Source organism: Centruroides sculpturatus, unplaced genomic scaffold, assembly GCF_000671375.1.
Source record: "Centruroides sculpturatus isolate CEXI.00-Female unplaced genomic scaffold, Cexi_2.0 scaffold1901, whole genome shotgun sequence".
In the NCBI taxonomy this organism is placed as follows: Eukaryota; Metazoa; Arthropoda; class Arachnida; order Scorpiones; family Buthidae; genus Centruroides; species Centruroides sculpturatus.
Genome location: NW_019386240.1, coordinates 50,949 through 105,660, shown reverse-complemented (window position 1 = coordinate 105,660; position 54,712 = coordinate 50,949). Strand labels below are relative to the sequence as shown.

Genomic DNA, 54,712 nt, shown 5'->3' with positions numbered 1-54,712 from the left:
AGAAGCCATGATGCATTATAAATGACTTAACTTGCCAGATTATATGATACGAATAATTCTTTATTAATTAAGATCAATAAACACTTCTACGAGCTACTCTCGCTCTGTTTGTTTTTTACAACCTCTTTTCGTCCTGCCACCTCGGCATCTACACAATTACATTTCGTTTATTTGAATCGTCAACATACATTACATTTAATGTTTATTTAAATTATCAACATATATTACATTACATTTAATGTTTATTTAAATCATCAACATATATTATATTACATTTCTACTTCAGATGTACTAATAATACATTCTAATAATACTAATATATCCTAAAATTAGCAGATTGTCATTGGCAACGGCAAAAGAGTGGAAACATCATTCACACTTGTTCGAAAAAAGTCCATTGTTCGTCTTACGTAACTGCTGAACGGAAAGTCCGTTGCTCGAGTCATGTAACGGTCAAACAAAGTCCGTTATTTGCAGCGTCCATTATTCGAGGCGTACGTTATACGAGGCACCACTGTATTTTTGGTTCAGGTACCCTATATCTAGATCTGGCCTCTCTACAGGTTCACTTTTAAATTATAGAGAAAAACTATAGGAATTCTCAGTAAACAAATATGTTCTGTAAATTGGAAAGCCACACTTCCTACTTTACAGAATGTATCTGTTTACTAAGAATTTATAAAATAATACACAAGACTTGAGTGAGATTAAATTTATATAAAAACCATAGGAACTTTCTCAAACTTTACAGTTTCCTTGATCAAAACTCTGGATAACCAAGAAAAAGAATAAAGGCGGGAAAGTAGGGACAAAGAAGTAAGTCTGGACAAGAAATTATTCATTGTTAATACAAGAAGAAAACAAAGGAACAACAGATATGTATATGCACTAACTAAAATTAAAAAAAAAAAGGCAGACGATTGCACTAAATAATCACAACAAAATAAGTGATTGAAGATGTCGTATTTTATTTATAAATAAACTTATATTCTTGCATAGAAATAATGGAAAAATTATCACTTTTTGTATTGCCATCAGCCATATTAATGTATAGTTTTTGTATATATTTTATATTTTAGGCTTGGTGTTTTCTTTGTTCTTTGTCTTCACTATTCTGGAACTTTCTTAATTTTTAATCAATTCTCAGAACGGACGTGGTAAGATAAAGGAGGTACTGAAACCCAGGGGGTTCAAAAGAATGAAAAAGCTCGGTTTTGGTTTAGATCTCAACACAAGAGGAAGCATTGTACAATTGTGTGCTCTTGGTTATGGGTGGAGAGATCAGAGGCGATGAAGACTTATGAAAAGAGCTAGAAAACCTAATTGGATAGAGTTGAGTCAGCTTTCGTAATGCTCCTGAATTGTAACATAAAGAGTGAAGTTCAGAGAAGAATTTTCCAAAAGCTAATATTTTTTCATCAAGCAATCTGGAGTGAAGCAATTATAAGGAAACTTCAAAGGAAGGTGGACTGGTCCAGTAGAGAAGAAAAATACAGGTAAATGTAGGAATCAACTGAATATCAGTTAACGCTGGCCCACCTGAGACACACGACTAAAAATCCCCAGATGCTTCTTTCTTCCCCTTCTCCTATTTTTTACCATCTATTCTTTTTCTCCTCCTTAGTTTATATTTAGGTTAAGTCATAGTTATATGCGAGATCCAGAATTTTATTAACAAAAATTGTAATTAGTTCACTTTCGTTTATGTAATGAATTGGAGAAAAACCCGATCTCAGCTGGGAATGTGTAAACCTTCCTGTCATAATTATCAACATTCTATTGTTCTCACATAATTTGCAGCTCAACTTGCACAAAAGTTTATAGTTAGCATCTAACTTTCGTCCCTTGTTTAGGTCCCTAGAACACCTGTAACCTTTAGCTCATAGAACATTCAATCATGTGATGGAAATTTCCCACAAAAAGCTATAAAAGACAATTCTTACCCCTCTCGGGGTAGTCTCTTATCGAAAGCTGGACCAATGATATCAAGTCGAATCTCCGAACCTGCCGCTCTTCCAATCCTCCAACATCGATATCTGTTCGTCGCCAGAGTTGCGAACTTTTATATTTGTGCTCATTTGGATCAAAGACACCTTTTATTGGACATTTATGTGCCTACATAGACTAAATCGTCAAGGAAAACTTATAAAGAGGTATGAAAAAGCGTGTAAACTCTCTCTTGAGCTGTTAGGCAGTTTAATGTCGAGATTTGTGTTTAGTTTTGTTAATTTGGATTATTTTAATAAATTCTTGTTTTGTTAAAATGGTAGACTCCTTTACTCATATACGGCCTTCACCTTATCGACCCCAAATACTCTCCCTCCACTCTACCGACATTTGAGAGTCCCAACCCTCAGGACCATTATCGTAAAATAACCATCTTGACAGTGAACAAGTTTAACGACCTGTTGCAGAACAGGGAGGTGCGACTGGCCCTGATCTCTCCTGCGGTTCACAATAAGTCCTCGTGCTAATATTGTCATGTCTTGGTCAGCTCGACCACATGACCATTTGATTGTTGTATACACTTAATTACTGCCTGTGAGTTGGGATCGTTATCGTTCCTTACTGTATTGAGTTTTTTTATGTATTCCTGTTCGCAGAACCACATATACATCGCTTCAAACTTCACAGTATATTATTTATGAAGAAGGGTGAGAATTTTTGGTTGTGAAATATATTAAATAATTATAAATGTTCTCAGTGTATCATGATTTATTAAAATGTTTGTATTATTTATGCAAAATATAAAGCTTTCTAATATTTGGGATCTAGGTCCTTCAAGCACAAGGGCCCAATTGTGTAAGTAGCCGACTTTTAGGGGAAATCAGTTAATTTCGCGTCAGTGATGGTCTAGGGTCCTTTCGTGTGTGGGTAGTGGCAGCAGAGACAAAGGTTACAAGTATCTTACAAAAACCATTTATTTTAACATGAAATAAACTTACGCTAAAAGAAAAAATAGTTTTCCTTAAAACAATCGTTTATTCCAACATCCTATGTGTGGATGTTGTTTCTTGTTCGTCGATCGAAAGTAGCCCCAGGGCAATGGCAGGTGGTGAGACTCCGTTGGTCTGAGTCTGTAGTGGCACAGGTTACAGATTCAGCACAATGGACGGAAACGGTGTTTTGTGTTTTGACTAACTGTGTGCCAGGTGCACAGTTTGCGGAAAGTGATTTTGTCCTTGAAGATTGAGGATTATTATATTGGTCTCCATTTTTTCTTTTGTTCATTCTGATTAGCTCCACATCCCTTTTTCTCACTTTCCGATTGGTCCCTCGCCTGTCCCTAAGCGAAAGACGAGACCTGTTCTGGCCATGAGAAAGACCTGCGTCAGAGAATCTACTTGACACCAACCGTTAGCTCTGGACAGAAGGATGGAACTTTGACACCTGCACTTATATTTTACCTCATTGTCTAGTCTATGACGTTTTAGAATTTTAATGACCTGACACGATGTACCCTTTATCATTAACCTTTCCCTGTTTCAAAATTTTTTTTATGTTACAGTGGCATGCCATTCTTGGAAGCGGTGGAAGAGCCATTTCCCTTGTATTTTCTAAAATATAAATACATATTGTACGATTATTTTCGTGTTTTAACATACTTTGAATTAATTAAAATTTATATTTTATTATAACTGCATTATGTATCTTATTACAAATTTCTATACTACGTGCGAAAAAACGATAAGATTGCTATTGTATATTTGAATATCAGTGGCGAAATGGAAGTGCTGTATTGTCGAATACGGGACAGCTTCCACGGCAAAAATATCTGAATGGCGTAAAGCAGCCAGATTATATGCTTTTGCGCATGTTCTTTACAGAGCACCAACCTCATGCAGTTTAGATGGATGTTACACACCAAAATATCGTATAATGCTTCCAATGATTCTATCCAGGACCAGTTAAGACTGGTAGGGCCATCGGCGTCATTGGACGTGTGTGTACTTCACTCTGATTTTGGTTACCTGCATCAACATTATTACTGCTAGATCGTAGGTTTGATGTATTGTATTCTGTTACTGATGCCTTCTGATTGTTTTTAACATTTATTCCGTGTAAATTGGTTGAGTATCTGCTGAATAATGGTTGTTTTTAGACAGCGACCACATGGTCTCACGGTACACTTTTCGGGTCGCGCTTTCTTAGCAAACCATTTATCTTAAAAAGGAAAAGTTTAATATATATCGTGGATAAAGGCTACTATAGAGTACGTGTGACTTAAATTTCATTATAATTCGGATTTTCTTTTTCAATGGTTTACAGTGACCCGAACTTTTGCATTTCACGGGCTTCTGGCTGGACACCTGCTTTGTTCTGAGTGCCGAGTGTCACACTTGGCACTTTTTTGCTATCTGTTGCTGTGTTTTGGTGTAGTTTTAAGCACTATTTATGGAATTATGACTAATTCTCTTCGGAAAACCGAACAATAAATAGCTTTTGTTCTCACCGTCGTAACCAACCCTAACCTGAGCCATCCTATTCGAACCTAATTCGGTAACTTGCACGCAACTGGTTTTTGGCTTAAATCTTTGGTTTAATGCTTCATAAAAGGTTAGTTTTTTGTGTGCACATTGTTGGATTTGTCCTCCCCCCATAGTCATCATCAGCAAGCTCATGGGCCGCGCTGACCTTCTGTTTTTGACTCTTCCTAGTGACTTTGAACTTAACTGACTGTTCTGTGTTGTGCCAAGTCCCCACAATAGATACTGCGCCTGAACCTCAGGCGCTTACCAATTCGCTCGAAGACACTATCTTTAGTGAGGCCAACGAACAGTTAGTGACAATTTTGGGTCTTTTACCTGAATCGTATCGAATACACTTGAAAAGTGAAGAATGTCGGGAGATCAGGGAAAGGGTGACACAGCTTTTCTCATGTTTTGGACAACTTTATGGAATTCTTAAAGAGGTTAGATCCAAACAAAAACAAACTATGCCATTGGCATCCTGCCACACTGAACTGATCTATGCTGATATTCTCTGTAAAGACCCAAGTATACGTCCAAGCTCGACCACTAAGGCAATCTCTTGTTCCCTAGCTCAAAAAATAAATAATGAAGGAACAGGAGGCAGTTTTGCCCTTCTACTGTACCCTAAAACACACAAGGAAGGAAACTCAACTGACATGAGGAAAATCAAAAATGATATTAAACAAAAGATAGAGCCCCAGAAATTAAAAATAAAAATTGAAAGAGTAAAACAGGTCAAAGGAGATGGAATTTGCTTTCAGACAGATACTCAGAAAGAGGCTGAGGTCCTGGCAAAGGCTATCAAGGATATCCCTGATATATCTAAAAAGGTACAAAGTAAAATTTCCGAGGGAAGGTGGCCTAGGATCATCCTCACAAATGTTCCTAATTCAATAGACGAGTCGGATATAATTCCAATAATTACAGCCAAAACAAACTATTTGAAGCAGTAAAACAAGAAGACTATAACAGTTTGACACGGGTTAGCACCATTCTAAATAAAAAACGAAATAAAACTGCAGGCACGTGGTCCTTTCGACCACCCCACAAATAAGGGACATCTTCATCAGGACTAAACACATAGCAATATCATGGGCGAACATCTACGTGAATGATTATATTCCGCTGGTAAGATGTTACCAGTGCTGCGGATATAATCACCTCTCCACCAGCTGCCCACAGAAGCAAAAATGCAGCCACTGTGTGAAGGCACATAGGTTTAGTGATTGTCAAAGATTAGATCAACCCCCCCAATGCTGCACCAACTGTAAGGCAATTAATAAAGAACCCCCAGACTACCAGAGGTATGACACCAGACATAATGCTTTCGACCCACAGTACCCCCAAACTATCAAAATGAAGAGACAGACAATCAAGCAAACAAATTATGGAATATAGTCACTGTCAACAATATCATACTCTGGATAACCACCCATTCAGTCTAACCACCAGCTATGCCATCCAAAAGAGCAACAACAACACTGAGACAAGTGTACAACCTCTCCGACAATATTACAACTAATACAAACAGCCGAAGCATCAGAATCTTACAAATTAATTTACAGAGGAGCAAAGCGACAAGCTCATTGCTAATTGAAAATGCCAATAAACTAGATGCAGACATACTCCTCATACAAGAGCCCTATATAATCAATAATAAAATTGTGAGATTCGGGGGCTGGCAGATATTGGCGAAACAAGGGGAAAAAAAGCCAAAGAGCAGGATTATTGTTAGGAACGACAACATTGACATTGTTCTGGTCCCTCATCTTTCTAATAACATAATTACAACCACAGTTTTACATCAGGAGCCAGAGATATACATGAGCATTTACCTGGCACCTAGTGAAGACTACATCGAATCCATCAAAAATCTAGAACAAATTCTAAGAAAAATAAATAGTAAGACCTTAATAGGTGATTTTGCATTTAAGTCTCCTGCTACTATTTGGTTCAGCCCCAAGGAGGATGAGAGGGGAAGACAATTAAATTTATTAATGGAGGAAATGGACCTGGTGTCGGGGAACATGAGTACTATCCCCATGTTTTTTACTGTCTTTGCCAAAAGATGGAACGACATATGTCTGATATCCAATGACTTCATGCATAAAATCAACTCCTGTGAAACCCTTACAACTACTACTACCAGTGACCACAGAATTATTTTAACTGAAATTAAAGGCACAAAAATACTCAATAACAATACAGGCAAAAGGATACAAACACTCACTAATTGGGAGCTCTTTCGTGAAAACTTTGCAAGAAATTGGAGAAACTTCACTTTCAAACCAGCAGAAACAACAGAGGATGTAGACAGCTGCATAGACCATGTTACAAGAGCAATTCAATTGGCTGGCCAACAAGCAGCCAGACCTAAGAAAACAGAGGTAAAAAAAGTTTGGTGGACAAGCGAGTTGACAGCATACAAAAGGAGGGTCAGAAAAATCAGGAAAAAAATGGAAAGATCGAGAAACAAAGAAGAGGAGAAAAGAATGAAATAAACTTACAGAACAACACTAAAAACCTACAAAAAGCAATAATAAACAACACACGAACAAAGGCATGGAAAGAATTTTGTAGTAAAACTCACAAAAATGACCCGTGGGATATTCCTTATAAGGTGGCTTTTCATTGAAACAAGAAAACTCAAATCCCAAACCTCCTGGAATGGAACAGTGAAAATAACAATCCAAATATTACCGAAAACATCTGGAACATCCTCAAATTTCATTTCCCGTCTGAGAACAAAGAAGAAGAAAACGACAAACACAAGGATATAAGAGGAAATCTAAATAAAATAAACTCAACAACAGACAATGTTCCATTCACCTTCAGAGAAGTGCAGTGCAAAAGGCAATTGAAACCCTGGCCAACCGGAAATCACCGGGCTTAGACAGAATAACACCAGAAATGATTAAAGCTGCATTCAGTGAAATTCCAATTGCATTCATATTTTTATTCAATGAATGCTTAAGGTTCAATTACTTCCCCAAAATATGGAAAAAAGCTAATGTCAAATTTATTCCTAAATCAGAACATGCCAGCAAACAGGAGGAATTCAGGCCACTTAGCCTTCTTCCTGTGATGGGAAAGATAATGGATGGCCTAATTATAAACCGAATTAATTGGTACCTTAACAATAGCAACAACACAAATAAAAAACAATATGGTTTCAAACAAGGCAGATCCACTATAGATACTGCACTGGAAGCAAAAAAATTCATCCAAAACTCATGGAAAGAAGAAAAACATACGCTACTCGTTAGTATAGCTTTGAAAAGGCATTTGATAACCTATGGTGGCCAGGGGTTTTCAAAAGGTTAAACGAGGTAAAATGCCCAAAAATCTTACAGACAACATTACAAAGTTATTAACTGATAGAATAGCTGGCTACTACATGAGTAATATAACTGTGGAGATAAAAATAAACAGAGGATGCCCACAGGGCTCAAGGAGTGGCCCTGGGATCTGGAACCTCACCTTCGACAGCATGCTAAATGATTATGAGGAAAAAGAGCACACCAAGATCCAGGCCTTCACAGATGATGTGCTACTTATAGTTGCACATAAAAACCGTGACAGACTGACGGAAGAGGCTAATAAAGAATTAAAAGCAATATCAGAGTGGAGTAAATCCTATAAACAGCCCATAAATTACAATAAATGCGAATTGCTGGTGTGTACGAAAAAATGGGGGCAGGGCCAACTTAAAAGGCAACTGGGGGTACACATAGATGGCTATAACTTTAAAAATGTCAACCAAATGAAGTACTTAGGAATAATTTTTGATAGGAAAATCAACTGGCATGATCATGTAAATAATATGTATAAAAAAATGGTTCAAAAAACAAACCTCTTGTCACACATCTCAAGAAACGCATGAGGATTGAGTTTAGAAGCAGTAGACTAATTTATCAGGCCTCAGTGGAGCCAGGTATTTTATACGGAGTCCAGGTATGGCACAAAGCCCTAAACATCATTCACATAAGGAAGAAAATTTTATTGATCTAACAGAGAACAACCATTAAAGTCTGCAGGGCTTATAGAACAGCACCGACAGATGCTCTCTGTGTTCTGGCCAACCTGCTCCCAATACACCTTAGAGCGAGGGAAGTGGTGTGGAGATGGTACACAACAAACATCAACCTGCAAGACCTCAATGTGGAAACAACAAAACAACACATCAAAAATGGTATCCTCCCACCCAATAGTGAGCAATGGATAGAGGACATCAAAAAGCACAGCATAGAGAAAGAAGAAAAGAACTACAAACAGTTTATCCACTCATCTGACGAAAACAAGTACAAAATTATCTTCGATATGACAAACACAAAAAGTAAAAGCTCAAAATGGATCATCCACACTGATGGCTCCAAGACAACANCCATCTCTTAAGTAAATTAATAATTAAAATTAAATAAATAAATTATTAAATTAATTTTAGAACATTCTGGAATAAAAGAACTGGCCTGGGACGGGGCTTGAACCCGCAACCTCTGTTTGCCGTGCGGTGCGCTTGCCAGTTACGCCACTCGGACTCCGAGCGAGTCTTCGCTTCCAGAATTATATTAGATTAGATATAACCTTACTTGGTTAAATACATCACTGACTGGGGACGACTTCATCGCCCATGACCCGCAATGGCACTCAGCCAGCTAACATAACACCTAGCGAGGTATATATATATATAAATAACAACATTCAAAGCTCGAATAGTATACTAAATTGCCAAACGATTGCCTAAATATCGGGCTATTATATGGCTAATTAAATGATTAGAATAAAATACTTAGCCCAATATTTAGGCGATCGTTTGGCAATTTAGTATACTATTTGGGCTTTGAATGTTGTTATTTATATATATATACCTCGCCGTGTGTAATGTCTTCAACATTCATGCTTTCTCCTGCCATATTTCTTTTCAATTATTTTTCTTTTTTTCCTTTCTTTTCTTTTTCTTTTTCAGCAAGAGAAACTTGTACCCATAACCTAAGAATGTCCTTTCCTTCTCTCACCGGCCTTCAGGGCCTCTTTTCTTTCATTGTTCTCCGTGGTTCCAAGAATCGGTCATCCACCCAAGGGAAAAGAGTTAGAAAGGAAGGTTCTGGAAGCAAGAAGGAACAAAGAAGAGGACTAAAACTATACTTAAATTAATATATATAAAATGGCATACTGCCACATTGGATTTGATGTTAACTCAACTTCCTGTTTAGAAAATTAAACTTTACATTGTCATCTTGTGTTATATTCTAAATTTTAAAAAATTAATTGATTATAATTATTAAAATTAACATGAGAATGTAGCATAACTGCCTACCTCAAGAAAAATTAATTAGTTTATAATTATTGGGCAATTATATGGCTAAATATAATTGCCCAATAATTTGACGGATTATTTGGTTTGAATTAACTATAAATCAGATTTAGAGATGAAATATATATATAATTATATATTGATATACTGTAATACTTATAAAACAAGGTTTGGGAAAATTAAAGCAAAATACATAATTTTATTTTGAATTAATTTTCACAAACTTGATGAGGAAAATTATTTAATGATATATGATATATATATATTACACACACAACGTGCAGAGTAAATCCTTATACACTGACTTTGTGTGAGTGATTCACAACATGTGACTCACAGTAAAGAATGCAGAATGAAGAAATGGAAAATAAGAAATACATATACAGTATAAATAAACACATGAGAAATGAATGAGAACATGTGAATAAACATAAAAGAAATTCATATTTTACCATCTGTGCTTGATATGCATATTAGCATTTCATGCTATTTACATACATAGGGTGTCCTTTTGTGTTGAATTGGTTGTGATCTACAAATTTGTAATTCACTTTTTCCATATTGTGGGTTGTTTTTTGACGTAGGAGCACAAACTTCCAAATTTTACCACTAGGAAAGCCACAAGTAGTTTCATCTTGTAGTGAAGAGGCATTTTACTATAAATATACATCATGTCTGTAACTATAGTTATCTGCATTTGTCATTTATACGAGTGTATAAGGACTTTACTATGCATCCTGTATATAGCTTCAGAACAATTTATAAAGTGTTATTTATGCCTCTAGGAGCAAAACATTTGAAATGAAGATTGACTTTAGACATATTATAACTGGAGTATATGATAAAGATTTCAAATTCACAACTGATGTTGTGATTGGAAGTGAAGCTCAGAATATAACAAGGGGTAAGTTTCCAAATTATCTAGTTAAAAATAACTTGACATTATTTCTAAGTTTTCCGTTATCTTCTGAGCAGTTAGCAATTTTTAATTTAATCTAATAAATTATTATAAGAATATTATTTCTTTATTCCAGTTTACTTATTTGGTAAATACATAATTTTCATAAAATCTAAACCTAATTTAATCAGATTGTACTTTTCAATATGTAAACTGGAACTTATGTGTAATAAATCACACCATTCACACTTTTTCCAGCAGCAACACTTTTATATACAAACATTTTTGGCCATATTTAGTGCCCTGGGTCAAGTTTAAACATTAAGCAAATCGAACATCTACAACTAAATAAAAGTTTGGAACAACTTTTATCTTCTATTGATATCAGAAGCTTTGAAAACAGATATCTCCCAACTGTAGATTTACATAGATAGAATTACACAAATAAAATCAATTGATTAAATAAGTAAATATTATAAACAAAGAAATAAATAATACATAAAATAGATATTGCATAACTGTACATTTACATAAAAGGATTACAAAAATAACAGAAGTGATTAAAAAATATATAATTTTACACACTTTCTATGTTTTTGTGTAATTTTAAGTACTTTTTAATCACTTTTGTTAATTAATGAACCCACTATTAAAAGTAAAACATACCACTAGAGTGTGCTGGAGAAAAGTGCATGGGATTTAACATGTCACTCTTGAACTGGATGTCTGATTGACAACACAATATCTACCTTTCAGAACACAGCTGATTCACCCAATAAACATTTTATTCTAATGTGTAATGTCTGTGACCGAACCTTAATGCATATAATTTAGTAGTGGTTGTGTAAAACTGTTTATGCTCGTATAACTGATTGTGTTACAAAAGAATAAAAATTATATAGACTTAACTAATAGAAGGTCAACACTAGAACAGGGAGAGTAAAATGAGGTAACTGTTTCCCAAGGTGTTAATAGTGCCACCAACCTTTTATTATGTAATAGAATAACTTTACAAAAATTGTCGCAACATAATGTGATGTATGCATTAATATTACATTTAGCAATGACTTCAATCATTGATTCCAACAAAATCATCATTTGATCAGAGAGAGAAAAAATATTATTACATGAAATTTTAAGAGATACAATCAACTAATAACAAAAATTGAAGACACAAGTGGATAAAGATATTATTTTACAAAAGTTTTGAGTTTATTGATGTTCAAGTTTTTTATTATGTAATTTTAGCTTATATAATGTAACATAGTTCCTTCATCCATTGATAAATCTTGAGTGTCATTTAATTTGTGAGATCTTTGATATTGCTTGGTGATAGATAGATACATGTCATCTTCTAAGCAGGACAATCAGATTTTGAATAATTGTAACATAATGCCATCATCAACTTCATCAACATAATGCTTTCTTCAATTATCAAATTTTAAAATAAAATAAAGCAGTTTGCTTTAGAGTTAATAATAGCAAAATATTTAAATATTCATTTGAATTTAAATTATTGAAAATATGTAAATATTTAAAAACTGACATTACTTCTTTTCAGGTTTTGTTGGTTGTATGAGAGATATTTACATAAATAAAGAATGGCTCGATCCAAGAGGTGTTGTAGGAACAGAAAATGCCAAAGGAAAAGTTTCGCTTGATAATTGTCAACTGGTTAATCCCTGTAATAATCCTCAAGCTTGTGAACATGGTGGAAAATGCATAGTAGAAAATGGAGATACGAAGTGTAATTGTACGGGAACAGGATATACTGGAAAGACTTGTCATTTCTGTAAGTAATATTCACTTGAAATAGATCAAAATTCAATTACAAAGAAAGAAGAAAAAATTTATTTATTGAATTTGTTTAAATACAAACTTATGTAATACAGTAGAGCATCGTTTATCCGAAAGAATTCCAGTTGACAAATTTAAATTTTCACTAGTGCTGTGGCGCTGCAATCTTTGGCTATATCTTGGGTTACTCCAATATTTTTATTGTTGATGTGTGTTTTAGCTGGCAGCACTGACACTTTTGTGTGGTGTTTTTCTGAGGACTCTGTTTTTGATACTAGATTAACTTCTAAAGTATGATTTTTTTGGTTTTTATATTTTTCAATATATTTATTTTGTTTGTAAAAAATAAAGAAATAATTTTTAACAATACAATAGCCACGATTATTATTTTAAAAAGTTTACATTAGGCTTAACATCAACGGAAATTCAATGCAAAGCGACACGCAATGAAGAAAAATTTCAACATGGGATAGGTTAATATATTTTTTCGTACATAATCAGTTATCCAAAAAATAAGTTATCCAAATGACCTGAGTCCCCAATTGATTCGGATAAACGATGCTCTACTGTAATTTTAAAAAGCAAATAAATTAAATTTAACAACTCAAATTGGGTACATGTAAATAAGCACAAACACAACGCATAAAACAAAGTGTTCAGCAAGAAACTATAAAAATTTTGTATTTTCTTTTGGATATTGGTTTTAAGTGCAGAATAAATTAAAAGTTTGAATTATAAATTCAAACGTTTTACATACAACTTAATTGTTTTAATGAAAGAACTCAAGTTTTAAATAATGTTTTTTGGAATCTTTTAATTCTGGTGTTTGTGTGAAGATAGAATTAAAGTATTGTATCTTTTGTATTTGTTGCTACATGGCATGCATCTCTGTGTGTGTTTGTGCAGTATACATATTCAAAAAGAGACAGATTTCTCACGTTCAAGTCGACATCTTGCTGTTTGGTACATCAGGTCCCACTCAACCACTTTGGACTAAATATACAATACGAGGGATTTCAAGTCACAAACTGAAAAGCTAGCTGAGTAAATGAAACTACTGAATACACTGTTAAATGGTTTCACACTTTCATGTTTGACCAATGGGCCAGTTGCATGGAATTTTCTGGGTTTCTTCAAATGTGTCTAACATCTATATTTAGGACAGTTTCCCATGGAAAGTCCTCCCAGAAGGCATCCATGTTTTGTGCTTTTCCTCATCCCATCAACCTAATTCTGCACACCAAAAAGTTTGACCAAAAAGTTCTTCCACACCAAAAAGTTTGAATTAAGGCCAGTTAAGTTTTACGTAAAGTTATAAATTAAGTTCATTATTTGAATTTATCATCTTTCTACTACTATTAAAAAGTTTAGCGATTGTTTGACCTCTGAACTGAGATCATTGAAATGCAGGATTATCCTGAGGAGGATGTGGGACCTAAGATGATTCAACTAGTGCAGGGACCATTAATATGGACATATAGTATGTGTATATGTTTGTAAAATATAATAATAAAATACATCTAGAAGAATCTATCTAAAGAAGGGGAAATAAAGAAATATAAAAAAAAAGAAAATAAATTATAGAGTTTGGTTGATGAGGAGAAAAAGGTATCAAGATCCCATATGATGGAGTTTATGGAGGTTATAATCAAGTACAGTGGTGCCTCGTACAACGTACTTAATCCGTTCCGGGTGCACGTCCGTTAAGTGAAACGTCCGTTATACGAAACGCATTTTCCCACAGAAATACATGTTAAAACATATAATTTGTTCCGCAGCATAAAATAACCGTACTGTACCATAAAAAATGAAAATGGAGCAGACACCAATTATGCCGGGTAGTCAGATGTTGTGAGGAGGAGGTGGAAGAACACATTCATACAGATACAGACTTTTTATACATTGCAGTGGGTCTTTTTTTATTGTTTTTTAATCGGAGTCAGATTCAGGAGAGACTACCAGAACTTGCAGGGTCAACTTCTCTTGTTCCGTCCTTTGTTTTTTGCNGCTCAAAATGGATCATCCACACTGATGGCTCCAAGACAACAACTGGAGTTGGAGCAGGCATTATAATCACAAACAATAAAGGTAAACATGTCTATCAGGCGAGCCTAAAAATGGCTCCTCACTGCACCATAACCCAAGCTGTCAACAGATCATTAGCCTACATTGAGACAAAAATGAACAACGCCAAAGAAAGGATAGAAGTAAATGTAGACAGTAGGGTGGTGTTACATACTTTAAAAAACAAGAAGAAAAACTCAACATTAGCTAAGGAGACAATACAACTAGCCCAAAGAATAGCAGGCACAAATAACTTAACTATACAATGGATCAAAGCTCATGGGGGACATGAGGGGAATGAAAGGGCCGACAAACTAGCGAAAAAAGCTACAACTACTGGTTTCAAAATTACGTATAGTAAGGTACCAAAGACTGAAATACACAAACATCATCATGAAATTGTCAAAGAACTGTGGCAAAGGAGTAGGAGATCTCCATCACTGGGAGAAGTTGTTACAACTTCATCCCAAGGATACAGGATAGGAAAAAAAATAAGACATTTAAACTGGACTGTGAAATCACCCAGTGCTTCACTGGGCATGGAAACTTTGGGTCGTATCTTTTCAGGTTCGGTAAGGCAACAACAAACACGTGTGAGATAGACAACATTGAAGACAATGTAACACATTTCTTATACTACTACACTAACTATGAAGATAAACGGCAGCAGCTTTATAAGGAATGCATAATGCGGGAGGTGACTTGGCCTCCACATGAAAATGACCTATTCAACAACAAGGACCTCTTGTGTCATCTCACTGAATTCATCAAAAATACTGGGAAACTAGCAATCCCTTCGCAAAGCAGTGAACAATCACAGACCAGGAATAGCCTACCCGATTCTGAGGACAATACAAGCAAGGATATCAGTGATGAAAGTTTCACCAATAGCGAAGATGAACTCTGAAATGAACAGACCCCCATGAAAATACTGTTTCTCTGTTAGGCATTGTAGCCACTTGTTTTCACTTTTGCAATGTATTTGCCCATTTTGTAATGTTCACATTGTTTTTAGTTATTGTAGCCATTTTGTCTGTATCTAAAATATTAAATTCATCTTTGAAAACTCTATGTTTTTATATGGAATTGTAACCATGGTAATCTTTTGTTTTAATATTTGTATTTAAAATGTAAATTGATAATTAATGTTAATACTGTATCTTTTAGCCATGTAACCAAGTTGCTGTTTTCTGTAAAACTACTAAAAAATTGTTTTGTTTATTCTATAACCTGATTGTTGTACAAACTATTGTAACCATTTGTATTCTATAAATGTATCGGGATCAATTACTATGTAAATACTGTAATCTGTATTAGGCAATGTAGCTAATTTATGTATCTATTTCTGTTTTTAATAAATGGAACCCTACACTTGCCTTCCTTTACCTCCTTTTTTCTTAATCTAGTTACTTTCACTTTTCTTCTCACTTCTTTTCCTTACTATAGGGCTAAGTATGTCTTGAACAGACAGCCCTCTACTTAATTTTATACTTATCTTATCTTATCCAGGACCAGTTTTAAACTGTTAGCTGCCTGCCTGCTAGATATTTGGCCACTCTTGCCCCATTATATGAATCACGAGTAGATTTATAACTTAACCCAACCAACAGGAGTTTATTGGTATGTTTTTATGATAGTTCTGTATAGTTGACAGGTTTTAAAAAAGTCCATTAAAATATTTGATATATTTATTTTGCTTTTATTCTGCTCTCTCATCTTGTATTACTTACAGATTTCAATATTAAACTAGTGATATTATGAATTAGTATGTCCCATCTATAAGTGGATGCAGAAAAAACGTGCACAATTCTTGTACAATGTTAAAAAAATGAACTGTTACTTTGGCAGCATCATTTACAACTAAATTTAATGAAAGATGCACAGGGTACAAAAAAAACTCTATAATTTATTTTCCTTAAATTTACGATTTATGTATCCATTGTCATAAAAATTTGTCTTTCCACTTCTTTCCCAAGACTACAAATATTCAAGTATGAAGTAACCAGTTTTGACTTATTTCTACTAAAGTAGTAGTTAAATAATTAAGAGATTAGGGAATTAGGGACATAAATAAAACCCTGCCAAAAGAGCTGGAATTTTACTTAAACAAAAGCTTAACTGAACCAATCTCTAGCTGAGTACAGTGGGGACTGATTTCTTCATAATATTAGATGTAATAAAGACAGAAATTTTTCCAGTTCAATGAGAGTGACCGAAAAGTTGTAAATTTTGGAAATTTTCGTGGTCACCCAGTCCTAAAATGAAGTAGTTAGAAAACAAATAATAGACAATCTATTAAGTTTAACATATTTAGATTTTTACAGCTATGGTGAGAAACATTTAAAATTCACAACAACTCTGCCACATCCTTTGATATATACTAGTGATGCAACCAGTATCGGCACCTTCAGAATTTGGCAGCCTACATGCATGCATGCACACACTGCACACCTATCAGGACTGTCTGTGATTCCATCCATTAGCCACTCGTAGGGAGCTATTTGACTAAGTGCATTGTTTTAAGATACAAACCAACAGACTGCCGAAAATCTATCGGGCTAGTTTTATTCTAAATTATTTAAATTAATTAATTTATTTATAATTATTAATATTAATAAGAGATGGCGCCTAACGCTTACCTCTAGTGCCAAATTGATTACGTAATTTATTTAATAATTAGCATAAAACTAGCCCGATAGATTTTCGGCAGTCTGTTGGTTTGTAGCTTTATATATCGGGTTTGGATGATGTTTATTGTTTTAAGATTTAAAAAGTAAAGAATATTTTATATTTTTATGTACGATATTTAATTATAATTTTCTTTAAAAGTATATTCATACAATTGAAGAATGTTTTGTACCAGGTATGTATATCCACCACACATTTTATTTCAACGAGTAAGTTTTTCTAATTTTATTTTTAATTTTAGCCCTTTTATCATGGCTAGCGATTCAGAATATAATTGTGTTATTAAAAATACATTTAAAGAAGTCTACGATTTTTACTGGCTTATCAAACAAATGAATACGAATGGACCCTAGACAATTGCTGATGTGCAATAAACTGATTTCCCCTGGAAGTCAGCTTCTTACAGAAACACAGCTTCCCTATCATCAAATGTCATGGCACGCCACTGCTATGTTCTAATTGCTTGTATACCAGCGCTTTGTCAAAGGTCTATCTCTACTGGTCAACGTTCGTCTACATTGATTGTGTTGCATTTGACATTAATTTGTTTTTTCTTTTCTCCGTCTCATACGACTTGCACAACTAATCTGACGTTTGATTGGCTTTAACAATGGAAGTTTTGTTTTAATAAATTTTTAATTCCAACCCATTTTTGGAACCCCACAATTGCCTTACTCAATTATGTCATTTTGAATTTTACCTTATTAATTTATTATGACCCTATTAAAAATATTTTGTTTTAATAGAAGTTATTGAACTCAAAAAATAATTCATAAATTAAGTAATTATTTTATTAATTGAAATTAGCATCTGAAAAATATGAAATGTACACTCAGTTTAAGCGAATATTATCAAGATAATCTTTTGAATTTTATTTCATTTGTTAAACGTGACAACTCCTCGAAAGTTATAAACATTCTTTCAAATTAATTATTTACCAACTGCAAAATATATAGTACTATTTAATACATTTATTTTATACAATTAGATTTATTTAATTGCATTTTGTTTTTTATTATATCCTGCAGCAATTTACAAGCGCACTTGTGAGGAACTTTATCTTGTTGGATACAGACAAACAGGATCGTACAAAATTGACATAGATAGAAATGGACCTTTACCACCAGGACATGTTACTTGTATGATGAATGAAAGGAATGATTACATTGTGACAAGAGTTCTAACCAATATGCAACCAGAAATGGTAAGGTTATTTTATGAAAAGTTAAATTATATCCAGTGTTACTGAAACTCTAAATATTACGTAAAGTAATCCTATATTTCATCATTTGTATCACAGTTGAATTAAGAAAAATTTGGACCCCAGGCAACAGTTGCAATTTGGCCACTCGAAACAAGTGAATAATTTTATTATATTTATCACTGGATCTTCTCAGCAAAGCTGCAAACATTATTGCATTCACAACATTCACTATATTCTTCAAATTTTATTTTTTTATAATTGAAAAATAGATTTGTGTGTCCCATCGGATCCAAGCCCTAGGCAATTACCTAATTAGTCTAGACCTAATTCCAACTTTTCATTTGTGTAAAAAGGTTATTTTTTTTATAAATTTTACAAGTTATGTTTTTTATTGATTATCAATAAATGTAATAAAATATACTTAGAAATTCTCTAATATTGTCCAATATTAGAGAATTTCTAAGTATATTAACAGTTAAATTGATATTTCTAAGTATATTTACAGTTAAATTGATATTATGTATGATTTAGAAATTCTCTAATATTGTCCAATATTAGAGAATTTCTAAATCATACATAATATCAATTTTCATAATCTGAACAATTGCATTTAATTACTTTTCTGACATTAAAATGCTAACAAATAAATAATTAAGCTTAAGCTGCACTTTAATCAAATTTTATTTAAAAATAATATGTTTTTAATTAATATTAGAGATGAACAGTTAAATTTTCAATTGTCAGTTTGTTGCTATTTTAATTTTTAAAAAAATTTCATACTAGTTACTTATAAAAAAAAACTAATTCAAATTGCCAGAAAAAATAGTTCAGTAATACAGAATTTTTACTAAAAGTCCAATTAGGTAGTGCTATATACTACAGTGCCCTCTATAAGCAACCTATATATATTATAAGCATGCCTGCATAACACACACATTCTTGTTCACACTCTTGTTCAATAAAGTCATGCTACTGTTACCTCCGTGTCCTTGTGAATCCATCTCCATCCATTTACATGTAATTCTGACAATCATATTTACCAATTCTGGTGACAAGGTGGATAGAAAATAGTCTATTTATTCAAGTTTTCAGCAAGGATACTATTGTTCCCTTCATCAGTGAAATTAACACGTGGCTACGTTCAATTAGACTTTTGAACCTTTGACTTGTAAGTTACTAAATTGTCTTATTATTTTCCGTTTATTCGTTCTGCGGAAAAATTTCGGAAATAGCAAATGCAATTAATGTTAATTAATCCTTATAAGGTAAATAGTGATTGGGATGAATATGTGGAACAATTGGAAGAATTCTTTATAGCATCTAATATTACTGACAATAGGAAAATGGTGGCTACTCTTCTTAGTAAGATGGGACCGGTATAAATTGTTAAGAAACCTTTGCCAACCTGATAAACCTTCCTCAAAGACATTTTCCAACTTAAAAAGTATAATGAGATTTCATAAAAATAAATCAGTTAGTATAATTTTTAAGAGAGCAAACTTTACTGCCGGGTACAGAAAAAAGGAGAATCGATTAATGATTTTATAGTTGATTTAAAATCCTTAAGTGAAAAGTGCAATTTCGGAGACTCCCTTGCGACATGTTTAAGAGATCAATTCGTATCAGGTTTGTACAACCCCAGGATTCGTTCAAATTTATTTGCTAAAAATGAGTCAGAATTAGATCTTCAGAAAGCGATCAATTATGCTATCGCTATGGAACAAGCTCTGATTGATGCAGGTTGTTTCAATAAATTGCCATTTGAAAATGATTGTTTTAAAATTCGTTCCACAAAGTTCTCTAACAGAAAGAAAGAAATTAGCAAGAATAGTCCTAGAGATAAAATTAAGTACAAAACAAAGAAAACCTGTACTTACATTTGTAGATCATGTGGAAGCACAGACCATTCCCGTGAGAATTGTAAATTCAGAGCAGTCTCCTGTAATAAATTTGGCAAGACTGGCCATATTGCAAGAGTATGTGGAAGAACTAAGCATCCTCATGTGAGTGTACATCAACTATCTCGTATCCACAAAGAATCAAATAGTTATGCAGAAATAGATAATCCTACTTATTTAAACCTTTTTCAATATTCAAGATGTATCCACACCAGTCCCACCCACTGTCCTCATTTTATCCATTAATGGGAAAGACATTAGATTTGAAGTTGATACTGGCTCCCCATTTTCCATCATTCCTGAATCCATTTTCAATAGAGATTTCTTATCCTTTTCTCTACATGAGTCTGAACATTTGTGGTAGTTCGTTATATGATTTGATGTTGCCTGCGAAGGAAACATACAAACAAAAGATTTCTTCTTTTATTTGTAAGTCACACGACAACTTCTTAGGTTACACAATAATTTCTTTATTCACGATGAACAGGTTAGGTTCTAAAGAATTCCAACTGTTCTTGTAAAACTTTACAAGATTTGAGGTGTGTCATATCAGGATTTTTTTTTGGTTGGATTTTCATACAATTCAGGAATATAACTTTCCTGCAGAATAGTCACGTAACAATTTTCTTAGCCTAACCGCATATGTAAATCTTACTTAACTAACTCTTAAACTACCTTAAAATTAACTTAACCTAAAGAGAGAAATAGGGATATGAAAGCGAGGAATGAGGAAGAATAGAAGTCTACAGTCACCCGGGATTTGTTCTTTTGTCTGCGCTGGTATACTCTTTGGGTAGGAATTCTTTTGGAGGTTATTGTACTTGCCGTCTCATTGATTCCTTTCTGAGCGCAGGGTTCTCGATTTTTGAATTCTCTTGCCATGTTTTCGAACCTTTCACTAGTATGGATCTCCTTTCGCACCTCCTTTCTTAACAGTCTTTTTCCTCACAATCCTCTTGTCTAGATCTCCCTTTGACCTTCTTAACGATGCATCTAACCCCTTTGGTCTCCAGTCCAAAACTGACCAACTCGTCAGTAATTTTTCACCCGGTCACCCTACCTCCTATTGTTCTCCTGTTTGTGGAATGGCTAATCCTATCCAAAGGCAATAATGGTCATTCCAGAAAGTTCAAGAAACGGATATAAGAAAGAAATAGAGGAAATCACTGAAATAGAATAAAATTATGACTATATAAATATACAAGTTTTGATATATACAAAAATATATATATATGGCCGACAGTCACACATTGTCTTTGCACATATGGGAATTTCAAGTTGAATGTATTAGAATTTATTATCATACTAGTTCTTTACAATCACTCTTATCATAAACTTCACTTTTATGTGGTTTGCCATGGGAAAGCTAATCTCCTTGGAAGAGATTGGATTCGAGAGCTAAAAATTTCATGTAAAATCAACAGTATTTCACATACAGACCAAATTTGCTTAGTCTATTAGACAAATACTCTATAGTATTCTTTTGTGGTGTTTCGTTGCGACAAGTACAATGTCCCGCGAGCGGAAAGGTACGAAATAAATACACTTTGGATGTATTGAACACAAAGATATTTATTGTCACTTCGAAACAGGTTCGTTTCTTCCAGATCCCAACAATACAATGATCACTGTACGTACAGGCGTTAAAATTCGATCTAACAAACAGCGGATTAATTGAGGGTTACGACTATACGCGATACAAAAACTTACAAATAATTCTTACACTACTTATGACTAAAAAGGAAAAAAAAAAGGAGAGTAGAGAAATAATAAAGTATAAGAGGGAGAAGGAAATACCCGGGACTTTGAATTCGAAACCTTGGGTGGAACACCACGTGGACCTTTCCGTGGAACGTTGTCTCTCGTCCTTCCTTTATGTCTTTTCGTACGATTCTTTCGATGGCTTCCTCTAAAATTCTATTATAAGAGTTTCTTCCTATCGATTCGCTGGCTCCTCGTAGCTTCTAATTGTTTTACACTCAATCTGACGCTGCACCACTTCTCCGTCCTTATTCTACGGACTTCGAGCCCAGACTTCTCCTTTAGCTTCGTAGTCTCCGATCGTCTCACACGCGATCCAGAGCACTACCTTCTCTCGTCAGTCCTCCTCGAGAGTTCCACCTCGACTGCTCTTTCCTTTGTTCTTTTTTGCCTTAGGGTCCCACTTCACCCTTTGTTCCATTCCCATTTCTTGGGATTGTTAATCCCACCCAAGGGAAAAGGTTGGAAAGGAATGTTCTAGAAAAGTAAGAAATAAAGGAACAAAGAAACTTAAAACTAACTAAAATTAATATATTTTATACAATATTATGGCCGACGGCCACACTTTGATGGTATCGGATGTTCTAAATCAATATGTAAGGACCCGGACTGGGGTTGACTTGAAGGTCTGAATGGAGGTATTAACTAGATCTTAAAAATCTTTTACAACACAAAAGGGAGGAATTAAAGGTCTTGTTTAAACAATAAGGGTTTGTTTTTTTTTTTTTGTTTTTTTTGTAAAATATTAAAACAAAAGAAAAATGGTGTTGAAAAGGCCAAAGTCAAGGGAAACATGGTTAGAGAGGAGTTGGGTTTAGTCACAAAGTTGACCTCTCCCACGCCCCCTCGACAGATATCGATTGGCACCAGGTGATGAAGAAAGACAATTAAGGCTGTGTACACACTAGGCGTTTTTAAACGCGCGTTAAATGCTCGTCGAACGCCGAGCTAACGCGCGTTAGCTCGGCGTTCGACCAGTGTTTAGCGGAGCGTGCGCACTGGCTCGGTTTGGAAATGGATGTGGAAGTGATTGCTTGTGTGTGGCTCCTCTATCGTCACTATAAAAGACAACGGCAGAGGCAAAGAGAATTTTGGGTGCACGCAATATTACGAGATAGACTGACGCATGAAATGTTTGCGACGTTGTATCTAAAACTAAGACAAAATAAATTCAAGTTTTTTAATTCTTTTAAAATGTCTATAAAATCATTTGACGACTTACTCCATATTATAAAAGTAGATATTACCCAAAAGCGCGCGATCGAATATACAGCAAAATGGCGGCGCAAATCTAGAAGCGCTCGTAAAGTGCCGGGAAAACGCGCGATTGCATGTACGGTAACATGGCAGCACATATATCTCAAAGCGCTCGGCTAATGCCCGCAAAATGCGCGTTTTAACAAAAATCTATAAACGCGCGCTTGGCCAAAAGCGTGCGTTTGAGTGTGTACGGCTACATAGAACTCTTGGTTCTTTAAAATGCGCATAAACGCGCGTTTAAAAGCACGCGTTGAAAAATGCTTAGTGTGTACAGGCTCTAAATGGCGACTTTGGAAGGAATTTATATAAATGCAGAATTCAAGGATGTGAGGTTCTTGGATTGCAGTTCATTTAACTTGGATGTGGGTACTTCTGTGAGGGTTCCCCGAGAAAAATTGTAGACATTGCTGAAGCCAGCCTCCATCTACCGTGTTCTTCCATGTTACTCCAATTCACTAGTCGTCAAAGGAAACTGCCAGGAACTGTGCCATAAGCTTCGAGGCCAGTGAACTCGTTGACGATACTGAAACAGAGAAAACATCTTGAACTTTCAGACTGTTATTGCGGACATACTCCTAGCATTTGGAGTTTTGAACCTTCTTAATTCAAGTGATTTGGTGTAAGAATGTTTTTATGTCTTATTAAATGGTGAAAATGATGGAACCCTGTCTCAGTGATTGTGGCATGCTTGTCATGACCCCTCGCTTATCTTTACATTTCTCACCCCTGTCAGCATCCTTACAAATATTTCTTCGTTTAACCTTAAAACCAGATGCACATCCTATTTTTCTTAAACCAAAGACAGTCCCTTTTTCTCTCAGGGATAAAGTTGAAGCAGAGTTATTTAAGTTAGAAAAGGCTGGGGTAATTTCCAAGATATCCAACAGTGCTTGGGCTACACCTGTAATTCCAGTAGCTAAAAATGAGGATAGTGTTAAAATAGCTGGACCTTTCAATCTAACCTTGAATAAAATGTTACAAATAGATGTCCATCCAATACCTCACTTGGAAGAGATTTCCATAAAATTACTTGGAGGTGAGGAGTTTTCTACCTTTGACTTAAGTCAGTGATTCCCAATCCAAGGTATGCGATAGGTTGTTTAAGGGTACAGAAAAAAGTTACTTATTATGGCAGAAAAAATAATATATTATGTATCACAAATTAATAGTATTAAAAAATTATTAGGTAAAAAATGTTCCTTGCAACAATCACAAACTTTATTATACATTTCAAAATGCAAAAATAGAAATAAAAACTTATGCTGCCAATTGTACAATGCAACAGATCAATAAATGTTGTGCAGTCAGTCAATGGTAGTGGGGATACCATTATGTGTGATTAGTGATTATGCTATGGACTTTTGATGGTGGAGTGTGTTACTGTTATTATTATTATCTCTCAACAATATCCCCACATGTTGTTTGAAAAAAGTATTCTTTTGTTTATAAAAAGTATTTTTTAATGTTTGCAAGGAAAGGGACATAGCTAGTTTCTCCAGATTTTCTCTACAAGCGGTAATTTTTTTCATTATTTATTCAGTATTTTTATTAATTTTTTATTGATAAGACTATGTTTTGTTTATAAAAGTGTACTGCCTGTTGTGTTATCAGCTTAGAGGTATGAAGGAGTACATGTCAAAAGTTGCAATTTGGCACAAAGTATTTGGTGACCAAATCATGCGTGCATAAAAAACCAGACTTGTAGGTACTTGGGGGACCGAGAACCGAGTCAAAATAAAATTCAAAATGGCGACAACTCTCTACAAACAGGCAGTGCGAGATTTGTGCATGCGTTGCTCGTTGGGAAGTTGGAAATACCACGGGGGTACGCTAATGAAAAAAGGTTGGAAACTGCTGACTTAAGTGATGCTTATGCTTTTATATAAGTGAAATGGCAATCTTATTGGTCACCAATTTCAACTGGATGATGAAAATAAAAACTTAGTGGTTATTACTATTCATCTTGGCTTGTATAGATGCAATCATCTTTTATATGGTATTGCATCTGCTCTGGCTTTATTTCAAGGAGCAATGGAGAAATTTATTCTCAACAATTTGAAAAACACAGCCATATTTTGATGATTTAGTTACTTCTGGTAGAAATCACTCAGATCATTTGAATAATATTAAAGGAATTCTATCTATTTGTGAAGCAGAAGGAATCAAACTAAATAAACAAAAGTGCAAATTCTTACAAGATTCTGTAAAATTCTTAAGATTTGAAATTTCAAAACAAGGAATTGCTCCTTTATCATCAAAACTGGATCCTATATTAAAAGCTCATAAGCCTCGTAATGTTCATTCTCTACGCTCGTTCCTAGGTATGTTGAACTATTATTCTAAATTTGTACCTAAACTGTCTACTTACACCCCCTCTACAAACTTTTACATAAAGGATGCCCTTGAATCTGGAAAAAAGAGCATGATTCTGCTTTTCAAAGTGCAAAAAACTCATTAAAATAAGCTAAAGTTCTTATACATTATGATCCTAACAAAGAATTATACTTGGCTACAGATGCTTCTCAATTTGGTGTCGGCACTGTTCTTTTTCACATTATCAAGAATGTAAAACATCCCTATCACATTTGCTAATGCTTTACTTTCGCTTGCTCAACATTGATACTCTCAGACAGAGAAAGAGGTGTTATCCCTTATATTTGGTATCAAGAAATTTCAACAATATCTTATTGGTTGCTATTTCATTTTATAAGCCCTTGCAATTTTCGATGATAAGAGAGGACAAAACAAAATAGTAGCTGCTAGACTACAAAGATGGAGCATCATATTGAATGATTATACTTATACAATCAAGTACTACATCTCTTCAACCAATATTATAGTCAATGGCCTTTCCAGAAATACCAGTAATGATTCATTTATAGAAGACTTTAGTAACTTGCTTCCAAGTTCGTTATTTAATTTGCAGTTTGACTCTCTTCCTTTCACCAATAGTGCTTTTATGGAAGCATCTTGTACAGATAAACTTTTCATTGCTTTGCGTAAGGGTATCAAGAATAATTGGCATCAGATAAATGCATTTGTGAAACCATTTCTTAAATTCAGGGATTCCTTTTCTCTAGAAGGAAACTTAATATTTATGGGCAATAGAATATTCGTTTGTGAGAAATTTCACAGAAATGTTCTCATTGAATTACATTCTGGACACAAGGCATCGTTAAATCTAAAATGTTAGCCAGATCAATTGTTTTGGTGGCCAGACATTGATAGTGATCTGGAATGCACAGTGAAAGACTGTATCTTATGTTAGTCATTCCATTGAAATCCTCCTGCTACTAATAACTTAAGCTGGCCAATTCCAGAGGAATCTTGGAGTAGATTACAACACGTCGACTTCACTGGACCATTTCTTGGAAAAATGTTTCTAATAAGTATTGATGCAAGAACTAAATATTCTGAAATTCAAATAATGCCATCTACAGATTCTTTGGCTACTATTCTGACACTTAGGTCTTGGTTTAGTCTACATGGCCTTCCATTACATGTTCACTCTGATAATGGCCCTCAATTCACATCTCGTGAATTCAGAATGTTTTTAGCACAGAATGGAATTCGTCAGACATTCTCTCCACTGTACCATCCTGCAACTAATGGGGCAGTTGAAGGATTTATCAATACCTTCTATAAAAAAATGAATTTGTGAAAATGATTTAATAACATCTCTTCTTTGATTTCTAACTTCATATTGTACCACTCCTCACTGTTCTACTGGTAAAACACCAAGTGAGATGCTATTCAACAGAAAACTTCACTCAAGATTAGATTTATTGCATCATTTAACCTTATTGGATAAACACGTTTTCATCCACAGTGTTCTTTTACTTTAGAAGACACAATTTTTGCTCATGACTTTTGTTTTAAACAATATTGGGTTGCAGGTAAAATTATTGAGAAACTTTTGCCTGTTACATACAACATTGAACTTCCTAATGGTTCAGTATGGAAGTGTCACATTGATCAACTGAGAGCTCGAACATCTGCAACTCTCGAATCTCAGTGTCATTCGCTCCCCTTCAGCTGTGGTGGGAAGAAGGCACAGTTAGAAATTAAGAATATTTGCTAATTGATCAGAGGGCAACCAGCTATAGATTTCTGCACTGTTGTCCAAACTGCACAGAGTATATTTTTTACTGAGTAATACAAAAAATAGCAATCACACTTATGTGAAAGAAATAAAACTTCTTTATTGCTTGCCTACTATTAGGTCTACACATAAAAAGAAATCTTGAACATTACCTACAATTTATAAGGCCTTTGCTTACAGTAATGTTAACTTAGAAGAATAGAGTTATAAATTCTTATTGAAAATTTGTCAAAAATATTTTAATAAAATAACATTATATTCAATAACTCAAAAAAATATACAGAGAACTGTGATTGATATTACATTAAAGTATTAAAAATACATTAAGGATCACATGCTAAAATTCATTTTAATAAGTACAGAAAACTAGTGAGTAATTGGGTATTGAATAAAACTCATTATTCAATACTACCTATAAGTAAAATGAAAATATAAACGACTGATTAATGAGTTAAATTCATTATGGTAGCACTCGAGCCATCAAAGTGAAACTGTTATTTATGAGGCCTGTGGTATTTCTGTATTTAAAACATAGCATTGTGAATGTGCAGCACGGACAGGGAAAACACATATACGTTCTTACTAGTGATGTAATGAATATTCGGTTACTATTCAGTATTTGGCCTATTTTTCACTATTCGGCCGAATACCGAATACCTAAAAATAGGAGTAATAAATAATAAAAACACAGTAAATTAATCATTTTGGTATTTAGATTTAATGTTATCGAGTTAGTGTTGTTTGTTTATATTTATTTATAACTTGTAACATGCACAAAATAAAAAAGGAAAATAATATTAGTCACATGTATTCACAATTTATAATTACAAAGATCAGCACACGTACACGTCTATCGTTGGAGAATCCTCGTACATCTGAGGATCTGACCCTGCCTAAGCTTTTTAAGCGCTCGTCTTTGCTCTTCCCTTTCTCTTTCCTCTATCGCTCTAATCCACGTATGCCTGTGCATACATTATAATACACGCTCACAATACTTTTGATTCATCACTTTTCCGTCGTAGAGTTCCTATTTTACAATTACGTGACTCAGCCTGGTTATAATGGAGAAAAGAGACAAATAGGATGTCGATATAAGTCACAGTTATGATTTCACAGATTCGAGACAGCTTGATAGCCCAAATGGCCCCAGGATTTCGCCCATGCACGCTAAGTGGTTTTCATTACAAGCATTTAGCTTTCAGAAGTCTATGACAATAATTGTTTGGCATTGAGGGCCGCGAATTTCGTGCCAATAAGCTGCTTCGACTTGTTCGATTATGTTATCAACTCAATTTCATATTTATTTTCACATTTTCACTTCGCGGTCCTTCTCTGTTCTTCTTCTGTTATTTACACGTGTAGGTCATTTCGTTGTTATCCACATTTGATATCATCATTTATCACATACTTCCATGACGCTCTTGCCTGTCCGCTACAACTGCCAAGAATTAACGCGATTGGCGAAGCGTAGTGACAGCGGGCCAATAGAGAGCGGGATCCTTGCCATAATGCGGTTTGCGCGACAATTTTCGTACGTGCGTTAATCGAGCCGAATAATTTGGCCAAATATTCGGCTATTCGGCCACGCTCCTGGCCGAATATTCGGCCTGAGGCCAAATATACTATTCGTTACAATACTAGTTCTTACCAATTAAATGACTTTAATTTCGCGCTGACATTGAAAGATACATATATACAAAAAAAAGGTTCGGATTCCCGCAGTTTACCTACAAACGTTTCCAAATTCTGAGTGAACAGGTATGCCAATAGACCGGTAGTTACTTTTCCGATAACTACCTTCCGACAAATCTATTTGCGCGCATAAACTTAAACTAACTTAAACTAAAAGATAGGAAAGGTAGAAGGGGAAGTAAGAAGAACTAAAGGAAAGAGGGTACCCAATTTTTCTGTTGGTTCTCCACTGTTCCTCGTCTTGGCTTCTTTCTGCAGCTGTTCTCCTTTTAGAACAATTCGGGTCCGTTTCGGGGTTTCCTTTTTTATAATCAACGATCGGATTCTTCTGCCGATCCAATTCTTATGGCCTCCTTCTGCAGCGCTTCCCAACTTTCCGTTTCAGAGTCTGCTGCCACTCGTCCTTCTCTCTCAGAGTCTGGCCCAAGAATCCTTCTGGAATCTCTCCTTTTCCCCTCCAGCCTTGTTGCCGTCTATTGTTCTAACCCTACCTCCTGATGGGTTAGGAGTGAGGCAAGTTCTGCGAAGTCCGAGACAAAGGAACAAAGAAATTGGAAGGAAAATTCTAGAATTTAAATTAAACTAAAACTATACAGATTAATAATAATAATAATAATAATAATAAAGAAGCACAGCAGACAAAGAATCAGTATAAGAAAACTACATTACAAGCTAGAGCTGATAGCTGGCGTAATAAGGCATTACACGGACAGTTCCTAGACAAAATTGAAGGAAAAGTGGATAAAGAAAGAACCTGGTTATGGCTTACCAATGGAGCATTAAAGAAGGAGACAGAAGGCCTGATTTTTGCAGCCCAGGAACAAGCAATCAGAACAAATGCAATTAAGGCAAGAATTGAAAAATCTGCTGATGATCCAACATGCAAATTATGTAAAGAAGCTGATGAAACTATTGATCATATTCTCAGCCGCTGCAAAAAAATTGCACAGACAGACTATAAACAGAGACATAATTCTGTGACCAAAATGATCCATTGGAACTTGTGCCACAATTATCATATACCTACAGGGAAAAAAATTGATGGAAACATAATCCCGAAAAAGTAGTTGAAAATGAATGTGTCAAAATACTATGGGACTTCCGGATCCAGACTGATAAAGTTCTGGAACATAATACGCCAGACTTCACGATTGTGGAGAAGAAGAAAGTGTGGGTTATAGATGTCGCCATACCGGGTGACAGTAGAATTGACGAAAAACAACAAGAAAAACTTAGTCGATATCAGGACCTAAAAATTGAACTGCAATGTCTCTGGCATAAACCAGTACAGGTGGTCCCAGTGATTATTGGTGCACTGGGGGCTGTGCCAAAAAATCTTAGTCAGCACCTACAAGCCATAAATATTGACAAAATTACTATCTGTCAGTTGCAAAAGGCCACCTTACTTGGATCTGCTCGCATTATTCGAAGGTATATCACACAGTCTTAAACGCTTGGGAAGTGTTCGACTTGTGATTTTATGTTAACCAGCATTTCTACCCTATTTGCTGTGTGGTCATTGAATAATAATAATAATAATAATAATACAATAATGGGTCAAATGTCTGATAAGTTTGGGACCGAAAGTGGTTCATGTTTCTGGATTTTCCTGTTTTCTGGACACAGACTAAATACGTTCTTAAAATATAAAGTGAAGAATAGAAAGTAAAAATCCGTTAGTTCTAGATCAGTGGTTCCAAAACTGTGGTCCGCGGGCCAATTTTCTAAACATTATTTTATTTTATTACTTAGCAAATATTTAAAAATATTATTTAAAGCTATGTTACGCTTTAAATGAAATGTTATGTGTTTATATATTATGTATTCCAATGTTATATCTTAATGACTTTTTGAAAAATAAAACAGTTGATTCTATTTATTAAATTTTTGCAGTGTATTAATTCTGTTATTTTAACAAAATGTTTCGAATCAACGCAATAGAAAACCTCCAAAAAAATATCATAAGTTGTCTCAGATGCTTATTAATATTGTACTGTAGTTTATTAATTACTGACTAAACGTTAACAGCTGAAAATAGGATTCGCCAAAATTTATCTTTTATAAAAGGAACCGCAAAATTCAAAGTTACCAAACCACTGCTGTAGATCAATTAGAAGAGTGGTCTTTATTATTATCTATTAATTTCATTTTTTATTTGTTAGGCGAAAATGTAGTAGCCTAGAAGTTTGACAATGGTGTTTGGAATGTCGAGCATGATTCCACTGACTATCCAAACACCATTGTCAAACTTCTAGGCTTACAGGAAAGCGGCGCCGAACGTCCGAAGTACACGTTTTCTCGTTTAAAACTTCGGCCTCAACCTCGCTAGTATTTCATGAATTAGCGCCGAGACGCGTAAAAGTTATGTTAAAATAAAAAGTTTAAGAAATTTTAGAGACTTTCACCTCATCATTATTGAACGTGTTTCATTTTAGACTACGGAAAAGTACAGCATTGATGAAAACGTGTTTCTAGAAAAAGTTTCCGATTTAAGGAAATTCACGTGAAAGATGTGCACAGCACATTTCTCAGGCATGGTCATGGGTGGATGGGACTTGTTCGAGCAGAGCGAAAAATATATAACTAGCACTGGCAGTTATGAATATAATGGAACCAGTAGAAATTTTCCGATTTTCCTTCCCCTCTGAGCACGGTATTATTTCGTACCAAGAATAGGATGTCATATAAATAGAACCGTCGATTGGAGACAGCTAAGGATTTTTCTCTGGTTCTGGCAAAACGTAGGAACTCAAAGTGGTTTTTACAAATTAATGTTACATTTAGTAATAAAATATATAATCTTTAAGAGCACTTTTTGCTAATAAACATTCTCTACGTATTTCATCTTTTCAAAAAGAGGCCTCTAACCAAGATCCCTTTTGTCCTTCGCCATAAGCTGTCGAGTCATTACAAACAGTTGATGGTCCATGCCTATACAAAATAGTTGTTTTCTACCGGTATTTGTCAGTAATAATTGTCGTCGTGATTATTAGGACTTGATAAAATGAAACAGTATGTTGAAGAGAATAACTATTTTTGTTGTAAATTTAAACCAATAATAAAATTACCGAGAACTGCTTTTATAATTTAGCGATAGGAGGGTTGAATTATTTTCGATTTTGACTAAAAGTTGTTATACTTTTGACTAATTGTATTAACGTGCTGAAACTAAACGAAATGTGGTAGTAAAAGTTAAGCGCCGGGTCTCAAATAGTCGCCGGTCAAGGTGATAGCCTACCGCTCTGGTGGACCCGTGATCGAATCCGGACGGGTCGAAAATTTCCGGGAATTTTTCGGGTAGGGTCCGTCCGGATCTGTCCAACCCCATCCCTTACCATTATGGGTTCGGCCAGGCCCACAATGGGCCTAGCCGAACCCATAATGGCCTTGCTAAAAGTTTGAAATAAACGAAATGCAAAAAGTACAGATGTTTCTGTCTGAAATATGAACTTACGGATATAAGTTATATATATAGTACAGCATATGTAGGCTTACATGTAAAACTTTATATATGTCATTATATTTTTATGTAATTTAATTAGGGTCCAGAACATTTTATTACTTTTATGTAATTTTATTACACGAAATATAATTAATTGTTATTGTCGTGATACATTTGTATATATAGGCTATATATATTAAATATATATAATAATATATATATTTATTATATATATATATATATATTTATTTATTTAAAATGTTTCAGCAATTCACAGAACAAATTATAGTCTAATAACATTCATTTTGATTACGGTATAATGCTTTTTATTTCAGTATATTAATTAATGAAAGTAAATACATTGGCAAAATGTTACTCACCCAGATAGAGGTGTTCGATTACTGCAGAGTGTGAGGTTCCGGACAGGGTTTGAACCTGTCATTAAATGTGTTTAAAAATGTTTTATTACAAAAAAAGAAAAAAAAATTAAAACTTTTAGATAAACACGACAAAAACATGCATAAACAATGTGAGTCTTAAGATCGATCAGCTTAGGTTGGTATTGTATTTTAGCATCAGCTTAAACATTAATGGCGACCTCTCTTGCGATCTGAGTCTGAAATTCCACCTGGAAAGAAGATACCTTTAGGCGATGATGAGAAATCACTATTAATCAGGATGGGCAATCGAGGGAATAAAAGCGCGTCTCTCGAGGACACGGGTTTTTTGTCAAAATTACGCTAAAAGTTCGTTTTTTTTGGTCGAGATTCATTCTTCTCTTTCCAAATAAAAGGCAAACGTTCTTAGGTAATATCTGTGCCTAAAAAATCCGCTCTCATATACTCATTCTTACAAGGCGCCGTTCTGAACTTCGAAAATTCATCAAAAGCGATGTACTCTCTGGTGAGACTTCCGATCTGTTTCGATTCTGGTGAGCCTTTGTGTCTATCTTCGAACTGCCTGTAACATAATGACAGTGTCCACCAAATCCAACTTTTGAATGTCTCCTATAAAGTAGGAGGAAGAAGACAGCCTCGGGCCAAAATCCTCTGTGGGATTCGACTTCTGAAATTGTTCATGATTTGGACTTTCCATTAACATCCCTCAAAAACAGGAAGACATCGAGCTTTTGTAAGCTACCAGTTAATAAACAGTTTTCGTACTGATGTCGACCATTTCAGTCACACGTTTTCCCTATAAGCTACATACGTTTACCTTTTCGTTTTGGCAATCTTACCGTAATATCGACGAGAGATTTTCCATTTCCAGACTCCATTTTCAGTTCTGTACATTCCAGTATCGGTTGGCGAGCTTAAGTTGCCGTAAACCTTACAAGAACTAGGCATACAGCTATGTCTCAGACAGATATGTAAATTATGTATATGACTACAGTTATGGATCCGATTGAATGCTACCAGAATGTCTTAACATTTCTATCCCAGTAACCCATAAAAAGCCTCGCTAATGCTCGCTATGTTCAAAATTCGTAAATCTGTTGTTTGAAGATCAAATGTCTTTACGATACAATTAAAGACATTACGCATAGCTAACGGAGTCTGAGAAATGTCGCATTATTGGTGGACTGGTGGTGGGATATTGACTGCACAGTGATGTGTTCAGGAAATTCTGCACCTTCATGTGTTGTCCTTCATGACAGAGCTGCAAACAATCATTTTCTTAGCAAGATAATACTCAGCCACATACAGCTATGGTTACCCAGAAATATCTCTGTCATATTACCACACTTGTTTGGCCTGCCCGGTTTCCAGATTTGTAGTATATCGTGCATTTGGGGAATGTAAGCTTCTGCCAGCTACGAATATGAGAGTACGTCGCAGAATAGCATATGTTGCCTGCATGTATCGTCCCTTGTACCCGACCGTATCGTCGCTTGTATCCAGGCAAGAGGAGGTCCTAGAAAGTACTAAAGGCTTCTGTGAATTTACCTTTGTTGCACAGGAAATTATTGGCATTACATTTACACTCCAACAACCTCTTCTTTGTGAGCAACTTTTTGTCCGTGAGTGCATTGCACTTTCGTTATAATTGATGTTCTTCTGTACTTGTCCTTTCTCAGATCTTTCGCCAAATTTCTCGCCGTCTTCTCGTCGAGAGTTTTTATCTGTATAGGAGAGGTTCGACACTGTGGATACGTCAGGCCATACATACATGACGGGCAGGCTTTGAATGAACCGCAGATGGCAACCGTTACGAATCCTACCATTTCATCGTCGGCTTCATTTGTAATGGTGCCATGACAAAGAAGCATGAACTGCTACGATCAGGCAGTGTATTGTCTTTAGCAACAAATTTCGGTTTTGCTTGAATACTGTGACTACTGTGTTAGCGTGTGGAGGATCACTGGTGAGCACTGCAATTCCGCGATAGTAGATCTGTTTGGATATCTATTAAATATTTGTTTATCAACATCATAACACATGACATCACAACATTAAAAATTACATAGCCAGTTCACATTTTCGTCAAGTATGGGCAGTCCTTACTGGTAAAGGAGTTCAAGATGTTGTAAGATTCCTTGTTCATATTATTTGGATGATTCTAATCGGATTTGAGCTCGGATATTCACTGATGACATTTTACAGTGCAGCTTTCTTGTTGACGATTTTAAATACCACACATTGAATAACTTACTGAAAATAAGATCTCCATTTTGTATAACACATTAGAAACACCGTTTTATTTTAATTGCAAGAATGGTAGCTTGATTTAAATAAAACTTTTATAAATATGATTTTTATCTGTATAGGCTATTTAAAAAATGTTAAGTAAATAAAATGCAAAAACATAAACGCTAATAAACTTATTTTAATAACATGCTTAATATACAATAATGTAACTATTTAATATATTTGTTATGATTAACATTCTTATTACATTTTATTAATGAACGGAATTTAACCGATTCATTTCTTAGGCGCGAATACAATGGTAAAAGGCGTTGAATTTTTTAACAATGAATATATCACATTTCAGATAAATCTTTAAAAATAAATTTTTGTGAAAGATTTTAAGCTAATCGTCGTATATTTGGCCGAATTCACAGCAAATTTCAATTGAGTTTTGAAAGTTCTCCTTGCTACTTAAGCGTATGTCATATTTTCGTCAATCTAATCCAAAAATTCAGTATCGTGCCATTGTTAGTGTGGGAGTGGCTCATTTTTCTCATTGGGCATCGCCAAATATCTTTTGTAAAAATAAAATTATGAAAATAAAAAAACACATACATTTGTGTATGTGTGTTTTTGTGCTTGTGTGTGTGTGTGTGCATACATTTGTGCTTGTGTGTGTGTGTGCATACATATGATGATTAAGATCATGTTCTGGGATAAAATTATATACAAAAAGTAATTCAAGATTTAATGCCAAATTTAAATATTGCGATTATTATCGATGATCTTAATAGATTTGATGAATCTATTAATATAATCGATAAAATAATGTAATCTTAAAAATTGTACCATAACCGTAAGTAGTTTTCTTTTACGATAATCATTACGTGCTGAAAGTACTTGTATTTACAAGTCTTAAAATACAAAATATGTGCGATTATTGATGGCATAAAATTGAAGACGAGGAGTAAGGAAATCTATCGTTTACCAAAAAATATACTTTGTAGGGCAACCATTGGATTCGTTTTACACAAAACGCTTTGTCTCGGACACGGAAATCTTCTCACACATTGAACGAAAGCTCTGTCACACATACACAACTGTCTAGCACATTGCTGGGCAATCGTAGTTTCCGGCATGGTGCCTGTTATATAAGAACAATTATAAATAGTGATAGTTGTCTAGAAACAATGAGATTATTATTAAATATATATTTTACCGCATTGTGGAATACCGGGAGGAGAACATTGCCACGGATATCTGAAGAAATAAAGGAATAATTGAGGACATCTAGTATTAGTATAACACCAATCATGTTCCCAGCAACATCTGAAACAGAATAGTGTCTGATTTTTTGAAATTAGTTTGCATCCGTTTTAAAATCTAAAGAAATATTAGTTTTTATTCGAATTATTGAACTTACATATTAACTATTACATACATACATACATACATATATATATATATAATAGTAGTTATATATTTACAGTGTGCGTTTTATCTGCACATATATGGCAGATAAAATGCACACTGTAAATTATAATCTTTCATATAAAGAAATAGATATAATTTTTAAAGAAAAACCACACTAAACGAATATAGGTAAAACAAAATGGAGCAGACCATGACAAAAGATTTTAAGCCTAGTTTCATCCGATAAAATAAATTACATTCTAACGTATTTGTTCCAGATTCTAGTTTTATTTTACAGAAAATAAATCTTAGAAATCCGAGAACATTTACACATTATCGCTTGTTGTATAATTATCATTAGAGCGGAACAATTCCTTATAGTAGAACGAATGAGCAGAGACGTGTCTAACTTATATACAGTATTTCATTAGAAATTCGGTTTTCCGAAACAAAACTACTAAAATTATTACGACAAATAAAAATAGTAAATTTCATGATCTATGATTTAATTATTTCATTTTGAATAACATTACATATTTACTGTCTTGTCATACAAAAAAAGATTGTATAGAAAGACATTTCATCCAATTTTGTTGTGATAATTTAACTGTTTTTCTAAAATATACTTTATACGTGATCATTAGAAAAGTCCAAATCTCAAAATTTGTTCAGTCGATGAAACAAAAAAATGAACAAAAAAGACGTTCGATAATTTCAGATTACATTTCTTTTTTCTTGTTTTAGATAAAGTCCTTTGACCTTTACTCAAAGGCATAATTTAAACCTTTTTTAATGTAAAGAAAGGCGAATTTTTAGAAAGAAGAAAGAGATTTTAAATAGGCGACATATCAGATTTATGACGTCGAGATCAAATCTGGGTTTTTCAAATCTCAAGCAATCCACGACGTGGGTGGAGACAAATTGTGTCACCGACCTTGAATGGCATGCCAAGCAAGGACGTCGTTCGTCCTCTTACCGCTGCGAGCTGTTAAATTCGAAACTTGTTTGAATAAACCAGCGCAGTTTCTAAATAAATGGAACTTAACCGACGATAAAATGGTGCGTTTTAAAAATACTCTTGTAAAACGCGTGTAATTGTATAATGAAGGTTAACCTCCTTCTCTCGAATATATTAGAATTTCTTTTAAATTATCAAGAAAGTGGGACTTTCTATAAATAGATATTCACGGAGGAATCCTAGTTAAGAGTAATCTACCATAAAGCATAATTTACGCAATCAGAAACATCGCGTGCGTAATGGCGTGTTATTGTACTCTGTAACGAATTACATATATGTTTATGTACGTATATTTATACAAAGATAATAGGAACACCTTCCGAAAGTCAGAAAAATTGTTTGCATTTATGACCAGGACGCAAGTTTGATTGAGATATGTAAATTCCCAATTCTCACCTATCTATGTCATCGACGGGATCTCCAGCCCCAAGGTAACCACAATAACAGCCGTAGCTCTTGTAGGCCAGAGGGTCACACCCAGTTGTGCATCGTAACATTCCTGCTAACTGCATAATACTACGTCGAACTCGAGAAGGTCGATTCGACGCCGATTCCACGCCTCTGTCGGCGCCTTCTTGTCCCTCTGTTTGGTTGGTATGGGGCTTCCATGTAGGCGATTTGTTGTCTCCGGTTATAGACTTCTTTTCTGTAGTCGATGCTCCTATAAGAAATTTCTAATATTAAATTTTATATTTCAATGAAAATTCATACGAGTACAATTTGTTTGGAGGCTAAGAAACGAGGTATTTGGAGAAGTAGCTGTAAAAAACACGAAAATATTAACAGATGTACATATATAAAAATTTGTTGTCATAATGATGAAATGAGAGTTTTATATGACCATCGATCGTGAAACAAATTAAAATAAAATTATACAAAGCAATTGGAGTGTAACTAATTCTTCCAATCGTGCAGTGAAAAGTTCCAAAATTCCGATTAGCCTACAAAAATGATAAAATTAATAAGAACCTTTTTATGACTTGAAAATAATTATCCTAGTTTTATATAAATTTAAAAAGTTTAATTCATTTTTTAAATTAGATAGTGAGTTTAAAACATGTTTAAAATTCTTTTTAATATCCTATTTAAAAAATATTCTGTGTAAATTATAGGGAACATTTTTTAATATGCAAAGTAATTTTTCATTACATTCAGTAATAATAATTTAAACGTTTTTATTTGTATAACTGGAGGATATTATTAACATTCCTAATTATTGTTGATAAAGATAATTAGAGTGATTTTTATGTGAAATATTTATACAAAATGCAAATTTACGAATTGTTTATTAAATAATTAGATATTTTTCCATTTTTAAATATTCAATGGAAGTTTTAAATTAAAAACCAGGCGAAAGTTTTTCCGTTTTATACTCCAAATCAGAAGAAAAAAATTTTGACAGGATTTTAAATGATGCAACGAGAATGGAATGTGCATAAAGAATAAAATTTTTTTAAGTTCATTGTTCTCTTCTATTTATTAAGGTGTGGTCGGGGTAGTTGATTGCATCTTAACAATATGGCGTTCCATACCAGGAACTCACTACAACTATTATGAACGAATTAGAAAGGTCAAGGCTGTAATATCCCCTAGGCAAGGACGTACGAAGCTCCGATATTTTTTCAATCAATTTTTTTCACACATGGGTTTCTTTCATTCCGGATGGGTTACACAATGGCTTCTTACCGAGCATAAAACTGTTTTTAAAATCTCAAGACAACAAATCCGCTTTAATTATCTAATAATAAGAGCAAATGTTTAAATATTTGTCATGTAATCTTATCTTTTAGAAATATTATTTAATAAAAATAATACTGTATTTTACTAAACGAAATTTAATATTTGCATTAACCGTATAAATTTAATTAATTATATCTTTTGTATATATTTGTGTGCAATTTACCAGATTTACAGTATTAAATATTATATATTTTTATTGAAAAATATTCTTTTTAAAAATCGGCTTCTATATACTGTAATTTTATAAACTCTTTTTTTATGAAATCAGTAGAATCGACTTGAAATCAATTACATATTCCGAAGAGCGGATTTGAAGCGTTATTGAAAGTATGAAAATCTCAAATGTCAAAATATGAACTGTGCATTGAAAGTATATTCTTTGGCTAATTGGATCATTTTACTGATAAGTTATATAAACCTAACCCCAGAACTAGGCCAACTGTTTTCTTCTTTTTTTTATTCAAGTATTGGCTGACATGTTAGGTACAAAGGAAAAGCATCAGCCATACTGACCTACATGTGTCCAGCAACAATTTGGACAAAGAAGCATTAAAGAATGACGATTGAAAGACTTTTTTAACCCTGTCATTTGCAGACAATTGAATATGATTAATGCACATATGATTTAATCAGAATTATTGCTAAAATATGATAAAATAAATATTTACTTTAATACATTTTAGTCTTTAATATGATTACATATGAATTTAAGTTACAATCATTATTATGTATTTTTATTAATTCGACTAAATATATATTCTTTCTTTATTATTAGAACTTGAGAAACTTGAATCAAAATTTAAGAAACTCCATAAGTTTATTAATAAATTTTTATTATTTCTTCTTAGCTTATGTTTGAAAAGCTTTAAAAATGTTAAATTAATATCTGAGTTATAATTTTATAGAAATAATTTTTAATTATATTTTAAAACTTTTAACTTTATTAATCATTTCTAAACTTGTAAAAAAGATTTCACTAAAATTCATAATTTCCTCACAGAATTTTTGATTGTTCTTTTATATTTATATTGTAAAAAATATAAGTTGGCAATACTTCTAATTTTATTAATAAGTTAATTATTAAGCAAACAATTTTAAAATAATTTGAATTTTTTAACAGAAAAATGAGAATTTTAGGATATGTTTTAAAGAAAAGAAACGAGTAAATGTGTTTAACAGGTTGACAATCTCTTCACACAGTTTGTTAAAAAAATTCTAAAGCATAATCGGAAATATGCTTTAGAATTTAGGCTATTAAAATACAGCCAAACCTTTAAAAAAGGTCACTGACGGGACGTGAAAAATGGTCGTTATTTGGAGGTAGCCATTATTAGAGGTTGGACAATGTATAATAACTTCTAAAGAATATTAACAAATTGAAAACTTAAAGTAATGGTCAATTCTGTGGAAAATGTGATAAAAAATAATCATTTTGTTACTTTAATTATCATTTATGCCAGACAAATTTCGGAGTATAATTATGTAAAATTGTTAGAGCATAAAATTGTTAATTTAATCTGTAAGACTGATATGAGCTATCTATGAAGAGATCTTTGTGAAAATCAGTACAACTGTAATATATAATTTTATCAGTAGATTGTTATCTTTACTTTCTAGATCAAAAATATTCATACTATAATTATATAAAAAGCAAAATAGGAAAATGAGATTAATTTATTGTACATTTATGTCTATATAATATGACATATTTTTTTACGCGTCTAAGAATTTTTACGGGTGTCCTTAACCGCATTTCAAATAAATAAAACTCATACAAAAACAAATACTGACAAAATTATCTTTGTTGCTACTAAATAGCAACTAAAAGTTTAAGAAGTTTACAACCGCAACACTTCATTGAATTTTACTAACCATCGATTGATCTGAAGGCAAAATTTTTAAAAAACTTATTTTTTTATTTAATAAAAATTGAGTTTGTTTTTCTTTAAATCGATACATTTTTTCAATTAAAACATATAAAAAAATAAATCGATCATACTTTCTTTTCTCCTTTAAATAAAACAATGATTGAAATCAAGATTTGATTTTAAATTTTATCCTAATTTCAATAATTTGTGTTGCTTTTAAATTAATTTTTATAAATTTTATAAAAATTTGGAATAAATAAATTCAAAATTTATTATGTATATAAAGTTTTATACAGGATTATGAACATAATATATAAATATTTTATTATTTATTATTAATTCTTTAATGTAAATAAAGAGTTCAGTTTGAAGTATTATGTGACAGTAGTACTTAAAATATGTTGTATATTAATTACAGTATGTGAGATTAAGAAAGATCTCACTTACTGTAAAGAATTGGCATCTATTCAAACACAATATGAAAATGTACATGCATTATTACACTATTGAATAGAATTTTACATATCGATTTTAATAGAAAGCAATACTTTCTGAACATATAAATCGATTATTTAAGTATTCTATAATGATAAATTCATGAATATGTATAGACAATAAATTTAAAGTTGGTAGAGGGGGGAAAATGAGATGAATAAGCCATCTGCATATCTACTTATATGACTCGAGTGATATATCTGTACACAATACCTTCTGTTAAGAAACTGTAATGAAGTGGTTTTTTTCTCGCTACGTCCCTATAAGTAGTTTCACATAATAGAAGGAAATTACTCGTAATAATTTTCCATTTAAGTCATCATTGCGTGCATATTATATGTTACAGCTTGGAGGTTAAGGTGTGGGTCGAAAGAATTTTACTTCTTGTTACATCAATCAAATAGCAGCTAGTTATTTCTTATCTCATATTAGGTAATCTTTTAGTTATATCTGATAATAATCGTGTATAACATTTTCAATGGCTCTAAAAATATTTAAATACTTAAAATTCTGAGAAATATCTCATTTCGAAAGAACCTTCATTACTGCTAAAAAGTCATTTAGGTACAAGAAACGTTTAGTTTCGTGCCTATAAAAATTAGGATACAAAGTACTGTAAAGTAATAATCCTGTAATTGTTGTCTTGTAATAGAGTAGTCGCGCCTTGTAAAATACAATCGATGACAGTTAGCCTGATTTATATGTTCGAAATGTAGAAAATCATGTTATAATAGATTTTAATATGTAGTAATGATTTCCAGTTGGAATCAAAACATTTCGTTTTTTTCCTCTAAAAGACACTTTTGGAACTTTTTTGAGGACATCATTCTTTGTCGCACTGTTTCGCTACAGTGGTTTTTTAAATTAGGCCTCCCTAACGTTGCGTGAAGTGGGTAAAGAACATTGACGCAAGTTTGATAGGAGAAGGAAAATCTGTTTAGCCATAGGGTGTGTCTTGTCAATTCACTGAAGCTGCAAATAGCTTAGCTTGTTATCTAAATGTCTTGAGAAATTTTCATGATCAATTCACCATCTGAATTTTATTTTCAGTTCATTTTTATTGTTACTATTTCCAATGTAAACAAATAAAACTATCCACGATCAATCAAAATTAGCAACTCGAGTTTAATCTATGCATTAAATCTGAAAATTTACTATTAAATACGTCAATTCAAGACAATAAGTTGAAATAAAACGTAAACATACTAATATATAAATTTTTAATTATTTTTTAAATAAATATTTAAAAGGTTTATTACTATATAAAAAATAGATAAAATGTTTTAATTAAGGTATATTAAGAGTAAAATTATGCAATGTCGAGATTATATTTAACATAAAGTTTTATGAATTTAATAAATTTTCTAAATTTGAACGAAAACGAAGTAGAATAAACGCTCCATTTAACAATTTATAACATGAAAAATATTTATTTACAAATTAGTCAAGCCTATCCAAGTTATGAAAGTAGGCATTGTTCAATTCTATTACTAATATATTTTGTTGATATTTATAGAAAAAAAATGTTCATTTTTAAATGAATTGTTAGATATTTATAAAGCCGCAATTTTACTTACAACGACATCAATAAATGATGTTTGTACAAAGTATAAGAAGAAAATACGAAAATATTTCCTTTCTATTTAGTTTTCAGCCCAAATTTACTATCATTACACACGTTATTTTTAATTATATAAAATATCTTGCTATAACTTAGAAATTAAGCATAAAGAGTTCTTTTAAGGATAATCAAAAGTAATAGAATTTATCATAAACTCGTCATTCGAATTATAATTTTAAATATTTTTATTCTCTAAGATATTATTTATTATTATTAATAATATATATATATATATATATGCACTCATACAAAAACAAATACTNATATATATATGCACTTCAGACTAGACAATCCTTTAATTATTATATTGTAGATGTATCTATTTGTGATTTAAATTAAGCAACAACATAATTTACCTAATACGAGGAATAATAATAGTAAAAATCGAAAGTTTATTTTTTGGAATTTAATAAATTCACTTAATATTATAAAAAATTATTTCTTACAGATCAACTTACCTGTAAAGTTGGATATGCATAGCTTTACTTCATAGCAGAACACGAGCAGAAGGAGCAACCATTCTTTCTTAATCATAACTTACTACCATCGTTACATTGAACGCGGCTGCTCCTCGATAGTTTTGCTAACTTTCTGCCCCAGCTGGGATAAACCCGATGTCTACCACGTGTTAATGTGTGTATACCTGCTTCTTCTCCAATAGTTACTACGGTATCATCATAATAACACGTGTTTCGGGCGCATGCGCGTTGTCCCCTATGGCTGAAAAGAGAAACTATGTCAGTGAGTTGGGAGTTAAGAAAAGAAAAATTCGAAAAAATTATTATAATAAGAAAAGATCATTTTGTTCTCTACAAAACTTGTTTTTTCGCACAAGGAAAAATCTTTTAAATATATTGTTACCCTTAAAATACAACCCCCTTTTTTTCTTAATCCATTCTTTAATATATATTATTTCCATATTAAATACAGTTCAATCTTCTCTATAAATTTTTTATTTTCCTTATATTAAATAGCATAATTAAGTTTTTAAAATAAATATAGAAAATATTAAGATTTATATAAAAGAAACAAACTATTTACCCGTTTAAACTGATTTTATACATAAATAATAAATTGTGGAAGGAGGAAAATTAAGAGTTTTATCAGAATAAAAATAGAAAAAAATATTTTTAATATAATAACTCTTTTCAACGAAACAAAATAACGCGTTCATTTCCCTTAATTCTAGATTGTTTTTCTTGCACGAACTTCAACTCATTGTCAAAGAAAACAGTCAAGTAATGGACTTTTTTTCGCTTCAACAATTTAAAATTGGAAAATTATATATATATAACTCGTGTTTAATTTTTTTTTTATGATTCTAGATTAAGTTTACTAGCCTGAAATTAAAAACAATGCACCGTAAAAGCACTTATTTAGAAATCTTGTATAAAAACCCTTTTAATTTCTCTATAATTCAGTTATACCAATGATACGTCTCGTTTAAAATCGTCTTATAATTATGTATTTAGAAAAAATTATTACTCATAACCCAATATTTTATATTGGGTTATGAGTAATAATTTTTATATCATAGTATATTAATAGAATCAGAAGTTATATCAGAATAGTATATTTTATTAAATAATAATAATTTAACATTTAGGGTATAAAATATAAAATTTTTAAATCAAAATTATCAATAAGTATTGAATGATTTACACCTTATTCTTCATTATTATTGATATAATTTGCCATTCTGCCATCTGGTAGAAAGAAATCCAACTAGCTGCAAATGTGAAGAAAAATATGCAGTTTTGAAGTACTTATCTGTTATAGGGTCATTATATAATTCGTATTTCTAAATAATAATTATCATAAAATGATTACAGAGATAAATGTTTGAAAATTATTTTTCAATATAAAATTTCTTTGATAGTTTGACTAGTTCGAACCATAATTTAATAGGTTTGNCAACATAATTTACCTAATACGAGGAATAATAATAGTAAAAATCGAAAGTTTATTTTTTGGAATTTAATAAATTCACTTAATATTATAAAAAATTATTTCTTACAGATCAACTTACCTGTAAAGTTGGATATGCATAGCTTTACTTCATAGCAGAACACGAGCAGAAGGAGCAACCATTCTTTCTTAATCATAACTTACTACCATCGTTACATTGAACGCGGCTGCTCCTCGATAGTTTTGCTAACTTTCTGCCCCAGCTGGGATAAACCCGATGTCTACCACGTGTTAATGTGTGTATACCTGCTTCTTCTCCAATAGTTACTACGGTATCATCATAATAACACGTGTTTCGGGCGCATGCGCGTTGTCCCCTATGGCTGAAAAGAGAAACTATGTCAGTGAGTTGGGAGTTAAGAAAAGAAAAATTCGAAAAAATTATTATAATAAGAAAAGATCATTTTGTTCTCTACAAAACTTGTTTTTTCGCACAAGGAAAAATCTTTTAAATATATTGTTACCCTTAAAATACAATCCCCTTTTTTTCTTAATCCATTCTTTAATATATATTATTTCCATATTAAATACAGTTCAATCTTCTCTATAAATTTTTTATTTTCCTTATATTAAATAGCATAATTAAGTTTTTAAANCATTTAGTTTTACATAACTTATTATACTAATACATTTGAAGTACCAGAGTATTAAGCTTTCCGTGCTACCAGGACTGTTAGGAGCAAAATACGTAGTTTCAGGAAGCACAATCTTTATGATAAACTGTTGAGAAATTCTTCAGTTTATTCCTCATTTGTTTAGGATGCTATAATCCATGATTTAGTACTCCTATGATCCTTATAAGGTAAAGCGCCGGTAGTTTCATTTATCTAACATATGTGTAGACGCACCATGAATTTCAGTACTGTACACCAAAACCTGCCTCTCAAATGTTAAATGTGGATGTGTTCATTTAAAGTAGAAGAAGACCACATAAACTGAAGCATAACACATAGAGTTTTTGTATCCCACGCTTCAGATTTCGAATAAGAATGTGATAAATCATATAAAACTGAGACACTGCACTGCAAGTTCCTGCAGTGCTTACATCAGTAATCCGTACTGTCCAGATGTGAGTTCAATTATATGAAATATCTGTCAGCACTTAATAGCCAAAACGCATTTGTGGATTCCTAATGCATTCTACAATAGTCTTTTCAAATCGTCATATGTGATGACAATTATTGATTAGATCAGAATTAAAAAAAAAAAGATCAAGCTCTCCTAGTAAAGCTTCATCTATTTTAAGACATAGGAGATGTGTGAGACACAGAGGGTCATACCTCGATAGTGTAGATATGCATCTGTAGAGATTTACAGTTGAAATTATATTTTGTTTGTTATCATAATAGACTAGCAAAGTTCAGAAGAACATTGCTACATATTTGTTACTGAAGATTATCAAACAATATGAATATCTGTGTATACAGATGCAGTAGTCGCTATAAGTTATAGGGCATGTCCACTTTAACCAATTATAACTAAATAATGAGCAAGAATAAGCATAAAATCCAATATGCTAGATCATGTATAGAGTGGATAAAGATTGTAAAATTTACCAAATCAAACCATACCGCAAAATAATAAACTGTAATAAATAAGAAAATTGACAATAGATGATATGATACCATATCTATTGGAAAAATATGTAACCTCAAATCCTTAACAGAACCAAACCTTATCTTAAAATAGTCAATAATGTGTTATCGAAGTTAACATTTAACAAGACTAGTATAATATCCTAAGTGTGAAATAAATTTAACTATATACAATTATGCTTATCTAACAAAGACAGGCACGTCTGATCTTACAAAGTACATTTTGATGAGATGTAAGAAAGCATCATATGTATCTTTATGCTCAAAGATACAATCTAAAGAGGGTGGTGGCCAAGGAAAGTTNCAGATGTACATATATAAAAATTTGTTGTCATAATGATGAAATGAGAGTTTTATATGACCATCGATCGTGAAACAAATTAAAATAAAATTATACAAAGCAATTGGAGTGTAACTAATTCTTCCAATCGTGCAGTGAAAAGTTCCAAAATTCCGATTAGCCTACAAAAATGATAAAATTAATAAGAACCTTTTTATGACTTGAAAATAATTATCCTAGTTTTATATAAATTTAAAAAGTTTAATTCATTTTTTAAATTAGATAGTGAGTTTAAAACATGTTTAAAATTCTTTTTAATATCCTATTTAAAAAATATTCTGTGTAAATTATAGGGAACATTTTTTAATATGCAAAGTAATTTTTCATTACATTCAGTAATAATAATTTAAACGTTTTTATTTGTATAACTGGAGGATATTATTAACATTCCTAATTATTGTTGATAAAGATAATTAGAGTGATTTTTATGTGAAATATTTATACAAAATGCAAATTTACGAATTGTTTATTAAATAATTAGATATTTTTCCATTTTTAAATATTCAATGGAAGTTTTAAATTAAAAACCAGGCGAAAGTTTTTCCGTTTTATACTCCAAATCAGAAGAAAAAAATTTTGACAGGATTTTAAATGATGCAACGAGAATGGAATGTGCATAAAGAATAAAATTTTTTTAAGTTCATTGTTCTCTTCTATTTATTAAGGTGTGGTCGGGGTAGTTGATTGCATCTTAACAATATGGCGTTCCATACCAGGAACTCACTACAACTATTATGAACGAATTAGAAAGGTCAAGGCTGTAATATCCCCTAGGCAAGGACGTACGAAGCTCCGATATTTTTTCAATCAATTTTTTTCACACATGGGTTTCTTTCATTCCGGATGGGTTACACAATGGCTTCTTACCGAGCATAAAACTGTTTTTGAAATCTCAAGACAACAAATCCGCTTTAATTATCTAATAATAAGAGCAAATGTTTAAATATTTGTCATGTAATCTTATCTTTTAGAAATATTATTTAATAAAAATAATACTGTATTTTACTAAACGAAATTTAATATTTGCATTAACCGTATAAATTTAATGACTGCTGCTGTCAGTACAGAGAAAGAGGGCGCTTAGTAGGTTTATGTTGGTTGCTGGAAATTTGGCTCTGTTTTTCTTCGACGATTTTGCGGAAATAGTGATTGTGTACGAAAGTGTTATATACTGTTGGATTCCATTTTTCACAAGGAACAAAATGGTGTCAAGATCGTCTTTGTAGACCTAATAGGTCGGAAGCTGTGACCTTTGGAACATTTGATTTTCTTCGAACGCGATTAACTGGAATATTTTAACAGACTTTTATTAACTGTCATCGGAATCGTACCCGGACTCATACTGTGAGTGCACATTTTAAATATGGGGTCATTCGGATAATCAGTTTTCGGAATATCGGTCATTTCCTGTCTAATTTTGGGCGGTTTTTGTGGGCTTCCGGATGTTCGAATTTAAATTTGGTCGACACCAACATGGACAGAAAGAAAAATGTTACATAACTGTGAAGTTTCATGTCTATNGACAGGATTTTAAATGATGCAACGAGAATGGAATGTGCATAAAGAATAAAATTTTTTTAAGTTCATTGTTCTCTTCTATTTATTAAGGTGTGGTCGGGGTAGTTGATTGCATCTTAACAATATGGCGTTCCATACCAGGAACTCACTACAACTATTATGAACGAATTAGAAAGGTCAAGGCTGTAATATCCCCTAGGCAAGGACGTACGAAGCTCCGATATTTTTTCAATCAATTTTTTTCACACATGGGTTTCTTTCATTCCGGATGGGTTACACAATGGCTTCTTACCGAGCATAAAACTGTTTTTAAAATCTCAAGACAACAAATCCGCTTTAATTATCTAATAATAAGAGCAAATGTTTAAATATTTGTCATGTAATCTTATCTTTTAGAAATATTATTTAATAAAAATAATACTGTATTTTACTAAACGAAATTTAATATTTGCATTAACCGTATAAATTTAATTAATTATATCTTTTGTATATATTTGTGTGCAATTTACCAGATTTACAGTATTAAATATTATATATTTTTATTGAAAAATATTCTTTTTAAAAATCGGCTTCTATATACTGTAATTTTATAAACTCTTTTTTTATGAAATCAGTAGAATCGACTTGAAATCAATTACATATTCCGAAGAGCGGATTTGAAGCGTTATTGAAAGTATGAAAATCTCAAATGTCAAAATATGAACTGTGCATTGAAAGTATATTCTTTGGCTAATTGGATCATTTTACTGATAAGTTATATAAACCTAACCCCAGAACTAGGCCAACTGTTTTCTTCTTTTTTTTATTCAAGTATTGGCTGACATGTTAGGTACAAAGGAAAAGCATCAGCCATACTGACCTACATGTGTCCAGCAACAATTTGGACAAAGAAGCATTAAAGAATGACGATTGAAAGACTTTTTTAACCCTGTCATTTGCAGACAATTGAATATGATTAATGCACATATGATTCAATCAGAATTATTGCTAAAATATGATAAAATAAATATTTACTTTAATACATTTTAGTCTTTAATATGATTACATATGAATTTAAGTTACAATCATGGCAGATAAAATGCACACTGTAAATTATAATCTTTCATATAAAGAAATAGATATAATTTTTAAAGAAAAACCACACTAAACGAATATAGGTAAAACAAAATGGAGCAGACCATGACAAAAGATTTTAAGCCTAGTTTCATCCGATAAAATAAATTACATTCTAACGTATTTGTTCCAGATTCTAGTTTTATTTTACAGAAAATAAATCTTAGAAATCCGAGAACATTTACACATTATCGCTTGTTGTATAATTATCATTAGAGCGGAACAATTCCTTATAGTAGAACGAATGAGCAGAGACGTGTCTAACTTATATACAGTATTTCATTAGAAATTCGGTTTTCCGAAACAAAACTACTAAAATTATTACGACAAATAAAAATAGTAAATTTCATGATCTATGATTTAATTATTTCATTTTGAATAACATTACATATTTACTGTCTTGTCATACAAAAAAAGATTGTATAGAAAGACATTTCATCCAATTTTGTTGTGATAATTTAACTGTTTTTCTAAAATATACTTTATACGTGATCATTAGAAAAGTCCAAATCTCAAAATTTGTTCAGTCGATGAAACAAAAAAATGAACAAAAAAGACGTTCGATAATTTCAGATTACATTTCTTTTTTCTTGTTTTAGATAAAGTCCTTTGACCTTTACTCAAAGGCATAATTTAAACCTTTTTTAATGTAAAGAAAGGCGAATTTTTAGAAAGAAGAAAGAGATTTTAAATAGGCGACATATCAGATTTATGACGTCGAGATCAAATCTGGGTTTTTCAAATCTCAAGCAATCCACGACGTGGGTGGAGACAAATTGTGTCACCGACCTTGAATGGCATGCCAAGCAAGGACGTCGTTCGTCCTCTTACCGCTGCGAGCTGTTAAATTCGAAACTTGTTTGAATAAACCAGCGCAGTTTCTAAATAAATGGAACTTAACCGACGATAAAATGGTGCGTTTTAAAAATACTCTTGTAAAACGCGTGTAATTGTATAATGAAGGTTAACCTCCTTCTCTCGAATATATTAGAATTTCTTTTAAATTATCAAGAAAGTGGGACTTTCTATAAATAGATATTCACGGAGGAATCCTAGTTAAGAGTAATCTACCATAAAGCATAATTTACGCAATCAGAAACATCGCGTGCGTAATGGCGTGTTATTGTACTCTGTAACGAATTACATATATGTTTATGTACGTATATTTATACAAAGATAATAGGAACACCTTCCGAAAGTCAGAAAAATTGTTTGCATTTATGACCAGGACGCAAGTTTGATTGAGATATGTAAATTCCCAATTCTCACCTATCTATGTCATCGACGGGATCTCCAGCCCCAAGGTAACCACAATAACAGCCGTAGCTCTTGTAGGCCAGAGGGTCACACCCAGTTGTGCATCGTAACATTCCTGCTAACTGCATAATACTACGTCGAACTCGAGAAGGTCGATTCGACGCCGATTCCACGCCTCTGTCGGCGCCTTCTTGTCCCTCTGTTTGGTTGGTATGGGGCTTCCATGTAGGCGATTTGTTGTCTCCGGTTATAGACTTCTTTTCTGTAGTCGATGCTCCTATAAGAAATTTCTAATATTAAATTTTATATTTCAATGAAAATTCATACGAGTACAATTTGTTTGGAGGCTAAGAAACGAGGTATTTGGAGAAGTAGCTGTAAAAAACACGAAAATATTAACAGATGTACATATATAAAAATTTGTTGTCATAATGATGAAATGAGAGTTTTATATGACCATCGATCGTGAAACAAATTAAAATAAAATTATACAAAGCAATTGGAGTGTAACTAATTCTTCCAATCGTGCAGTGAAAAGTTCCAAAATTCCGATTAGCCTCAAAAATGATAAAATTAATAAGAACCTTTTTATGACTTGAAAATAATTATCCTAGTTTTATATAAATTTAAAAAGTTTAATTCATTTTTTAAATTAGATAGTGAGTTTAAAACATGTTTAAAATTCTTTTTAATATCCTATTTAAAAAATATTCTGTGTAAATTATAGGGAACATTTTTTAATATGCAAAGTAATTTTTCATTACATTCAGTAATAATAATTTAAACGTTTTTATTTGTATAACTGGAGGATATTATTAACATTCCTAATTATTGTTGATAAAGATAATTAGAGTGATTTTTATGTGAAATATTTATACAAAATGCAAATTTACGAATTGTTTATTAAATAATTAGATATTTTTCCATTTTTAAATATTCAATGGAAGTTTTAAATTAAAAACCAGGCGAAAGTTTTTCCGTTTTATACTCCAAATCAGAAGAAAAAAATTTTGACAGGATTTTAAATGATGCAACGAGAATGGAATGTGCATAAAGAATAAAATTTTTTTAAGTTCATTGTTCTCTTCTATTTATTAAGGTGTGGTCGGGGTAGTTGATTGCATCTTAACAATATGGCGTTCCATACCAGGAACTCACTACAACTATTATGAACGAATTAGAAAGGTCAAGGCTGTAATATCCCCTAGGCAAGGACGTACGAAGCTCCGATATTTTTTCAATCAATTTTTTTCACACATGGGTTTCTTTCATTCCGGATGGGTTACACAATGGCTTCTTACCGAGCATAAAACTGTTTTTGAAATCTCAAGACAACAAATCCGCTTTAATTATCTAATAATAAGAGCAAATGTTTAAATATTTGTCATGTAATCTTATCTTTTAGAAATATTATTTAATAAAAATAATACTGTATTTTACTAAACGAAATTTAATATTTGCATTAACCGTATAAATTTAATGACTGCTGCTGTCAGTACAGAGAAAGAGGGCGCTTAGTAGGTTTATGTTGGTTGCTGGAAATTTGGCTCTGTTTTTCTTCGACGATTTTGCGGAAATAGTGATTGTGTACGAAAGTGTTATATACTGTTGGATTCCATTTTTCACAAGGAACAAAATGGTGTCAAGATCGTCTTTGTAGACCTAATAGGTCGGAAGCTGTGACCTTTGGAACATTTGATTTTCTTCGAACGCGATTAACTGGAATATTTTAACAGACTTTTATTAACTGTCATCGGAATCGTACCCGGACTCATACTGTGAGTGCACATTTTAAATATGGGGTCATTCGGATAATCAGTTTTCGGAATATCGGTCATTTCCTGTCTAATTTTGGGCGGTTTTTGTGGGCTTCCGGATGTTCGAATTTAAATTTGGTCGACACCAACATGGACAGAAAGAAAAATGTTACATAACTGTGAAGTTTCATGTCTATATATTCATTATTAAAGAAAATATGGCGATTCTACTAAATTTTACTTTTGCACATTTTTCTGTTCTATCTCGTTGCTTAGCAATGGTCATTGGCTTTTCCAGTTCGAAATGGTTTTTTCTCGATTTTCTCGTTTGTAAATTATTTTTCGCTATACAAAGCCATTGTTAGTTTTATTCAATTCATTAGTAATTAAGTATATTTTTAAGTTTTATTTTTTATTAATTATTATTTGATTCTACTGTATGTTATTATGGATGCATCTGAATGTATGCACTTACATGCTGCACGTTCAGCAGCTAATGGGGTTATATCTGAACTAAAAGATTATATTGTAGAAAATGCGCATTGCAAATTTTCCACCCCCAGACATACTGAATTCATCCTTGATTGCATGAAGCGTGTTGTTTCAATTTATGAAGAGGGTGCAGTTCTTTCTATGTTAAAAGAAATTTCGGGAAAAATCGATGATATCAATAATAAAGCTGACAAAAATATAATGCCTATTCCTACATATAGTGCTATATTACAATCGGGAAATGCTATCACTGCAATTAAAAATAATTCACCTAACATTCCACAGAAGTCTACTAAAGATGTACTTTTAATTTATGGGAAAGGTGATAATACAAACAGCGATACTACTCGTAATATTATACAGCAACGTATAAACCCTTCCAGATTGGGGATTGGCGTTGAGCGAATACGTCATATCAGAAGGGGAGGGATTGCTGTGCATTTAAGTAATAAAAAAGATCTTGAAATTTTGGAAAATTGTGTACATGAATCCGTTCCTGAACTTGAAGTTAAAAGACCAAAAAAGAGGGATCCATATATAGCAATATATTCTGTTCCAGCGCAATTAACTCGAGAAGACCTATCAGCATTTATATATGAACAAAATCCGATTATACACGAAAGCTATTCAGAAGAGGAATTTTACAATCAATTTAAAATAAAATATAATCTTGGGCGCAAAGAGGCTCCTTATTTTAATTGGGCAGTTCAAGTCACCCCACAGGTGAGAATACACCTCCTTACTGCTGGTAAGATTAATTTAAAATGGTCGCGATGTCGTGTGGAGGACTTTTGTCCCATAAAACAATGTTTTCGATGCTGCAAATTTGGCCATACTGCAAAATTTTGTGAACAGGAAGCTATTACCTGCAGCCAATGTGCAGGAGATCATACTTACAAGCAATGTCCAAACAAAACTTCACAACCATTTTGTATAAATTGTCAACGTGGTAACCTAGGTAACGTTTGTCATAATGCACGTGACAGTACATGTCCCGTATTCAAGAGAATTAAAAATAGTATTATAGAACGTACTGAGTATGGATTCTGACAATGGATACCGTATACGTTTCCTACAAATTAACTTAGAAAGAAGGATTTCCGCAACTTCACTTCTTGCTTCTAACTGTAATAAATACGATATAATTCTAATTCAGGAGCCATACTGTAAAAACAATAATCCTTCCTGTCTCCCGACTTACTGTAATATTCTTAAAGGTACAGATTCTTATCCTTGGGCAGTCACTGTAATTACTAAGCTTGATTACCCTCTATTATATCATAAAAATCTTTCTA

General features: G+C 32.7%; 4 protein-coding genes and 1 pseudogene across 4 annotated transcripts in view; 3 read left to right on the top strand and 2 right to left on the bottom strand.

Moving 5' to 3' along the window:
• The first annotated feature begins 5,926 nt into the window (after positions 1-5,926).
• Positions 5,927-6,973, top strand: LOC111614230. Its single transcript, XM_023355611.1, has one exon. It carries the CDS (start codon positions 5,927-5,929, stop codon positions 6,971-6,973), a length of 1,047 nt encoding a protein of 348 aa, XP_023211379.1.
• Positions 6,974-10,531: 3,558 nt separating this feature from the next.
• Positions 10,532-18,750, top strand: LOC111614226 (contactin-associated protein-like 4). Its single transcript, XM_023355609.1, has 3 exons — positions 10,532-10,690; positions 12,246-12,476; positions 18,262-18,750. The coding sequence occupies exons 1-3, from the start codon at positions 10,588-10,590 to the stop codon at positions 18,480-18,482; spliced, it is 555 nt and encodes a 184-aa protein (XP_023211377.1). The 5' UTR covers positions 10,532-10,587; the 3' UTR covers positions 18,483-18,750.
• A 1,454-nt stretch (positions 18,751-20,204) lies between these two features.
• On the top strand, positions 20,205-27,696 carry LOC111614228 (annotated as a pseudogene).
• Positions 27,697-35,487: 7,791 nt separating this feature from the next.
• On the bottom strand, positions 35,488-43,952 carry LOC111614227 (basic phospholipase A2 PA-12C-like). The gene is made up of 4 exons (XM_023355610.1): positions 43,836-43,952; positions 38,050-38,314; positions 36,442-36,551; positions 35,488-36,366 (listed from the first exon to the last, which is right to left on the bottom strand). The coding sequence occupies exons 1-4, from the start codon at positions 43,909-43,911 to the stop codon at positions 36,200-36,202; spliced, it is 618 nt and encodes a 205-aa protein (XP_023211378.1). The 5' UTR covers positions 43,912-43,952; the 3' UTR covers positions 35,488-36,199.
• Positions 43,953-51,176: 7,224 nt separating this feature from the next.
• Positions 51,177-54,712, bottom strand: part of LOC111614225 (group 10 secretory phospholipase A2-like) — a 5,005-nt gene continuing 1,469 nt past the window's right edge. Inside the window, exon 2 of the mRNA XM_023355608.1 lies at positions 51,177-51,445. Coding sequence (XP_023211376.1) covers positions 51,177-51,445 — 269 coding nt within the window. The remainder of the gene's footprint in view (positions 51,446-54,712) is intronic.

Bases quoted from the DNA above. Each gene is read 5' to 3' on its own strand.
- LOC111614230 (XM_023355611.1), top strand. From the start codon at position 5,927: ATGCCATCCAAAAGAGCAACAACAACACTGAGACAAGTGTACAACCTC.
- LOC111614226 (XM_023355609.1), top strand. From the start codon at position 10,588: ATGAAGATTGACTTTAGACATATTATAACTGGAGTATATGATAAAGAT. The intron at 10,691-12,245 runs GTAAGTTTCCAA...ACTTCTTTTCAG, and splicing joins AGCTCAGAATATAACAAGGG to GTTTTGTTGGTTGTATGAGA. The intron at 12,477-18,261 runs GTAAGTAATATT...TATATCCTGCAG, and splicing joins TGGAAAGACTTGTCATTTCT to CAATTTACAAGCGCACTTGT.
- LOC111614227 (XM_023355610.1), bottom strand. From the start codon at position 43,911: ATGATTAAGAAAGAATGGTTGCTCCTTCTGCTCGTGTTCTGCTATGAA. The intron at 38,315-43,835 runs GTAAGTTGATCT...AATTTCTTATAG, and splicing joins ATGCATATCCAACTTTACAG to GAGCATCGACTACAGAAAAG. The intron at 36,552-38,049 runs GTGAGAATTGGG...ATTCTGTTTCAG, and splicing joins CCCGTCGATGACATAGATAG to ATGTTGCTGGGAACATGATT.